This window comes from Cupressus sempervirens, chromosome 11 (assembly GCF_028749045.1).
Source record: "Cupressus sempervirens isolate cs-2001-9-10 chromosome 11, ASM2874904v1, whole genome shotgun sequence".
NCBI lineage: Eukaryota > Viridiplantae > Streptophyta > Pinopsida > Cupressales > Cupressaceae > Cupressus > Cupressus sempervirens.
In genome coordinates, this window is record NC_143128.1 from 517,169,310 (window position 1) to 517,241,398 (window position 72,089).

General features: G+C 36.5%; 3 protein-coding genes across 3 annotated transcripts; all 3 read right to left on the reverse strand.

The window, feature by feature from the left end:
* Window positions 1-2,450: 2,450 nt before the first annotated feature.
* VAMP727 (vesicle-associated membrane protein 727) lies at window positions 2,451-59,830 on the reverse strand. Its single transcript, XM_089808758.1, has 6 exons — window positions 59,730-59,830; window positions 10,099-10,458; window positions 6,369-6,558; window positions 6,158-6,278; window positions 3,105-3,167; window positions 2,451-2,843 (listed from the first exon to the last, which is right to left on the reverse strand). The coding sequence occupies exons 2-6, from the start codon at window positions 10,286-10,288 to the stop codon at window positions 2,697-2,699; spliced, it is 711 nt and encodes a 236-aa protein (XP_089664884.1). The 5' UTR covers window positions 10,289-10,458; window positions 59,730-59,830; the 3' UTR covers window positions 2,451-2,696.
* Window positions 59,831-61,793: 1,963 nt separating this feature from the next.
* LOC149530628 (uncharacterized) lies at window positions 61,794-64,214 on the reverse strand. Its single transcript, XM_089808222.1, has 4 exons — window positions 63,494-64,214; window positions 63,191-63,340; window positions 62,700-63,046; window positions 61,794-62,420 (listed from the first exon to the last, which is right to left on the reverse strand). Exons 1-4 carry the CDS (start codon window positions 64,212-64,214, stop codon window positions 61,794-61,796), a joined length of 1,845 nt encoding a protein of 614 aa, XP_089664348.1.
* Window positions 64,215-70,214: 6,000 nt separating this feature from the next.
* Window positions 70,215-70,655, reverse strand: LOC149530629 (uncharacterized). The gene is made up of 2 exons (XM_089808223.1): window positions 70,502-70,655; window positions 70,215-70,405 (listed from the first exon to the last, which is right to left on the reverse strand). Exons 1-2 carry the CDS (start codon window positions 70,653-70,655, stop codon window positions 70,215-70,217), a joined length of 345 nt encoding a protein of 114 aa, XP_089664349.1.
* Between the last annotated feature and the right edge of the window lie 1,434 nt (window positions 70,656-72,089).

Sequence of the window (72,089 nt, forward strand, 5' to 3'; positions counted from 1 at the left end):
GATTTGAAAGCACTCAACTTCAATTGATATTCAATTTAGTTTGCATCCATTCGATGAGATTGAAGAAAAGAGATTGATTTGAAAACCATTTGAGCATTTCTTACACGCTTGCATTAGATGGGTGGAGCCGTTGGTTAAGCTATATCTAATAGAGTCCCAGTCATCCGTTTTTCTTGATAGTCATAGTTAGGAAATTAGGAGTACACGTAGTTGAAGTTAGTTTAAGTTGAGTGGAAATTGGAAAATCAAATCTATATTTCCATTGCACATTGTGAAGCCAAATCTTTAGAAGTGCAAGTAGTTGACGTCAATTGAATGAATAGCCAAAGTCCCCTAAGTGATTAACAGCAAATCACATTATTTCATTGAGTGAGTATCCACAATTAATGGGACCTTGAAGTCATTTCATGATCTTACTTTGCAAGCTTAGCATAAGAGATGACCTTATATCAAGAGAGACTGAGTATCTGGTGTTTCACCTCAAAACATTGTGTGTTTGGTTCTCCATGTTGTAGTGGAACAAAACTCACATCAACAAGATCCACTACAAGCAGGCTATATCATCTGCAATTCAGTTGGGAGATAAGCTAATGACAGGACAAAATCATCTTGGTAAGAAGATCAAGAATTGAAAAAAATCGGGCACACTCTTAGTAGGCATAAAGAAAGCTAATAGTTTCATCTCTAGATTTCTCGTGTTCATGGGTTAATAGATAATAAACAGAAGACCAAGTACTGAATTGGAACAACTACAATAAGGAATAAAAATTAATTTTGATGGGGGATCAAAAAGCAACCTGAAAGATGCAGAAGCAAGATATGTTTTTGCAATTCAGTTGGAGACATGTTAAGAAAAAAGACTAGTAGTAAATGAAATCGGTACTCTTAGCAGGCATGATGGCAGATAATAGTTCAGATGTCTTCGAATTTCTAATGTTCGAGTTATATTTGTAACCATAATAGAAGCATTAAAAGGTGTAAAATTGAATTTCGATGGCGCATCTTAAGTCAAACAATGAGAGATGAGCAGTATATATTATTTCAAATTCAGTTGGAGATATGATAGTGGCAGGGTCATATCATCTTGGTATGAAAACCAACAATTATGTGGTGTCAAGATATTATGGAAGTTTAATATCATCAATGTGGCAAAAGGGCTGCTTAAGCATAGGAACACATTATTGATTTTATCCCCCCAATTCGCTATGTGCAATGATTGATACAATCTGTCAGCAAGATGTGTGTTAAATAGATAGCAATGGTGCTTCTTTTATGTGGCCTCCTGATGTTTATGTTTCCTTCCTCTGAAGCTGTCTAATGCTTTAGGTGTATGAGTTGCTTGTAGGTGGATGGGAGGGGTGAGATTTGCCAAGGACCCACTTAAGTGTTTAATTGCTTGTTTCCTGATGCCATCAAGATTACATAAGATAGTTTGGGTCCTGAGTGTATTTGTGAAAATGTAGCATATGGTGGAGAGGATCAATAAAAGAAAATTTGAAACAAATGCTTTAAGATGGAAATTGCCACCTCTTGGTGCTGGTCTTCATCAATTGGGAGCATGTGACATGCCCAGACTAGGTGGACATTGACTGAGCTTATGTGTCTGTCTATTGGTATTGAATGGAAAAGCAGTCTATGAATGTGGTATCTTTGGTACAAGTATGCCCATATATTGGGTTGTTATTGCTGTCTTTACAGTCGTGTTGATCTGTTTTGTGTTTGTAGTGCTGTTGCCTGTGGATTGCTTTGCTCATATAGTGGATTGATCCAATATGGTAGTTTCTGTTTTAACACTTTATGCAGCATTTCGTTTTGTAGTATGTAATCATTCATATGCCAGGAAGGGACCCCTTAATATGGAGCCTATATTATATCTTAAAATGTTGTTTCTAGATTTCAGAAACAATTCCTAGCAGACTTTCAGAAGTGTTACTTTTTTGTTTCCAGTTTGCAAAGATTTTACCTGCACCCAGGGGGTTGACACCCTTGGAAATCGTTCAACTGATTTCAAAGAGCTTCTGAAAGTTTCTGCCGTTGGAAGTCTCTTATTCAGAAGTCCCCAATATTATCCAAAGCTTAAAGTGTTTGACACCTCAGAGACTACTTCTGCCACAATAAAGAATCAAATCATCCAAATTCAGAAATGGAAAACAGAAGCCTGGCCACAAAATATCTCAAAAACCAAAAAGGTAGTGTCAATTAATATTTTTTATTCAAATTTATACATAAAGTCAAGCTCCTCCTTCAAACACCTCTAACTTATTTAGAGCTTGCTGCCTGCCAGGATTTGAACCCGAGTTTTCCTCATCATGGCACTCTATCTCAACCACAGGATACAGCCCAAACAGATGATGATGCCATCATTTAAATATCTCCATACCATTTTCAAAATTGCACAAATAAGTGATCATGTACCGAGAATGAGACAAATTGTTTTTGCCTCATAAACATAGAAAACCTCTTATATATAATAATGAAATAATTTGATCAGAAATGTTCAGGAACAACAAACCAGGGTCTTATGTCTACTATAAGAGTTATTTAACAGCACCCTAACAATTCACTGTTTCCTATAAATTTTATTAAAAAAAAACATATCACGTTCTTTTCCTTGGAATGTTTATATACAACTACTATTCAAACACACCTTGAATAGCTATCTATGTGCACACAAACAACAGGTATGGTATCAAGTATCAACTGCATTTGAATCCTTTGCAAACTGAAAGCCATATTATCATCAAAATGACAAAGACTATACCCACAATAATCAACTTAAACTTAAGATTTTGAAGCCACATCTTTCGTCGGAGCTGTCTGCCTTGCCGTTGAAAGGTATCAGCCTAATGCAACAAAAGTGACATTAACAACAGAGGCATTGATAAAATATTATGCATTAAAAAAATCAGCCTAAATAATGAAAGCACAGATATGCAACAAAGAGATGTTCATAGAAAAATGAGTAGAAAGCCATCACAATCTAAAAAGTGGCTCAAAATAGAGTGGAAGGAAATGGAAAAGAAACTATTATATTATAATAAATGAACCTTTCATATGATTAAAAACATCGCTCTTCAGTACAGGGTGTTTAGTTATCAATGTACCTGAAACTGTAACCCTTCTGTTTTGTCAACAAGAAGTTCAATCTTTTCACCTCGGTCCAGAACCTAAAATGTTCAAGCAGAGAAGTCAACCACGGGCATTAAAAAGATGTCAAAATTTCATTAATGATGGTTGTATTAGAATCTAGAATCACCAGGTATAACAAACTTCTTATACTGATTGCTCATTTCTAAGATATATCAAATTCAGAAGTTCCGCCACAATTGAAGTCTCAGAAGTTCTAAATAACAGCAAATTGAAAACAGTGGCAACGTAATACAGGAATGAAATAAAAGATCATGATGACAACTAGAGCTCAATTTCAGCAGACATTTAAACAACTTTTTATCCAAACAGTTAAAGTCATCCTACATGCATTTAGTGCTCCTACAAATCACATATAATATAAATGGTAATAGTAATGAAGATATATTCTCTTTTCTCTAATCCTTGATTTATTTATGAATAATGTTTGCATTATTGAATATATATATAGGCTTTGTGTTCATGTGGTGAATGCAGGATTCAAGTTATGATACACATAATTAAAGACACCATTTATTTGGTTAACCTTAAACCTAATCAGTTGCAAATGTGATTTAGGGCAACTTCTAGGGCAAATTAGGAAGGGGGACAGTACATAGGCTCGAGGAGTTAACATGGTCTAGAGGTTGGAGTGTGGTCGAGTCTCTTATGCCTTGGTGATTCCCTTGCACTGATTGCAATGTGGTACATTTATTGATGTAAAGACCATTGTTTGTCCTTTGTGCAATTGAGGTCTATTCTTTAGGCTTTTATAATGTTGATGATGAGAGATGCAGACAGAATTTGTAATGTCCCCTTTGGCGATATCACTACATTTTGCCCTATAGTCACAAGTTCAATTAAAATAAGAGATAGACTTATAGTTCATTCCGAATACAAACCTATCAATTAAAAGGTTCTTTTCCCATGTAATCTTGTTTTAGGTCCTGCCATCGTGTTAGTGAACACTTGAAATGTAATCCATAAGACCAACTATTATTGCAAGGGTTAGAGATCCAGTAACATATATATGCATGTATAATCAATGATTCGATAGTATTAATAATTATAATATTATTCGAAATATATTCCTATAGTAATCATATAGGGAATTAGATAGGAACTCCCAAACTGCAATCTCAAGGAGAGTTATCCTTGTATTGCAAAAGCACAGGTGAAAAATGGTCCACTCCAATCCTCAGTCCACCTTGGAGGAAATTTATCCTCCTTGACTAAGCCTAGGAACACTAATCAGCCTCCCAGCCCACAAGCACTCCGCCTTGGAGTGGCATGCTTTATAAGAGTATGAGACCACCTTCTCCACCAAGTCTGGGAGCACACATGTGCCTTCCAGCCCATGAGTGCTCCATCTTGGGGTGGCATGCTTGATGAAAGATAGAAGGGGCTTAATCTCTTGTACTCTCAAGAGGTTGATCAGCCTCCCTGTTTCGCAAACACTTGTATCAAATTCAAAATACATTAACTATATGAATGTAGTACACTTTATAGTATATTTATCAAATAAAAATAATAAGTAATTTTACTTGGATTGAAGAAAAATATTCAATATGCAATCGGTTACAGCTATAGCTGTACAATTTCACCTTGGGATAATTATTTCATTCCTAAATTCATATCATACAAAAACTTGCTAATTTGAGGCTAACCAACCATAAATCAGGTTTCTGCTTTTATTTTCTATTTCCTGATTTCAAATCAAATGTCTATTCCATATTTTCTGATATCCTCCTCATTTCATTCACCCTTTATGGATGATTGTCAAATCAATACGTTTGTTCTTTTATATCTTCATGTGGAAGGGGTCACACCTCTTCACCCAACTGGTGCATTTTCTAATATCTTCATTCTTATTCATTTATTCGATTTCTTTTTCCTTTTAACGAGTGTTCTAGCATGGGTGCTTTATGAAGAAGATAACAGAAGCTTGTAATATTTTTTTTTAAAAAGTTTAACCAAGTTCACAATGAAACTGCAAGAGTGCTGGTGGCAAAGATAATTTAAATTTTACTTCTGAAGTTTAAAACAAATGTACAGAAGGTGGGAGTTCAATTGCACTTATGGTTAGCAGGAATAAAATGCTCAACAGGTCTTGTTCTCGTCAAGACCAACTCTTTCCAATATCAATAAACGGATAAAAGAAAAAGCAAAAAAACCACAAAAATGCAGGAAAATCAAATTACATTGAGTGGAATCCTAAGAATCAATTTCTAACTTCAGTTAATTTTTTTGCAAAGAATAGAAAAAATGTAAAATCCACTAGTATGGTGTTCCTGTTATATACAACCACCATAGAGCACCCCAGCTCCATCTCTAATATCTCCACCTTATTCAAGCTAAGAAAAGATCAAAATTATGGTAGAGAGTTTGGAACAGGCCTAAATATGAGAAAATGGCAACTCCATTGAGATTGAAGAAATACATAGATATAATTTAATGAGAGTACATTGGGGAAAAGTGGGAATGTGTAGGAGGATTAATTTGTTAACTATTTAGTTTTAGTCAACTAAATAATTGAAGGGGATTTTGAGAGAATTAGACAGATAGAATGATGCATAAAAAGCATCTTGTTCCTTTCAGAATACAGTTTCCATTAACTGGCTAGCTAGTAATATCAGAAAGTTAACACTTCAGCTTCTTCAAAACTAAAATAAAATCTGTGAAATTGAACCCATAACAATGTATAAGTTTCCAGAATATTGCATCAAGCTCTCTCAACAGAATTTTCTGTCAACAATCAGCATATAATTCATCTACAAATTGGTTGTGCCAAACCAAAAATAATGGAAATTAATAGAAATTAGACATTTTCAAATCATATTTTGCTAGATTGAGATCCAAACCACATTCACTGTCCTCTAATAATAGAATTTAATTTACTGCTTTGGCACCCAGTGAATGTATTTAGGGACAACCATAGTCATGCTGCGTACTCATGGAAGCCATACGGCTATAAAAATGACAGAAGCTGGAAAAGCTTAAGAAAAATATTTATTTCAGCTTGTGTACATACCTTTTCAATATTGTCCATCATGATTCCTTTCACCTCTGAAACCTGAGCCTTTACTTTAAAAAGCTTATTAACTTCCTCTGGGTGTTCCATGCAATATTGCATGTGATCTCTCAGTTTTGGCCTGTATTTGCAACAGGAAATTCAAAAGAAGTCACAAAAAGAAGAGAATGGATAAGAATATTTAATCACACAGCAAAACAATCAGGCATACCCGAACTCCCTGTCAAGGTTGTAGGCAATACTAAATTTGTCGTCATACCCGTAGTCTTTATCAAGGCTATGAGCCACACCCGTCTTAGCCATTTCCCCTCGATAACGTTGTTTGAAGTCTTCCTTTACTCTCTCCAAGAATAAAAAGGGCATCTGCCTTCCTATCACTTCATCTGCAACAACAAGGAAAACTGCAAAATCCCACAGAATTTCATCAGCAATAATTCTTGCAATCAACATACAAACATCTAGAAAAAGAGTGTACAAACCAGTGCACATCACATGTAAAACTCAACATGCAAGAATTAGAATAATCATCATGTTTCCACTTCCCATTGTATCAAATAGAAATAACACTAGATGAAAATACTATTACCCTCAACATGATTTAACAGTCAACATTTTTAGGTACAAATGCAACTAGTTTATATTTCTGACACTATAAATGGAAGTAGGTCTATCAGCATTCATATTAGCATTCATATTAATAATAAAATGATAGCACATTTCGCAGTTAGCAGCCATTATCACTCACTATTGGCATGAATGATAAACCATAACACAGTTTACAGTATCACACTACATCAGTACTGGTACAAAAACAGAACCACTTTTAGGTATTAATTACGCCGAAGGCATACCTATTCTGAAGAAAAAAACTTCATATTATTGATCAATGGTCACTGCACCATTAATGGCCGGGCTAAGAAATTCAAAAGAAAACACAAAATAAGGAAGCACTGACTCAATGATAGGAATGTTGTAGAAGCATGTAGTACTCTGTAACAACATTGATTGCAATGAGCAAATAATTTATATATACTACTGAAGAACTAGAGACCTCGTTTGGAGATTTAATAAATAAACACCTAGAAAAACAAATTTTCCTTTGGTGAATTCCGGGAAATAGGTTGTGAACAGCAATGAGAGAAGAATCTCGAAATTACTTTAGACAATGGGAAAACTCAGTGTAGTCATGGAAGACAGAAGCAAGTTAGCAATACTTTGAATATCAAGAATAGTTTATCCTCTTTAATGTGTGATGTACAAAAAAAGGTGTTACAATATGCAATTCACGAGTAATCTTCATTATCTATGTTATGATTGAAACAATGGCTTGTCTGAAAATTTGGGGTATTACAATTGTTTGAAAATTAATTTGAAATAATTTGAAAATGATCTAAACTAATTTAAAATGTTAGTAATGAATGAATGGGATCGTTGAGTTATTTTAAGTTTTTACTTTAGCTTGGTGGGATTATGATCTTTTGGCTTGCACGCATTAATTGAATGAAATTGTTGAATTATATTAAATTTTTGCTTTGGCTTAGTGGTTTTATTATTATCTTTTGTCTTAAGTATATTAATTTTTATAGTGTATTAGAATTTCTTTTTTTTTAAAGAAATTCTTTATTTGAGAATTGAACCACCTATGAAAAATCATTTATGTGGAAAGAAATGATGGCATTCAATAACAGGGTTAAAAAACCAAGGATTCAAACATGAACAAAACATTAAGTCAGAATAGTTCAAGTTATATATAACAAGTGTTTAAAAACCAAAGACATAAACATGAATAAAACAAGATTATTCAAGATCATTTAAGTTTGAATAGTTCAAGTTATATATAAGAAATAATTTGTTTAGATTTATCTTTAAAAGCCACATCATTAAGTTAGATCATTGAGTCAGAATAGATCAAGTTATATATAAAAGAAAACATGAAAAAAACAAGATCCTTCAAGATCATTTAACTTAGAATAGTTCAAGTTATATAGAAGAAATAATTTGCTTAGATTTATTTTTAAAAGCCACATCACTAAGTTAGAATAGATCAAGTTATGTTAGTGTAATGTCCCCTTTTTTTGGGACATTAAAAACTGATAGGCCAATCCAATATATGACCTTTGCGGACTTAATACAGAATTATTAAGTCAAAATTTTAATTAAAGGAGAGTGAATAAGAGATGAGTTGGCATGAGGAATAGGGACAAGAATGCAGAAGCTGAAGAGTCATGGGTTGGGTCTTTAAAAGGCAGAGGAGAAGCTCATTTCTTTATGCTTGGATTATTGCTTTATTTTGGAGAACTCGAGTTTCTCTTGGAGAAACATTGGGAGAGTTTACATCTTCCATTTCAGACCGGAGGATGCAAACCTTCAGGCCATTGTTGGTGGATTGGACGTAGCCCCGGTTCATCACTGCAGTGGATTCCAGACAGAGTTCATGCTGGGTTTTAAAGGTTCTTCTAATATGTTTCCACTCTGACTATTATTGCTGTGTTTATGATTGGGTTTTGATATCTAGTTATTGCATTGCTGATGTATAATGCAAATTGGAGGTATTTTAATGAGCAGTTATCAATTTATTTGCTGGTTTATATTACTGGTTTGGTTTGCATGATTATCTATTGGTGTTGAAATCTGTTTGTGAGAAATATGAGTAGAATATTCATTCGGGATATTACAGTTAGAATAGATCAAGTTATATATAAAAGATTTTTTATCTAATGGTGGATGAATGGTTGGGACACATGAATGCATGGGCAGCAGTGCAAGGGAGGCAAGTGCAATACTTGCCGTACAATTGGGATATGAGCAAGCATCTGAGAAATAATGGTCATACAATTACGCTTAAGATCATGTATGAGTCATTGAGTTGGTCCACTCCAACATCCAAGAGTGGGAGGGAGATGAAGGGACAAGAATAAAAGGAATAAAAAACATACTATTTTTATTTATTTATATAATCACTATGATAGAAAGCTTATGAAATATAAAAGATAATGATCCAATTTTTTAATTATCTTTTATTTTTAAAACAAGAGAAAAAAAAAGTACAAACCAACATCATAAATAATGGAAGAACTAATCAATTACAATTTTTTTAATTCAAAATATAAATTATAAAAATATTTAAAATACAATAAGATTTATATTCAAATTTAAATGATATATATATATATATAAGTAATTTTAAATAATATATGAATAATTTTTTGAAGTATTTCATGTTTCTTATTATTTATTTTAATTTTCAAACTTCATATAGTATAATATTCAACATTTTATACTAGTCCTAATGCCATGATTAGAGTTAAAATTAGATTGGATTATAATCTTGTTTACGATTAAGGTTTAATATTTTGGTTAGGGTAAGATTACAACTAGGGTTGATCTTTGGATTTTTAATAACATTTAGAGTTACAATTATAGTTAAGATAAGGAGGTACATCATGATTAGTATCATACTTAGGGCTACACTTTTGAATAGGGTTAGTATTAGGCTAATATGGTGGTTACATTTAAGGATAAAGTTAGGCATTTTTATTATGGTTAGAGTTGGGATAATGGTGTAGGTCTATGTCATGATTAGGAATAGGTCAATAAGGTTTAGAGTTAAAATTATAGTTAAGATAAAGAGCTACATCATGACTATTATCATACTTGGGGTTACACTTTTGATTAGGGTTACTATTCAGCTAATATTGAGGTTACATTCATGGTTAAAGTTGGGCAATTTTATTATGGTTAGAGTTTGGATAATGGTGTAGGTTAATGTCATGATTAGGATTAGGGTTGTGTTTACAATTTGGATTACAATATTGTGTTATAAAAACACATTGCCTTATTTCCCTAATAGAACTTCAATATCTCTTCAGCATACCTATTGCACCTTACTAAGGTACGATTGCTTGTAATTTTAAATTTGAATATGTTGGGAAGAAACATACCAAAGCCATCGTCGACAAGGTAATTGAATGTGTGTCCATCACATGTGTAAGTGAACTTGTTGCTGTTTGACGGCAGCTTCTGCAGGCACTGGATGGCAATGGTACTGAAATTCCCAGAAAATGATGTGTGCTCTGCAAGCACAACAGTGCCTCTGGCCACAAAACTGTATATTAATGAGTGCTCTACCATGGCTTATAGTGATATATAGTGCTTGTAGGATCAGAACTATTGCTAGTCCTTTGCACAATAAGCCTTCTTTATTAGTCCTTGGTTGCCAGATGGTGATACACAAACCCAACAAGAAATTTAGTGTCAGAACAAGCTGGATGTTCTTTTATGAGGGGTCAAACATAGAACACCTGCAAAGCAGATAAAAAATCACTAAGATTGATTCTTCAAACAAACATAATTGAATATAAATACAGCGCTGATTTTTCAGTCAAGCAAAATGAAATACAATTTTGAAAATTCAAAAAAATAACAAAAAAAAAGCTTCAAGAATTACCACTAGAGCAGAAAAGATTAATACACAAATTGAGGTTGCTCGATTAAAAGAACATTATATTTATTCAAACTGAAGTTTTATCAGCAATATTCATTAACTAATTAATAAGTGAATAAGAACATCCCATTCAGTCAAAGAAATGTAAAGTTTTATCAGAAATGTTAAGAATTCTCAAATAATGACCATAAGAGCAGAAAAGATTAAAACTCATATTGAGATTCCTTAATTTAAAAAACATCATATTTATTCAAGCTGAAATGCCATCAGAAACATTCATTAAGAAAATAACCAATGGAAAGGAGCATCTTAGCAAAATAGTTAAGATAGCTTACTCATGATTTAGAAATATTTCTACCACCAGTTGATCTCAGTAGAGAGCATATTAAAGAAATGACTGATAGATGTTGGACATGGACATATCATTTAGTAGTCCAAGCATAGCCACTTAGAAAACAATACCCCAAATACAAATTCTCAAAGATGCCAATAACAAACAAACATTCAAATTTCCAGCTGTGGACACCAATGTCCATCCAACTGATCAATTCCCATCAACAATGAAATTGAATACATGTAAGAAACCCTATAACATCAAAAAGTGTGACAATGTATGAGCCAAAAGTAATGTCCTGCCAATAAAACATAAAGAGCATTGTCTGTGAAGAAGACAGACATATGGAAAAGAATGTTCTGAGAGAAAATCTGTACATATGAAAGACAAGTTTTGAGGACGAGAGGTAGACATACTGAGAGAAAACGCTTGTGCTAGGTCATGATATTTTTTTTAGTTTTAAAAAGAACCAGAAAAATTCAGAGGAGAGGGCCTCAGAGGTGATCCATCAATCTCAGTGACTTTATCCTTCTACATGCTGATATAAGGCAATGTCTAATAAGAATAAGATTTTGAAATGATCTTAGATGTCAACATTTACATTGACTTGGACATAAAGATTGGATAATAAGATTACAGACTTATGGAAAAGAATGTTCTGCAGAGAAAACCTATAGATATGAAAGAGCGTGTATTGTGTAGGTGACCTAGACATATTGAGAGAAGACGCTTGTGCTAGGTAATGATATTTGATTTAGTTTTTAAAAGAACCAGAAAAATTTGGAGAGGGCCTCAGAGGTGACCCATCAATCTGAGTGATTTTATCCTTCTACATGCTGATATAAGGCAATGGGTACTAAGAATAAGATTTAAAAACAATCTTAAGATGTGAACATTTACCTTGTCTTGGACATAAAGATCATATAATAAGAATAAGATTTAAAAATAATCTTAGACATGAACATTTATCTTCACTTGGACATAAAGATCGAATAATACTAAACATCTTATTAGTGCAAGGGAAACTTACTATGCTCCACGGAGTTTCTGGGATGGGGATGTTTTTGGGGACGGGGACGTGTTTTTGGTACAGGTATACGAGACCTCAAGGGACGGCAATTAAAGACATAGGGAATTTTTTAATATATAGAGACAAAATTCAAATATGCATATCATAACATTGATAAGCCATTCACCATAAACATTTTAGAAGATCAATACATGGAATACTATCAAATGGCAAATACTAAGTAATTCCATTATAACAATATCACATACATATATAGCAAAAATCAAAATGCCTAAAGGCTCCAACTATCATGCTGAAATCAGAATGCAATAAAAAGAAGTCCAACTAAAATAGTTGGTAAATACTAAACACAATCTTTCCTCACTGCTCTTATGTTTTTTTTCTTCCTCTTAGCAAGTATGTCAAATCTAAAAATGAGTAGAAGAGTTGGTGTTTTAATTGACCAAATATGGTATCCATTTTATTATTATGTCTTTAAGACGGCTAGGGGCCTACACGGAGAGCAAATTTTTTTTTTAAAATGATTTTTAGGGAGTATTTTGCCTTTACCAGATTGGCTGGAAAAAAGGGGACGGCCAGCAGTTTCAGGGACGGATAGGGGGCAGCAAAACCATCCTCAGTACTGTTGGCTGTGCCCAAGTTTCTTGCCCAAAAAAATTGGCCATTTTGGGGATGTTTCCAAATTTGCCAAAAAGAGGACTGCAAAAATCCATCCCCATTTCGTCCCCCGATATGGGTACAACCCCAAAACCATAGGAGACGCGTCCTCGTGTAACACTGGAAACTTATGAACAATATTACAAAGTTGATGAACTTGCTTGAAGAAGCAAAACAAATGATAGGCCAACTCAAGAAAACAAACTTGAATAAGTCAAGTTGAACCTAGGATAGCTACAAAGGGATTTGATCTCCAAAGCGCAAACTAGTATTCAGAGGGGACGCGTCCCTTGTGATTTCTGGAACCGCACCCATCCTGGAAACGAAACGGGGATGCGAGGACTGCTGGCTGTCCCCTTTTTTCTAGTCAGTCAGTTAAAGACAAAACACTCCCAATATATTTTTTGTTTTATGATTTCCCATGTATTGATCTTCTAGTGTGTCTATGGTTGTTGTCTCCTGAGGTCCCGTCCCCTAAATTTTGGCTTCGAACCATACTTGTACCAAAAACATGTCTCCATCCCAAAAACTCTGTGGAGCATAGGCACAAACCAATCACACGGGAAAAAAAACCAGCACATAAATATCTGCTCCGGTAGGATTACTCTGCTAGTCCATAAAACACAAAAAGTAAATACTGGCGACCCTATTTGGATTCGGGCTGGTATAGAATGGGCTTGGCCAACACAAAGGGCTCTCCAGAATTCCATAAAAAATAGGCAATATGCAACCATCAAGAATACTTAACAGTATACATATAATGGTTTCTTCAAACTATTGGCATCGTCATAGCCAACTAAGATATGTCAGCTATCCTCCTATACCTCTCAACGATAAAGGCATTATTCGGTTTCTATGTCTGCAGGGCCGCTGGAGCAAGGAGATTTGCACCAATGGTTAAGGAGTTTTGACTAATATTTTACATCTCTAATGTTATTCTATTTTGGTTGCAGGTCTATATGATGAGCAATTAGAAGAAGCATCACTAGTATGAAGCACCAGTTGACACGGGAGTCAGATATATCTTAGTCTGAGTATCCAACACGTTAGGAACAGGACTAGAGGATTTATCTTTTATAAATACTCGGTGTTGTTTGCACTAGGAACACAATATGGAGGCACATCGATTTAGGATGCTCACACCAGTATTGAAGCCCGCCTGTGTGATTCTCACCATCTGCAAATAAATCGAAAGAGAAATTGACGTGGATTGTTGACTACGGAAAAGATTAAAATAGGCGGAGGCAAAATTATATATGATACGAGTGCTTCATTGCTATGCAATTTCAAATCAAATACTTGACTGTCCTGACGCATAGAAATGCCATTAATATGAACAAGATGATTATATGAAAAAGCGTTGAAATTCAAAGAAGTCTGGACGTATGCACCGGAGGAGTTGAAATGTATACGCAGAGAAAGGAATGTTTGAGCCCAGCGTGGTCTCTATTTAAAAGTATAACGCACAAAACTATATAAATCTTGAACATAATTAATCAAGTTTATATCAGAATTAAATGTTCGGTTAGTTGTCATGAAAATGTGTGATGCTTAGAAAAGCAACCGACACCTTTTACCTTCTTATAAATATAGGATGTAAAATCAAACAAAAGACAAATCATATTGATATTCTAAAAATTTTACAAATTATGATGCACTATGATAGATTATATTCTTTTATTGGCAGAGAAATGAAGTTTTGAACAAAGCCCGTGGATTGAATTATGGAGCAAATTTATATGCGATTCCAGAATTGAAATGCAGTAAATGAATCATCTGTAAGGAGTGTCTTTATTGCGATTTTATTTCCAGCATAGTTATTTATTTTAAATTTTGGAGTTTTAAATTATTATTAAGTTGTGTCCTTTATAAATGTTTTTTATTAATTTCTATAAATATTTTAATATTTGGATAAGTAGATTGGGTCATTATTGCCCTTTAAATTTGATAAACACTAAGTTACACGGGTACCCCTCCCCCCCCTCCGGACCTCGAACTGGTTCGAACCGGTTCGAGATTCTGGTCCGGTTCGACCAGGGTTCGATTTTCGAATCCTGGTTTGATCTGGTTCGAACCCGGGCGGACCAGGCTGGGAAAATCGAACCAGGTTCGAACCCAACCAAGAACCCGCCCACGGACGCGGAAATAAAGTGACTTATTTGCATTTTTTTATAATTTTTGGAGTCCACGTACCCTAAAAAGGTGTTATGAATTGGTTTTTTGCTCTCTCATAGTCATTTGATGTTTCTAAATAGGTTGTTTTGTCTTGAAGGAGAGCACATAAGTTTTTGAGCAAGCATCCGGTTGTGCAAGGAGGAGTTTGAAGCAATACTTGTTGGTGTTCTTGAAGTGTTTGTGCATCATTTATACACATTTGCAAACTTGCAATGGCTGGAAAAGGACCAAGAGGTAAGATCTTATTCTATTTACTATTGTTTTGTTCTAGTTTTTCCAAAAAAAATTCATTTCTCTTTCAATCTTCATATGTTCTAAGTTCTTGAATCTTTTCCATTATTTCAAAATTCGTCATTTTCTTGCATATAGATTATGAACATATATCTAATTAGTAATTTCTTGCCATAGGGAAAGGTTCGAAATTAATGTCATCTACCTCTTCATCAATAGGCAACACCGAACAAAGAATGGAAACCAACTCCGATTCTCCTCTATGGAAGTATGTAGACATTATAAAACCCATTCTAGGAGGTGGTGCATTCCATTGGAGATGTCAAGGATGTGATGTAGAAAAAAATAGTTCTTATTATCGTGTGGTAGGCCATCTATGTGGTTATGCTGGAAGAGGAGTCAAGAAATGCCCTCGCAATAATGGTGTCCCTATACCAAATCACACCGTGTTAAAATATATTGAAGAGCATGAGGCAGCAGAAGAGAGAGAAGGACACAGGGCAATAGAACTCGGTAGTAGTAGCAATAAAAGTAAAAAAGCTAAGGGAATGCAGGCCCCCTCAGATGTTATTGTACAAGACCACCCCTTCTTCAATACTACAATGGACACTGACACTGAATCTATCCCCATTGTACACAAAAGAAAGGGGCCAATAGAAACTTCTTTTCAAAACAAGGCCCGGGAAATTGCTGACATTAAGGTGGGAAGATGCCTCTATACAAATGGGTTGTCTTTTAATGTTGTCCGCTCTCCGTTTTGGAAGGACATGTTGAGGGGTGCCAATGAAGCTCCAAAAGGGTATTGTGGCCTCGGGTATGAGAAAGTTCGCACCACCTTGTTGGATGATGAGGTCCAACAGGTTGAAAATCAATTGAAGCCCATAAGGGACTCATGGGTTGAGACAGGGGTGACAATTGTTTCAGATGGCTGGAAGGATTCTAGGAACCGTCCCTTGATCAATGTCCTTGCGGTGTCCCCTAAAGGGGCAATGTTTCTGAAAGCGGTGGATTGTGAGGGCAAAGTAAAAGATGGGCCATTTATTGCTGATATCTTAATTGAGGCCATTGAACAAGTGGGAGTAAGAAACGTTGTCCAAGTCATAAAGGACAACGCAAAGAATTGTAGAGCAGCAGGTTTGTTGGTTGAATCACGATATCCACATATCTTTTGGACACCTTGTGCAGTCCATTCACTCAATCTTATGCTAAAAAAGATTGGGAACCAAATTGAGTGGATCAAAACAATGTATGAAGAGGCTGAGGACATACAAATGTTTGTCACAAACCACCACATGACTCAATCTCTTTTCAGGAACTACTCAAAATTGGAGCTATTGAAGGTAAATGAACTTGAACTCAAATTAGTAATTTAATTTTTAATATTTGACAATTTCTGATTTTTCATATTTTACTTGTGCAATTGCCAATGTGTATACTTTTCTTAGTTTTCTAAAATATGTATCTAATAGTTGTTTTTTGCTCTAATTTATGTCACAGGTTGCTGAGACCCGTTTTGCATCACATATAATCATCTTAAGACGACTTGTGCAAGTGAAAGATGCACTTCAAGGTATGGTAATCAGCAACAATTGGGGTGTATGGAAGCAAAAGAACACTGAAAGGGCAAACAAAATAAAGGATAGGCTATTCGTTGACTCATGGTGGGAACGTGTGGAATATCTCCTTAAGATCACCGAGCCCATTATGAGCATGCTTAGGTACACTGACATGGATAGGCCTTGCCTTGGAGAGATCTATGATGGCATAGACTCAATGATTGAGAAGATCAGGCAAGTTATAAATGAGCAGGAGCAAGATCCGCAAGAGACCTTTTTCAAACAGGTGCAAAAAATTATTAATGAAAGATGGAACAAAATGACCACTCCATTACATTTGCTTGCCTATGCCTTGACCCCCAAATACTATAGCTCACAATATTGTGATCTACCAGGAAGGTTGCCACCATATAGAGATATGGAAGTGTCTGAGGGGTACCAGGCAGCATTTAGAAGAATATTTCCTGATGATGATATAAGAGATCTAATCATGGATGAGTTCATAGCATTTGTCAATACTACAGGTCTAAGTAATGATGCTCTTCGTCATCGGTTCAAGAAGCATGCTCATGGTTGGTGGTACCTCCATGGCCAAAAATTCCAAACATTGCAGCCCCTTGCAATCAAAGTTATATCACAAGTAAGTTTTATTTTATTTTTTAATTAGTTCACTTTATCTTCAAAAGAATTTTTTAATAAGATTGAATTAATTCCTTTTTAATTGCCTACCTTATGTTGTCTTTATAGGTTGCTAGTTCTTCTGCATCAAAAAGAAATTGGAGCACCTATTCTTTCATCCACTCGGTGAAGCGCAATAGGTTGCAATCAAAAAGAGCCGAGAACCTGGTATTTGTGCATAACAACTTGCGCCTTCTTTCGCACAAGAGTCAAGAATACAAAGAAGGGGAGACAAAGAAGTGGGATGTAGATGCAAAGATTGCAGACTTGGATGCTTCCACTGCTACGCTTACAATTGATGATTTTGATGACTTTAATGTCAATACCATTGTTGATTCTGCTACTGATCCCATTGGCCTTGGTGCAAGTAATAGCATAGGCGAAGGAGGAGATGAAGAAGAAGATGAAGAAGAAGAAGATGAATATGAAGAAGATGAAGATGAAGAATGAAGAACTTAGAACTAGAAATTCAGAATTTTAATAGATTTTCATTCTATTAGTTACTGTTAAACATTGAACGTGAAACAATGACACTTGAACGTGAAACAATGACACCATTTTATATGTTTTGAATCTTTCATCTTTGATGTTGAAGTTGATTGAACTATGTTACTATATGATGGTATGCTCACCATGATACATTGATACGTTATTGTTTATGCTGTTTTAAAGTTTTAAATGTGTTTATGGTACTATGCTACATTCTAATTTTAACTCATGCTTCATAAAAATGTATATATATATATTTTTTTTTTTAATTTTTACATGTTTTTGTACTAAGGAACCCAAACGAACCCAAACCCCTTTCCAAAATTTCGTTGAACCAGCGAACCAGTTCTCAAACCCGAACCCAGAACCGAACCACGAACCGGCAACCTAGGGACTCATAAACATAAATATTGTGAAATATTTAATTGTTTTCGTATTTATGTCTAGGTTGTCTCCGTAGGAGTTAAAGTGCATCCTAGACTACTTTAAAATTGCGTTTATATAATTGATCCGTTGCGTCTGAATTGTTAAAATTATTTATAGTTCAAAACTCAAATATATTGAATTTCATGAATTTGTATGTTTCAACTAATAATATTGACTGTGATTGCTCATTTAATTAAAGCACCGGTCTTTTACTCCTAATTCATAATCCATATGCTGGCAACTGTGTCATTTCTTCCCATTGAAGAATTAATATATTCATTTCTTATTTAAAAACATTGTCACATTTATTTATACAATCATTTACTTTTGTTCTTAACTCATAATTTGCAAGTCTAAAGTTTTCTATAATTCTTGCTATTAAGATAACTTTCAATATATTTGTGTTCTAATCAATCTACTATAAGCGTCTTGGATTTAAGGTTGTTGCCCAAGATCAGGTATACCCACCTTGATTTTGCAGAGCCAGAAACGTAGGGGATTTGGATCGTATCGATCAGTCCCGTCAAGTTGGCCTTAACCAGTTGGATATCCCAGCATCAAGCAACCAAGGCTCGTAGGATTCCAATCTGTGGTTTTGGGAACCAACAACAGTGACATTTCTTCATCTCTTGATCATTATGATGATATTCAACATATGCTAGCTACATCTAGTTGAGGTGCCCCTGTGTCACATGAGCACGATGATAGTAATATTTCCCTAGCAAAGGTTCATGCACTTCTTGAGGCTATTAGGATCTTGAAGCATAGTTATTCTTAGTTAGTTGATGACAGAAATTACCTTCTGGAGTGGGGTAGCACCTGCTATGAGACATTGTTGGGGAAAGAGGAGGAGGTGGTTGAGCTCACCCAAGAGCTTGAGGTGACAATGGACTCTCTTCAGTATACTCAATTGGCTCTTCAGGAGTCATAATCATAGTTGGGTGAGGTAATCGTGGAGTTTGAACGGGTATAGTCAACACCATCCACAGACCCTATTTAGTTATATTGTGGTTGGTGGTGAACTAGCTTCTACGGTTGAGGATGAGGTACTTGATGATGTGGCAAACGCATTCGTCTAGGATATGAGTATAGTGTGTACAGAGGGGGCGAGAGCATTAGTAGAGACGGGCTCTCATGGTGGTTTGCTTCCTTCTACTAGAAGTGAACCTATTTCTTCTTTTCATACAGCTAGTAGCATTGGATAGTTGGCATTGTCACATTTTCAGAGAGATCAATTATGGATTGCGAGGGAGCATATTGATGCTTCCAAATATAATTTCCACTGTGCTAAGTCAATCACGAAGTATTTTCTTGAGAGCTTGGATTTGCAGGAGGTTTCATACAGTATATCTAAGGGTGATCTCATTCGAGGCTCTCGTGCTATTCGACGATTGGTGACGAAGATTGTAGAGACCTTGGCTACAATGCTTCCCAATAGCGATTTTGTGGTTGGGCTTGATGAGAGGGTTGCCCAAGATCCTACCCGACCAATAGTTCAAAGTCAGAGATTGGAGTCATCTTCTGATTTCCAGTTTGATGGCGATGAGCCTTTGACAGAGATTGGGAGTTTTATTAGCATTACACTGTGAGGAGTGCTCATCACTTTTCTTTTGACCCTCAGGCAGAGGGCTTGACTTTCAATATTATGGATGGTGATAGAAGGTTTGGTATTCATTACACCCACAGAGGGTGTACTTCTCCACTAATGGAGGGAGACTCTGAGATATAAGGTATTGTGAAACAGTTGGATGTGCTAGTGAATGAGATGAATCAAAATCACAAATGGATGACCCAACTGATTTCAAAGCCGAGATTTGAGCAGAGAATGATATCATTTTTTCTAAGGTGGAAGGTGACGATACAATTGCGGCTTCAAATTTGCGAGACATTTCTTATGAGACACTGCATGAGTTGGGCACAATTGAGGTGGAAGGTGATGATTTATGTCAGGTTAAGTCAGATGATGTAGTTGTTGGCATGAGTTCCCTTGATCATGTATTTGATAGCAATGCAACAATAGTGGGAGTAAGAGCATGCAAGGATACTATCATATCAGCAACCACTTCTGTGTCAGTTGAGTCATCCAATGAGGAGTTTAGCAGTATGCAAGAGGTTGTATATGTGTGCTCATATGGTAGTACGCTTGTTATTGTTGATGAGGTGACTGATGTAATGATAGAGTTATGTTATACCATCGATCAACAAAGTGTTGATGTTCACTTCATGAATAGTCCTACGTTTGACATGGATGCAACATTATCTTAGGACAATCCGTTGTTTGAGGTTGATGTTGATCACTAACCTGAGTGGAGTTGGGCTCAGTTTTCACCATCTATAAAGATTCATTTTTGTCTTGCGGCAGCCAGTAATGTTCCTGTGTCCACAAAGTTGGACGTGGCTACACCTATGGTTAATACAGTTGGCATGAGTGCATATGGTTCTCCTGTAGCTACGTCTCTTCAAGGGATTGTTGATCAAGATTCCAGTCCAGTTTATATTATATGGGTGAGATCTAGGATGAAGATATTCCTTGTGGGGAATTCCTCTGGTGATATTCTACATCATTAGCACAAGTTTTGAGTGTTATACTACAAGTTATGTTGTTGGTCCTGATGATGTTAGTGGTATGCAATTGGTTCAATGTTGACAGGGGTGTCACATACTACTTCATTTGGGATCCAGATGGAGGTTGGAGTTCACTGTGATTGTTGGATTGCTTGAGGGCAAGCAATCTCAGGAAGGGAGGACTCTAATGTCCCCATTTGTTGCTAGCATCAAAATTTCAGGGATTAGCCTAATATTGGATCCTCGTAGGCTAATGAGGATGGTTAGAGGGTCTTCTAAGAATTGATTCATCTTGAACATTCAGCGATTTATGGATTTGGCCTTCGTTCAATATCATTTGGACTCCATTTGCCATACTTACTATGTATAGTAAGTTAGGAGTAATAGAGATTGACCCTTTCTATTTTTAGAAAGTGTATTTGGTCACATGGGGAATTATGAGGAGAGATTCCTGTTTCAGACAGCATGGCAATCAAATAAGTATTTCAAGAGATATTAAAGTTCAAGTGACTTAAGTGATGTATTTAAATATTTTAATGTTATTATAAAGTTACAAAGTAACTTAAGTGACTAAAAGACAAAATTGGCTTTTAATCCCACATTGCCTAGTTGTTTGTATCTTCTCTCATATTGAGGTTATAAAAGCGTGGAGCTACATTGGGATTGAGAGAAAGAATATATGTTATTATTCAAATCCTAATCGGTTGCTTGAATGTGACTGTGCCTTCTTAGGGTCGAAAACCCTTAAGAAAGTTTGAGAAGCTGGACGTAGCCCCAGCCCTCTTGGAGATTTCAACAGCTGCAAGTAAGGAGTTTACAGATTATTACATTATCTCAAAGGTCTATGTTAATACAGGAAGGCGGTATATATATTTTTGGTTATACCAGTTGATGATAGCGTATGATCAGATGGTTATTATACTTGGAGTTGTATGCGGAATTGCAATATAGCAGCAGTAGATACCTACAACAATCGCAAGATTATTTGAAGAATGGTGGAGCTTGGAGGTAAATACATGTTAGAGGGGTGACGGTTCATTAAGACCACTCACGTCACTGCCCAGTCAGTGTTCTACCAGCACCTAACAGTCACAGCCGGATTACTGGTCTGATCACACGAGTGTCGTGTGAGAGAAGAATGTGTTCAAACACCCATGGATGGCAGGTTCTGAATAGTGGGTGAGCCAAGGGTGTAGCAGTTATCAGCTGGACGGCGTGACAAGGGGAACATTGACTACAGTTGGGAGAGGACTTAACGTCACTGCCAGTCATCTTCAGATTGCATTAACTATAACTGGAGTGCAGACAGCCCCATACTTGTGGTCTTCAAGCTTAACTGAACACAATACATCACCAGTCGGGTCACCACCTTGGGACGGGCTGGTATTGATAGAAGCCATACATTTGGAGAGGTGTGAGATATCAGACTGACCTTTAGGCCTTCGCATGGTTCCAGGTTTCATCATTTCTTGTTTGCGGTTTGAAAGACTATCATTAAATGTTTCAAATCATTGATAAGGCTATATGAATGAGTTTAACTTTCTTTATTTAGCATCCAAACAGTAGACCATTCATGCAATTAAATCTGATGTTATTGTTTTAAGCACTGTCATTATAAGTGTTTCAGTGGCATCATAGCATAAAACTTGGATTACAAACTGTTTGACGAGATTCCACTAGTCCTAGTTTGAACTTTTTGATCAAAACAGCAGGGAATATTGCATACTTGTACAACATTGTGTATATTATCAAGTCGTTTATAGTTACTGTTTCGGCATTATGCTGCTGAAATCATTCCAAAATTCATGTCATTGTAACTCCTGTAAGAGCTTTGCTCTGAGATTATACTGTAACCACTGTTTATAAATACTTAATTAAGTTGTGCTTTTGGAGTTTGGGGTTTTTCTTTCGAAAGGGTTTTCCCATGTGAATCTGGATTTGCTGTATTGCTGATTTGCCTGTAGTTTATATTATCTGAATGTGCAACTTCATACTGTAATTGTTAGAGGTTTTAAAAAAAATTGCAGTATATCCCCTTCTCAGATCAATGTAGCTAGTCGTTTCTCCTTTGCTTGCTTCCTTTCAGATATCACTCCAGAAATAATGGCAAGCAATCAAAAGCAAACCCACTGGGGCAGTGGATAGAAAGCACCAAATTTAGAAAGTCATCCTCAGCAAAACAGGGAAGGCATTCAAGATTTGTATTGGAATGCAGGATGGAAGCATCAGGCAGAGGTCCAAGAAGAGGAAAATACAAAATAAAAGGAATATCTCCCAAACACTAGGAGATGAACCAAGAGAATTGAGACCCCAAGAGAGTTGAGACCCACATTACCATGACACTCATTTTCCCTGCCAATGCAGAGGAGGAAGCAGCATAGGTTGGAAAAAGATATATAATTCCACAAGCTCCAAATGGCTAGATTTTCTGATTCGAAAAAATGGCAGCAAATGTCATATTGCCATCCAGAAGAATTCACACTGTAGGAAACATCGAAGGCCCAGCTAGTTGTGTTGATTCTAAGTAGATTTTCCAATTCGAATGACTATAAAGAAATCAGAATCCTAACTAGCAAGCTGTGTTGAACAAGCACAAAGCCTTTCTCAGAAAGGTGGCCCTAAATGGGAAATTTAGCAACACCTGGCCTGAGGAAAAAAAATAGAAAATTGGATAAACAATAATTGGAGGTTTTCCTTTGTAGTAAAGTTTGTGCTAAGAGGTTTATTTCAAGTGGAATGCCCTAGTGAAGTTGAGAGGTACAAAACCCTACAAGGTGGCCCATGAATGCTTGATGGAATAGGCCTTCTCTTTAAGAAATGGTCCCCAAACTTCAACCCAATTAATTTTCAAATTCATGAAATTCCTGCATGTGTAAGGCTTTACAATATTCCTAAATAATACTGGGATCACATAATCCTGGAGCGGATAGGTAATGCACCAAAGAAATCCCAGAGCTCTTATGGGACAAATCATAAGAGATCCAAACTCAAGTAGACATGTTCAAATCTCTACCAAAAATCATTACGCTGTAATCAGAATCATAAACATGGAAACAATCACGCCAAGATCAAGGTAAATGCAAATTACTGTAGGCATTGCAAATCAAAAATCCAGGGGACCTAGGATAATTGAGACTTAAGTGAAACAAGCACCCTTTGTGAATGAAGACCTTTTGGAAGAATTGGATCCCAAAAGGATAGAAAATGAAGATCTTGCAACCTCCCGTCAGAGGAATACTAAATACCCTTGCCCATTCCTGGAACCCCAGTTCCACTCATCCAAAACTAATATCAAAATGGAAACAATAGAGGAGATTCATCCTAGTCTATCCGATCCAACGTTTGATAACTTAGATGGAAGCACATCCTTTGAATCAGATGCAGAGGGAGAGGCTCCAATCAGCCAAGAGGGAGAGACAGCTCAAGAAGTCACAATTAGGAGATCAAAGCAGTAGAAAAGTGCCCCCCACATTACAACATCAGATGTATTTTATTAGAATGTTAGGAGCCTCAACACCCCTAACAAAAGACATTTAAGTATCAGTTGGAAGTAAAAATATCTGATATCATAATCTTACAAGAAACCAGACCCAATTTGGATGGAGCAAATAAGTTAATCTAACAATGGCACAAATTGAATGGCCCTTTTCTCAAGACAGATGGAGCCTCTAGAGGCCTGGGCATTTTATGGTTTAAAACTTTGCCAGGGTAAACATCATCTGAGGGACCAATTGGCAATTCTGTCAAGTATCAAGCTCAGCCTCGCAACTCCAGTTTTTTCTTTTCAATATCTATGGTCCAAAACCCCCCCTCTCAATGGAAACTATGGGAAATGAGCATTACAAACATAGAACAGATAGGAAATGAACGATTCATATTATGTTGGCATTTCAATGCAATATCAAGTACAAATGATAAGCTCTGTGGCATTAGGAGAGAATCTCAATCACAGATGAAATTGTCTAATGTCCAATAGAATGCTGTCATTGACCTATTGCCGGAAAAGGGCCCATACACATGGAATAATATAAGACAAGGCATTAGTAACAATATAAGGCGTTGGATGGTATTTGATCTACCCTAAATGGCTTGATATGTACCTATCCATTGAATGCAAGATCATCCTGTTGAGGTTCTAATCAGAATCCTCTAATAATTTTAATCAGAAAAGATTCTCCAAATCCCAAGTCATCTCAAAAATTTGAGAGCATGTGGTTGTAAGATCAATCATTCCTGGATTGTAACACAATTTCGAGGCACTAAAATGCACTCCTTAGTTAAAATGGTCCTAAACATTGAGAATTATTCTCAAAGAATGAAACAAGCACACCTTCAAATACTTTTTTACTGAGAAAAAAAGTCCAAACAAGATTTACACAATGAGATTGTTGTAACTGATGGGATAACCAAGAACAATACACGAAGGAAAGAAAGTCCTCAATAATCCCATTGACATCCGAACCAAATAAGAAATCCACTACAGAAAAAAATTCAAAATAAATCTAGCTTAATAATGGCAAAAAAAATAAAAAATTCTTCCATTATTTATTAATTTAACCAAGGTAGTAAGGAATTGAAACAATATCTCCATAAAATCACAACGTAGGGAGAACCTCACAAAGCCTAAGCTCACCAAGGTTAAAGCCATTTCCTTTTTGATGATCTTCCAAAGAATGGAGAGGCATCAAGATGTCAAGAACAAATGAATTTCATCCAATTTGTCACAAGCATTCCCATGATTAACATTGAAAACAATCAAATGCTAATAGGCTCTTTCACGAAATGACGAAATTAAATTGGCACTATCTCAAAAGCACCCTAATAAGGCCAATGCCTAGATGGATTATTTGCTGCCTTTTTAAAAAAATATTAGCACACTATGTTCCTTGGGGACATGTCCCTGTTTCCATATAGAGAATCCGTGGAGGCCTCAAAAACGTCCTCAAGCCATCCTTGATTTTTAGAATAATCCCCTAGCCATTCCAAAAAGATTCCTCCAACCATCCCTGTGACAAATCAGCTATTTTTCTAGAAGTCAAAATTATAAAATAATTTTTTTAATGTTATTTTTGTGGGCCACCATACAGCAATTAGCCCTAAATGGACAAAAAGAAGACTATCTCTCATTCTAACTCATTTTTACGTGTCACAAAAGTTCAGCCAAGTTGGAGTGAAAAAATAATTTTGAGCAAGTTTTGAAGTTGCAGTTTAAAAAATTTGCACTAGTGAACAAGTGAGAATAAAAAACCAGAGGCATGGAAGAGGTAATTGATTATTCCATTTGTTTTATTCCTAGTTTTTTTTCAAAGTTTCAAGGAACTACTATCTGATTTTGTTTTATATTTTTATTTTGCATTTGCATTATTGTTTCACAAAAAATGACCAGCAGGAGTAAGTGTAGTGAACAAGAAATGCAAAAGGAAATGTGAGAGTTTCGGCATCATCTAGGGGTTTAGAGTATGGAGTATTGTCAGTGAAGGTAAACAGCCAAAGAACCAATTTCAGTGCCCTCCCACGATTTAAAAACCTTATTCAAAGAGCCTTTTTCAATTCCAACATCTAGTTTCTATGTTTTTGTCATTTTGTAGTTTAAACTTGCAGCCTTTTATCATAACCCTATTCCTACCTTTCATCTTTAACTGGACGACTTTGTATCTAACCAGATTTGAGACAAATAAAACCTTTCTCTAAATGCAAACCTTGTTCTTTAGAAAAAAAAAACATTTTATGTCATGGCATGATCTTCAAAACTCGTTAATTTTAAAGACTAAAATTAGGAAGGAGAGGTAAAATCTCATAGAGCATAAGAGTAAGGAATTTACTAAAACCTTCTTGAAGAGCGAAACTTACCTACACCAATCACACCCAGAGCACAAGGAGCAAATTTAGGAGAACAGTATACCAATTAACATAGTATTTAACACCACAATTTTAGGTTCACTCCTATTTGCTCCCATTGCTAAGAAATATGCAAGGTCGGATATAATCTTCATGTTAAAAAAATTCTGGAAAAGCATAGTGCTTCGAGTTTGAGTGGAAAAGCACTCTGACATTATTCTCACCCGTGGTGTACTTGAGGGAGATAGATGTCGGAGTTCAACCTAGGATTATCATCAGCTCTGTACTCATTGTATTTAGCTTTATGATCCCTTGTAAAGGATATAATTTCTTTATGTTTTGCTTAAGCTCTGGCTTTGTGTATGTAGCCATTATGTCAAAATCTATACTCATGGCTCTACTCATATATTTGAGCAAATTTCTTTAATACATGCTTAATTTATATGAGAAAAATTATTTAATGTATGCTTAAAGATGTGTGAGATTAAGTGTATTTGTGTAATTTAATAGTTCCGTAATATGGAGGTCCCTACAGCTTTGGACATTTTGTTGAAGTTTTTTCATTTGATACAATATGGACATTTGCAATGAATTATGAAAGTAGTCAAAATTTGAGCTTTAACACAATAATTTGTTCAACTTGTGTGAACTCTCACTTCAATACTAATGTGGTGTATTAAGATTCTAATTTATATGATGAATCATTTAGTGATGTTATCATAGGAAATAGTTGAAATAGTTCATGTTTCCCTTTAATATTTTAACATATCATTTGAAGAATCGAAACCCATCCCCAAATTCCCCTGCATTCACCATCCCAAAAACTTGGTGGAACATACGTTACATATAATTAGCAAAGAGGTGATAATAGCATAGTTTTAAAAAACGGCAAAATATCGTAGATCCCGCGATATTTCGCAAGTAGATTTCCTTGCCGAATTTAATGCAGCATTTATCGGCACCAAAATAAATTAAAAAATCGCAGTGCTTTAATCTGAACATTTCGCAATAAATCCAAAAAATCGCTGGAAAAAACCGTTGAAAAGTCTTTGTCAGCTCCGCATCCAATCTAGACTCCGCATTTGATCTGACCCTGCATTCGGTCTAGAATCCTCATGGTCGACCTAGAGTCTTTGTGCCTTTGACTTGGAGTTTTCGTGCTTTCCATCTGGACATTTCATGCAAGCAACTTACCACGTCTTCATTCACAGTTTCACTTCCATTCGGACTCTACACGGCTGCATTCACAGTTGAATTTCCCAAAATGTGTTTTCTTTTTTAATTATAATATATTTGATTTTAAAATTCAAACTTAAATGTTATGCTTAGAACTTAATTTATTTTGTGAAAATTTAAATATAAAATTATTTAACTATTTTATTTTGATAAAAATTATTAAAATACTACATGTTTACAATTTTAAAAATATACTAATTTTGTTTTTATATTTTATTGTTTACTATTTTGTATTATTATAAATTTATAATATTTAGTATTAAATGTTTTAGTGTTTTGTTAAGAGATACTTGTAAAATATCTTAATAGATCCCTGTTTGAGAATAAATCATACAATGAAATTTTAAAAAACCAAGCTTGCATATGTTTTAAGAATATTTTAAGAAATTGTATATTTTCAAATGTTTGATAGAAGTGCTGATTTATTGCCAAATTTTTCGCTGAGTTATTGCCGATTCCGAGTTTTTCAAAAACTTTGGGCCAGCCGAGATATTGCCGATATCGAGTTTTTAAACTATGGATAATAGCTTGTAACCAAGTAAGAAATTGTAAAAACATGTCAAAAGAATTGTTATATTTTGACTAGATTTATTGTAGATGGATTTTAATTTTATAACTGATAAATTTCTGATAATATATCTCAGAAATTACTATGATTAAAATTACTTCAATTATCTCTCTGATAATCCAAGTACTTATTGTACTTTGTAATTTAATACTTTGGTGTCACTATTAATATTGATAATAATGTCGTGGATGATGAAGACACTTAAAGATTGTGTATTGTATGTGTTGCGGTGTCCTTCAAACATCTCGGCCAGCATATATTAATACGAGACTCTGTGGAAAATGTGGGGACATGTCACTCTGTGGACATGGCTGCACGTATCCACCCACAGATTATTCCTATCAGTATGTCAAATGGCTTTAGTACATCAGTCTACAGAGATTAAGATTTAATCAACATTAATGGTTGAATAATATTAATATTCAGTTCATTGTTAATATTATTTATATATGGAAATATATATATATAGCTTAGCCTAACATAAATATTTATATTTAAATTCCTCAATTTAAATATATTCATATATAATAAAGACCCACACTCTATTATATCTAAATGTATACGCGCATATTTATAGATAACAATAGAAATTAGTCACATATATTTTATCCAAGTGAAGCTACAAATCATTAACAATCCCTCTTAGCTAGGGAGGATAATTTGTATATCAACACAAGTAGATATTACCTCAATGTAATATCAATTTTAATGGCATGTTCACAGATATCTTGTTTAGGAGATACCCATTATAAAGATATAGTCTCATGATATTAGGAGTAATGGCCTACGAATATCAAGTCTTGTGATATTTACCAAGTACTCGAGATGTCCATAAGGTATGTGCACACATATTACCCTATGACACTTAGAGACATTACTATCATGGTTTGTTCACGGATATTAATCCCTCATGATATATCTGTACAATACAACTCACAAATACCTATGTGACGATATCTATCTCTCAAATGATATTGATTTACAAGATATAATCTATCATGATCTACTTAGATATCAACCATATGATATCCATCATGATAGAAAGTCAAGTTCTTGTAAGATTGTCACCTGTTAGAAATACAAGTGAATCATTTAGAAGTTATCACTTCTTCATGTCATACACAAGGCCCAAAAGAACCATGAAATAACACTCATGATGAAAATAGAAATATTTTAATAGTACAATAATCAAGGATGCTAACATTCATTCTCAGCAATTACAACCATACCAAGTTTACCTTTGAAGTATTCCACCTTCGTTTTTGCAAGAGGCTTGGTGAGGATGTCTACTGTTTGGTTATCTATACCAACATGTTTCAACTTGACTACATTTTTCTCCACCATGTCTCTGATGTAGTGATAAGGTATCTCAATGAGTTTCAATCTATTATGAAACACTGTATTCAACGAGAGTTTTATGCAACTTTGGTTGTCACAATGGATAATGGTAAGATCTAGTGGTTTCCCAAATATTCCAACTTGAAGTTTTCTCAACCATACTACTTGAGGTGCTCTCATAGATGCTGCAATGTACTCTGCTTATGTGGAACTTAGAGCCACTAAGGATTGTTTTCTACTAAATTGGGATATCATGGCAGACCCTAAACTGAAACAAAATCCTAAGGTGCTTTTCTAATCCACAAAATTTCTGGCCCAAACAGAATCAATGTACCCATGCAAGTTTAGGTCTACACCTTTGTATCTTAAACCATATCTTATTGTACCACAAATATACCTTAAGATGTGTTTAGCTGCTGCTAAGTGTACTTTCTTTGGTTCACACATAAACTAAGTGCATTCATTGCATAACAAATATTAGGTCTGGTGTTTACCAAGTACATCAAAGACCCAATAATCTGTCGTAGAGAGTAGGAACGGCAGTCTCTGAGTCAGCAATTGCCTCTTTTAGCTTGTGTAGCTCTATGTCCATTGGAGTAGACACAAGCTTACAATCCATCATCTTGAATCTTTTTAGGATGTCAATAGTATACTTCCCTTGATTTAGAATAATGTCATTTGTATGTTTCCATACTTCTAAACCTAGGAAGTAGTGAAGAATTCCCATCTTTCATGTCAAATTCGGATGCAAGATCTTGTTTGCACTTACTTATAAGATGATCTCCTGTGATTAACAAATTGTCAACATAAAGAACCAAAATCAACATATCTCTATTTTGTACCTTGAAGTATAAGTTTGGGTCTGCATCATTTTTGGAGAAACCAAGTTTTGATAGATAATGATCTATCCTTTCATACCAAGCTCAAGGAGCTTGTGTGAGACCATAAAGAGCTTTCTTCAATCTACGGACATGGGACTACTTCTCATGCACTACAAATCCTTCAGTTTGCTCTAAGTATACTTCTTTAATCACCCCATTTAGGAAGGCAGTCTTTACATTTATTTGATGAATTTTCCATCCCTTAAATGCAGCAATGGCAATTACGACTCTTACTGAAGTATGCCTAGCAATTGGAGCAAAAGTTTCAACTTTCTTCACAGTCAATACCTTCTTTCTAAGAGAAGCCTCTTGCAACAAATCTAGCCTTGTGTTTTTCAATGCTTCCATCTGTTGCATGTTTGATTTTAACACCACTTGGAGGAGACCACTGACTTGTCTTTTGGTCTAGGTATAATATCTGAAACATCATTCTTGAGAATGGATTCATACTCTTTTGTCATGCATACTTCCAAGTTTGATGTTGAAGAGCTTCCTCTACAGTTGAAGGTTCTAAATTTGAAAGTTGACTCATGAGTGCAATATAACTGGAAATTTATTTGGTCTTTTCCTTTCTTTGAAAGTTCCAGAAGGAACCATATTTTTCTTCTTCTTCAATCATCTTACTACCCCATAAAGGTTTTTCTTATTTTCTCTAGATTCATCTCAAATATCCATGGGTTCAATGAAATCATTATCTTCCATGACATTTTGATTCTCCCTCTAAATCTCAGGAGAGGGATCCTTTTGAGGATCTTCATTATTTATTTCATTTTGATCATTGGATCTTTTAAATGCAATATCTTCATCAAATATTAGATCTCTACTTAGTTCAATGTGTCTTTGTCAAAGAATGTATATTTTGTAGGCTTTACTAGCTTCACTATACCCAACAATAATTCTTCTTTTTCCGAAGACTCCGGTTTAGTTCTTTTCTCTTTAGGAATATGAATGTAAACAAGAAAACCAAATATTCTCGGGTGATTGGTATTAGGTTTAACTCCAAAAAATGCTTCTTTCGGGGTTTTATTTTTTGAGTGAGGGCATCTATTCTAGATGTATACAACAACACTAGAGGCTTCAACCCAATGGTGAGTTTCTAAGTTTTGATCATGCATCATGACTTTTGCAGCTTCAACAATGGTTATGTTCTTTTTTCTGCAGCTACATTTTATTTGAGGGTTGTAGGGAATAGAGAACTCCCTCTTGATCCTAGCATTTTTACAACAAAAAAAACATTGAAAAATTTCCGATGTGTATTCCCTCCCATTGTTTGTTCTTAGAGTTTTGATCTTCTTTCCTGATATGTTTTCTACTAGAGCCTTAAATTCTTTGACCCTTGTAAGAATTTCGTTAGATTCTTTACATTTTAGAAAGTATATCCATGTCTTCTTAGAATAATCATCTACAAAGATAATATAATACAAAAATCCTCCTTTGGAGGGAATAGACATAGGTCCACATACATCAGGATGACCAAGTTCTAGTACATTTTTAAATTTACTTTCACTATTGTGAAAAGTGCTTTTGGTGTTCTTCCCTAATGCACAACCTTTGCATGTCCCTTTGTGTTCAGGTTTGAGTCTAGGTAATTTTGTTACCATCTTCTCTAAAGATTGTAAGTCACGAAAATGAAAATGTCCTAGTCTCCTATGCCAGATTTCACTTGCATTAGTTGACTCATGTATTAATGCTGAAGACAGAGAAGTACATAGCTTGTAGAGGCATCCATGCCTTATTCCAACAGTATGAGCATTTTTAATATTTGAGTTCTTGGGCCAAGCTAGTACTTTTCCTTCCATGAAAGTAATTATTTACCCCTTGTCTTCAAGTGCTGAAATGGAAATTAAATTCCTTTTAATCCTGTGTACATATAGTACTCCTGTAAGTTCAAGAGAGATGCCTGATTTGAGATTGATATTGTAGGTCCCAATGCCCTTGACTGGATGATTTGTTTAGTCTCCAATAGTCACTTCTTCATCATAATCTTCTTTTATGAAATCTAGATGTTCTCTGAAACCTATGATGTGCTGAGAAGCTCCACTATCTATCACCCAAGTGTTCTGTCTGTTTGAGAGTGAATAAGATAGGATAGAGTAGAATACAAGTTTCTCTTGATCCATATCCATGCTCATTTTACTGACTTCAGCGAAAGAGGTTTGAGGTTTGGGTTTATCAGGACACCTTACTGCAAGGTGACCATATTTGTCACATCTATGGCATTGCCCTTCAGATAGGTCCCTCCTTTTCTTGAATGGTTGTTTCTCATTTGTATCCTTGCCCTTTTTTTGTTTTAGATAAGCCTTCTTCCCTCTTTTGTGTGATTGAGTTGTGAGAATCTAAATGTCTTCTCTTGTCGAATTCATATTGATCCCTCTAGTTATTAGTCTAGACTCTTCTTAAATGCAGTTAGCTTTCAAATGGTCAAATTTGGGGAGTTTGGAGCATGCACTTACTCCTTGAATAAATGTTTCCCATGAGACAGCAAGTCCATTTAAGGCTATCATTGTTAATTGCTTACTATTAAAGGTATGACCAATTGTGGAGAGTTGATTTCTCAATTCTGTTATCCTCTAAGTATGCGATGATAATCTCTCTGTGATTCTTCTTTATATAATGAAGTTTATTTTTAAGAGCAAGAAATCTACTAGTGTTATTGATCTCAAACGTGTCTTCTAGGGCTTTGAACATAGCATATGCCATGTCTGATTTTATGATGATAGGAAATATGTGATCTTTCACTCCGTCTTCCAATAATTTCCTTGCTTTGGTGTTGTTCTTTTCCCATTGAATCTTTTCATCTTTCTCACTAGGTTCAGGAATTGCATTATCATCCGTAATTTCCAAGCTTCAAAATTTGAAGCACCTTCAAGTCTGTCTTTGAGGCTAATTCCATTTACCATCTTGTCAAATGCAATAATTTTTGAAGAGAAATATGGCAATTTCCTCAATGTAGAAAATATGATACCATGTTAAACATTGATCAGGTTTATTATAGATGGAATTTAATTTTATAACTGATAAATTTCTGATAATATATCTCAAAAATTACTCTGATTAAAATTACTTCAATAATCTCTCTGATAATCCAAGTAAAAGCTGACTGTACTTTGTAATTTTAAAACTTTGGCATCACTGTTAATATTCATAATACCACCGTGGATGATGAAGACACTTTAAAAATGTGTCTTGTATGAGTTGCGGTGTCCTTCAAACATCTTGGCAAGCGTACATTAATATGACACTCAGTCGAAAATGTTAGGAAATGTCCATGAAGGAACATGCCTCCACATTATATGAAGACACGTCACTCAGTGAACATGGGTCCACATATCTACCCACAAATCGTTCCTGTCGGTATCTCAAACAACTTTAATACATCGCTCGACAAAGATTACGATTCAATCAACATTATTGTTTGAATAATTAATATACGTTTCATCATTAATATGAATTATAATATATGACTAACATTAATATTATTATAATCAATGGAACATGCGGACGCATCCCCCTGCCAAAACCAGGCCACATCTGAGACAAGGGCACACTCGAGATAGGAGGATGCCATCACAGCATCTCAAGTGGCACACCTTCGCCGGAGACGACAAGATGTACCTGTGTACCCTGTGGGTGCGAGGGGACATGATCACATCCCCTTTGGGTGTAGGGGGACGCTTGGACATCTTCCACGGCAACAAGATGGGACAAATTTAAAACTATATTTAAAAAGGCATTATTTTAATATTTTTTTGTTTCTATTTTTGTTATAATGGGATGTGGGCCCAATTCCTTCCTCGTTTGTTCAAAAGCCTTCTATTCTTCATTTTTTTCACATTTGCATTTCTCATTGTTTGCAACAGCAAGAAGAGTGAAGAGCTGAGACATGGGTTTGTGCAAGAGTGAAGAAAGTGTTTGCAAGTGAAAAAGGAAAGCCTAGGAGCAAGAAGAAAAAGAGGAGGAAGGTTTAGCATCTTGTTGAAGGAGTTTTTCAAGCAAAAGGCAGGTTTTTTAACTTGTCTTTCTGATTTTCAAATGCATGTTTATAGATTATTGTTCAATGTTTTTAGTTCTAAATGTGTGTTGTTTCATTTTGTTATAGTTATCATTCATTCATTAAATCATTTATAAATAATAGATTAAGATTCTTGGTGTTTTATTTTGCATATTCTTGTTATTTAGTTTCAAATTTTAGAAAGTTTAAAGTAGGGCATAGGCTGAAAGTTTGTTTATTAATTTTTTTTTCATTTTGTGAAATGCAATGTCAAATGAGCTCCCACATTGATTCTCGTAGTGATGATGAGATGGAAATTCATTCAGATAGTGGCTGTGAATCAGAATATGAACCTGAGCCTGAGGTTGGGGCTGAGCATGATGATGACACCGTTGAGAGGGGTGAGCATGAGAGTGACATTGGGGCTGGGCCAAATCAGCAAGGGGCCCAAACTAGTTCTACTTCCATGGGTTGTGCATGTCAACTACTTGGTACTCCATCTATTGATTGTCCCTCCCCATGTTTGGCACAGTGGGCTAGGGGTAAGTTTGATCCAAAATCTCCTCTAAAACAATTTGCCACTAGAATAACAAGCGGATCAGCATTAGGTGGCACAAGAAAGTGGAGATGCAATCTTTGTGCTGATGAATGGTATGGTAGCATCACTAGAGTGAATGCACACCTTCTCTTTTGGACAAGTAAAGGTGTCGGACCATGTAAGTTTTTGAGTGAATCCAAAAACATACACTTGAGAATTGAATTCAACAAGGTTTGGGGAGTTCCAGAGGACTTGGGCATTCCAGTGCCTACTACCTTGGCTGGTAGGCAGCAGGTTCAGACTATTTAGCAGGTGCATGAGCAACAAATACAGGGGCGGCAACGCCGACACGTCTTCTTCTAGACCACAATATAGAGCTTCAGCTACTACATTGCCAACGGCAGCCTCTGCACCTTCCTCTACTTATAGCTCTATGGGTATAGCAGTAGCCAAGTCGAGCAAGGGTTTCGAAATGCAGGGCACACTCTAGTGACAACAACCCCATAGCAGATATGTTGGTAGCTCAGACGAGAGAGAAGTTAGATGCATGCATTGGGAGAATGTTATTTGCTAATGGCATTCCCACTTCATATTGCTCAATCTCCTTATTTTAAGGAGGCATTTCAGAATGTAGCGAAAGTGGGGTTACCATCATATGTGCCTCCAGGTGAGCACAAATTTAGGACTAAAATCTTCGATGATGAGTATTCCAAAATTAGTGAGTCCATGGAGAGCATGAGAGCTGTTTGGGAGGATTCAGGGTGTAGCATTATCATGGATGGGTGGACGGACATTAGACACCGTCCACTCATCAATGTCATAGTCACATGCACAGAGGGCCCATTCTTTCTTAGGGCGGTTGATTATTTAGGGCATCGAAAGGATGCTGGTTTTCAATTTCAGATTCTTCAAGGAGCCATTGAGGCGATTGGGCCACAAAATGTGGTCCAAGTAGTGACAGATGCAGCTCATGTGTGCAAAGCTGCTGGGAGGCTTGTTGAGGCCACATATTAGCATATTTGGTGGACTCCTTGTTGTGTGCATCCTACGAACAATGCTCTAAAGGACATGGGGAAGATTACCTAAATGAAGGGAGTGGTGAGTGATGGTAGAGATGTGCAGATGTATATCTACAACAACCACACTTCACATGCACTACTTAGAACCTTCTCCAAGGAGTTCCTAAAGCCAGTTGAGACACGATATGCATCCTATTTCATTCTCTTGGAGAGAATGCTTGAGTTGCAGGAGCCACTGCAACTAATGGTTATGACAAATGAATGGAATAGGTGGGATGATTTCAAGTCAAAGTAGGGGATGAGGGTGAAGGAAATAGTAAAGAGTGATGTATTTTGGAGCGATGCAAAATACATTGTCTCTATCATCAGGCCAATCTTCAAGGTGATCAAGTATGGGATGGGGATGCGCCTACACTTTGGAGAGGTGTACGAGTGCATTGATTCTATGCTTGGGCAGATGAGGGCAATTGTGCGAGAGAAGGACCCCACATTAGCCTTCTACAATGATCACATTCGGCCTATTATTCAGTGTAGATGGGACAGCCTTAACACACCCTTACACATGACTGCATATGCCTTGAATCTGAAGTAGTACATGACTAGGCCTAGTAGAGTTGCACCACTTCACGATGATGAGGTGATTTATATTATTATATAACACTACTCGTTTTTTAATTATCTTTAGGTCTTAGACTCTTATCATTTTATAAATCATTTACATTACTAGCATCTTGATTCTTCTATTTGCTAATAATTTGTACTTTTTTATTTTTTCAGGTAAAGGAAGGGTTCTTCAAGTGCATTGATAGGATGTATGCCCCTAAGATAGAAGCTAATTCGCACTGGGTGGACCAAATTTGCTACTCTTAGGGGTTACACTCAAGCGGCAAAGGTGGATATCAAGACTACGGCACAAGAGGATCCCCACACTAGCTATTGATCTGATATATATTATAAATTTAGAATTATATAATTTGACACTCTTTCATTTGCTAATGTTCATTGTTTGATCATGAACCATGATGTTCCAATTCATAACTTCAATGCAATGTTCAATGTTAAAGTTTTTAACATGTTTATATCTTATATTGTTGTACATCTTTTCATAACTAGCATTTTAAGTACCATATGTATAGTATATACACCCCTACTCCCCCCGCCACCCCCCCCGTCCCCCATCGTCGTCCCCAAATCAAGGCCCCTCTGTCACCCCATCTCGGAAACTTGTCACCCCCTCCCGCTGTCCAGCATGGCGGTGTAACTATGTTTATAATATATGTGGAAATGTATATATATATATGCATAATTTCTCTTGGCGTAAATATTTATATTTAAATTTCTCAATTTAAATATAACAAAGACCCAAGTTCTATTATATCTAAATGTATACACATATTTATAGATAATAACTAGAAATTAGTCATATTTTCTCCGACTAAAGCTACAGATCATCAACAACAATCAATGGCAAAACCACTTAGAAGTGATGCTTCCTTCACCCATTTCCCAAGCACAAAACAACTTTGTACCACAAAAGAAACATTGTTGAATGCATCATCACAACTCGTGAAATCACTCATTACATTTCTAACACAAACGAAAAAAGCACGATAATCACACTAAACATTGATGAACTAAAGATCTTGGAAAATTTTGGCTTTTTTCCAAAATGGAAGTGAAATAAAATTGGACTTAAGGGCTTCATCAAACTAAACCTAATTTAATAATATCAAAATATGGAGGTCCCTACACCATTGGACATTTTATTGCATTTTTTTATTGGATACACATTGACAATGAATTAGAAAGTAGCCAAAAATTTAGTTTTGACACTAAATGATTTGTTTGACTATTGTGTGAGCTCTCAATTCAATACTAATGTTGTGTATTAAGAATCTATAATGTATATGATGAATCTTTTAATGATGTTATCATATAAAATAGTTGAAATAGTTTAGTTTTCCCTTTTATATGTTTCACCCTATCATTTGAAAATCAAACCCCATCCCCACAGCCCCTACCTTCACCACACCAAAAACTTGGTGGAACATAAGCTCACACATACTTGGCAAAGAGGTGACAATAGCTTCTAACCAAGTAGGAAAATATCAAAACATGTCAAAAGCATCAGTACTACTTATATTTCACTAGTCATAAAGAAAGCTTCCGCTCAATTGTTTGCAAACTTCTTTTTGAAACACCCTCTAGAAAATACTCTGCAAATCAATGAAAAATCACTTAAAAGTAATGCTTCCTTCACTTATTTTCAGGGTTATCCAGAGACAAGTCCCCGACATAATTTCCCCCTTCCAGGACCACGGGACACTTTGAGGACTCGGGGACAGCAGCGTCCCCACCACGTCCTTGATTTTTTAAAAGTTGGTGGAGACATCCCAAAAACTTGGGGACATCACCCAAAAAAGGACGGCTAGAAGTCCCAAGAATGTTTGTAGCCTTCCCCCAACCATATCGAGGATGATCATAAGTTCCCAACGTTTTACACACAAAAAAGTCAAAAAATAAATTTAAAATGCCAATTTGTTTTGCCTTATGGGGGGTCAGTTTGTGGGCACCACCTTCTTACATGCCCTAAAAAGTTTAAAACGTGGCTTATACTTGCATTCTCTCCATTCTATTTACATGAATAAAATTTTCAAAAAGAAAAATTTACTTCTACTCTCTCACTGACAGCAGCAGCAAAGGTTAAAATATATACAAGAAGGTTGAAATAAAAATGCAGAAAAAAAATTAGTGATAGAAGATTTGGAGATGGGACAAGAATTAAAAATGATGGTCAATTTAAACAAGCAACAACAAATGACAGTCGCAGTATTAATCTCTCTATACAACAATAGGCTCGGCTTTGCAATCACATAAACATTAGCAGACCAAGATGTTGGTAATCACACGCACTCATGAGCCAAAATAGATTCTTTACAAACCTGTCCATTTGATACTTGTTGTTTCAGACAGAACTATTCTGACTTCTTCTGTCCCTATCAGCCTTCAGATGACTGTGATTCTGATGCAGAGTTGGCTGAATCAGAATAGGAGCAGCATTTTGCTTTGTTTTTATGTATTTTGATTTTTAATTTGAACATGAAACTATATGGCAGCACTTCGCCTTTGGGCATTTTGATTTTGTATATTAAACTTATTTACATATTTTTTCTTATCGCGTGCATATAAGATGTTGACAATGAACATTGAATTCCACGTTTCGAATTATGAATGCATATTGTGTTTTAAAACAATAAAATGTTATAAACTTGTATGTTAAGGTTCAACAATTTTTAAATGGCATGTTTTATCCATGTTCTTGTATAAATGTCATGTATATTTGCAAATTTCCCCATATTTTATATAGCCATCCCCTACCTCGGCAAAAAGATTTGCTGTCCCAGAAACTGGTCCCCCGTCCCCTACCGTCCCCATCCCAGAAAAGCACAAAATGGCTTCATGCCACTAAATAGATATTGTTGAATGCATCATCACAACTCATGAAATCACTGATTATAATTCTAACACAAACCAAATGTGCATGATAATCACACTAAACATTGATGAGCTAAAGATCTCTAACAAAGATTTTGGAAAGTTTAGGCTTTTTCCAAAACGGTAGTGAACAGATATTGGAAAGAATTTCTACTCCTCAATAGCAACGCTTATAACCAGATATCTAAAGGGCTTTTTTAAAGTCACTAAAGGGCTTCATCAAACTAACCCTCTCACCATACATTCTTATGGCCCAAATCTTAGGCAAGAGAAACTCACAATTCCAGATGGATGGATGCTTTCACCCACTAACAATTTCCAAATGACAACATTGTATTTCCAGAAGCCAGCCTAAATGAGACCGACATGATGAACAACATTGTTGCACCTTACACCACAGCTTTATACACCACATAAATGAAAGGAAACTGGAGGTATTTTTCTTCTACACCCCTCTAAGATTACAAGACACAACCATTGGAACACTTAAGTTTTAGAATGGGAAAGCTATTGAGAAATATATAGGTTAACTACCAAAGATTGTGAAGATCAATCTCTATCCAACAAACTAATTTAAAGGATAAGATACAACACTTCGACTACTACAACATGAAAATCTAAAACTTCTGCAAAACTGAAAATTAAGCTGCCTTAACATGGAAATAATCATGCTTAGATCCTTCTTGTTTATGATGGTAAAAATCAGCAATCATATCATGCTTATTAACACTATCTTATGTGAGCTTATCTCAGAAATAAATAAAGAATACCATAACTGTAAGATAGTAGCAAAGAGGCACAAATCAACAACACAAAACACAAGAGCATCGCATAACATAAGATTTATGTTAAGAAACCCTTGCAGAAAAAAATCCACCAAGAAGAGAGGTCAAGTATGCATTAAAAATAGACAAATGTGATAGTATATTCACTTCCATCCTCCTCTTTGCCTCCAACATGGCAGAGCCTATGTACCTTTGAACAACCACCTTATGCCTCCCACCTATCCTTGTTCCTGCAAAGTAACTTACATTCAATTGTTCCTTGCCATTTTCACATCCAAAGAATTATTTATATAGAATGACACGAGATTCAAAACCACCAAACAAGGTGTCCAAAGAAGGTTCTTCAAAAATGGCACAAACCCTTGAGTTGCCTCCAAGGAAGTCTAAAGGACATTGGTTTTGGCTTCGATACTTTACCTCCAACTAGGGCGCACCCAAACTCCCAAGATAAATGTTGCATCAAATGTAATAAAATGAACACCTATTAACTATTCCAACCTCGCACTTGGAGAAGCCAAAAGGTCACTCATTTGTCCTCTTCCCATGTAATTAATATCCAATTCTAGGCATCCACATGTGCAGAAACCAATATTAAATAATTGTGTTCACAAACCCATCTTTTCCACTACTAATGGAACCCATAACCCAATTGGAACGTATTACAAACAATCGTAAGAATAAATATTGCAGAACATTTTCCCGATACATCCTAAGTGCCTTAGGACACTTTCCAGGGATTTTGGATCCATGCAATATGAGATGGGATTTACAAGGTGGATGACACCTAAACCCTAATACTAGAGTCCTAGTGTTTATCGCGGTCAGATCATTTTTGTGAAATTCTCTACTAGATACATTCAAAGCAAGATATTCAATGTAGAGAGGGAGGAGGCATAGCAAACTCCAATCTTTCATCCCTTCCAATTTATCTCCTCCCCATTCTCAGAACCAAAGTTTTGGCAGCACTCATAGAACGACCACATACCAATAAAAGATACGATAGATCTTAAAGACAAAGGAATCTACCATGTGTTAGGTAGGGTGTTCCTGTTGCACATCATGCTCAAAGCCAAAATGTAGATGGGGTAAGTAAAACGCATGAAAGGATCTTCACTTATGGCCTATTTAACAAGAAGGACCATGCATCAAATGTTGGCATAGAGACTATCTCCCAAAAGTTGGAGCTTTCTCTTGACTAACAATCCAAAAAGAGGTGCTAATAAGAGATAGACTCAACAAGATAGGATTCCCAAGTCCCATTCAAAAGTGCCCTATGTAATTAAGTTGAATCAATAATTGAATTCTTTATTCTACAATGCCCTTTCTCTCACAAAAGTGGTAGCTAGACATTGAGCCACCCAAAGTGGATCTGCAACCCTCCCAACTCTTTGTCGCAATTCTTCAAGGATTCACCCATTTCAAAACCCAAGAAATTTTTCTCCAATTCATGGACAAATAGCCCAACTTTGCTTATCTAGCATATTTGGAAAAAGAGAAATCAACACAATAAGCTAGGGAGAACTTTATTTCTAACTTAGAAAAGCCATCTCTATAGTTGTCATGAGCCATGCCATTTCTAAATTATAAGAAAAGAGTATGTTTCTAGCATGGGATGGAGACATGTTCAAAACCCAGGGTAAGATAAGCCTCCCTACTATTCATGGGATTCTTGGATTGCACCACTCAACCTTCGATAAATATCAAGTCAAATAGAATCTTCCATCTAGTCTAATGTAAATGAATTTCAAAGATGCCTCAAGAGGCAATCCAAGATTGTTTAGTGTTGGTTGTGTTATTGGAAAACACCTAGGCAGCATAATCAAAGTAGCCTCCAAGAGATGGCTGCCTAGCACAAACAACAACATAGAAGCAAAAGCATTTTTACAAGTTGGCCTTCACCTATTAAAATCTTCAATTAATCAACTCAGTAACGACAAAAAGTCACTCCACAATCTTGTGCATTCAAAAAAGACATTCATCCAACTGAAAAATAAACATCCTAAGTGAAAAATGTGAAATACTAGATACTCTAACCTCCATAGCTAATCATTGTACTGCAAGTGGAACAAGCTAGTGTCATTTTTAAATAGATTGACAACATAAATCAATTAAACAATAGCAATAAGTTAATTGTAAATGTCATCTACCACAACTCAAGTTGATGTGACATTCAACCCTTTCTTTTAAAGCTTCAATTGTTCAAGTCACACTTGCCTTTTGGCTTTCCTCTTTATTCTGAGTACATCTTCCTTCACCTATTCAGTTTAGGAGTTGTAATTGCCCTGTGTCACGTTGGTACTTCTCCCCTTGAGCCTATGGGTGGTACTTCCTTAACAGTGCATCATGTTGATGCATGATGGTTTTTGAAATCTTCTACCATCTGTTGGTGTTTTGAAACATTACAGTTTCAAATTACCCCAATGAGAACAAAATACATCTAGGGGCAGCTATTTCCCATCTGCAAAATATCCTTTTAGACACCAGGCCAACTATAAGGCTAGACCCTTCTACTTCAGGCTCTGCAAAACCTAGGCAGGTGGACCTATTAGATTATTCATATGGTACCAGTGTTCCAAAAAAAACATACAACTAAATCTAAAACAGAGCAAATTAGAACCCTTATATCTTCTATACTTAGGCAAAGATCATAGACATGAGATAGCTAATAACATGACCTAAGAAATTGATAAGCTAAGTGAGGGCATCCTTTTTAGTTCCTTCAACATGAAAGGGAAAAGATATTTGATTAATGATTTTGATTTTCAGCAAAACCAAGACATGAACAACATAACACTTTGATTCTGTAGCTGACCAGTGCCTTATCTATTGAGCAATCCCACAAACCCCTAACACACATCCTTGAAAGTCATTGACATATCCCATACATCAGGACTTCCTCATCTATCCATTCACCTTGTGAATTAGATATCTACAACTTTCTGAATCTCATACTCAACCTATCCCTTTATGAGATTTGCAATCCTATGATGATAAACCAAGCACTTACATGACTCCTTGAGTCATATGCAAAATAAACCAACATATACAACCTAAAACAGATTGCAACTGAGTTTCATACTCTTTGTTTATAAAACACAAAAGATCACAAACAACATGAATGGGAGACAAGATATCAGAATGAAGATTAACTAGCTGCTGCATTTTTATTCATTTCTTTGAAACAACTACAATAAGATACATGAAATTGAAACATAGAAATGCCTAACAGATCAAAACTATTTGTATTCTTATTACTTGATGTTCATTACAAGAGAAATGTTGAAGAGAAATGGTATCACAGCCATGAGAAACTTTCTCCAGAACTGGAACCCTTACAATGGATGAGAAAGAGAAAGATATAGGAAAGGAATATAATCCCAGATTTGATCTGGAAGCGACATGTGTCCACTTGAATCTTCATTCCCTGTTATTGCAATGCATCTCTCATCTTTCTACAACTGAAATCTGATATGATTCTCATCATTGTTTGTAACAAACTTGGAAATATCTCTTCCAATTGATGAGAAAACCTTTGTTTTGCCAAAATATCTGAAATGCTGATAATACCTTCATCAAACTGACTTGGAAGTGAGAAAAACCGCCCCTAACTACATTTTTACTACCTCTGGCACACATTCAGTCTATCATCTTGCTTGAAATCAAATTTGAACTTCAATATCTGAATGTGGTTGAAAATTGTGTACCTGGGGCAAAACCTTGCATAACTCAAGCAGGTGGCTTCCTATGCAAAAACAAACTCCAAAAATGAAAGTTCATTCTCTCTCAGTTCCAACGATATATAATACTCCTATATTTGCATATCGGAGATGCCCAAAATCTCAAAATGAAAAAGAGGCTCCTGTCATGGCTCTGAGGTTTGCATTTGTTTGAAAGTATTTAATTTTATCCCAAAGTTTAAACTATAGGTTAAAATATCAAGTTTATTTAAAAACTTCTACATGTGATTTCAAAAGGAGAAAATAATTAAATATTAATTTTTTCACTTTTGAAATTTTCCAACATTTTCCATCCGGGTCAAACCTGTTTGACTGAGTTGTGACATGTCACACTCTGATTGGTTGGCCTTTTGTACTGTCATCTAACACATCATCCTGCCTCACTGCCCCTCTGCCACGTGTCAATCTATTATTGGTCCGTACCACCTTGTCAACATCCTCTAAACAAGTCTGCCACCTAGGCACCACGTGTCACTTTTTGATTGTGTTGCCATATCGCTATCCCTGTCAGCATGGTTGCCACGTCATCGCGACATTGCGACATTGCGACACGTGGCACCTCTATACACGTCATCACCTTGTCATCTACCTCGTAGCATGTGCAACGTCACCTGCTCCGCCACATGGCGGCCTGTCACTATGTTGCTATGCCATCTCAACACCGCCATGTCACTGGGGACATAGCGACCTTGCACCACGTGTCATTGTTCGCCACGTCATCATCTTGGAATCCACACATGTTACCTTGTGGTTCGTTCTCAAGTTGCCACTTGTCATGATTTCATTTGTCAAGAGGATCCATGTCATCATTCAGTTGGTCATGCTCGGTCAAAATTTCCTTATGCGTTGAGTTAGCCAGGTCCCACAGTGCATTACTTTGTGGCTTATAAAAGCCTCATGTCCTTAAGGCACTATGCAATAGAGTGACTTGGTATTTAAAGACAAAAAATACTCTCATGGCATGCATATGGGACTAAAGCCCTATGTTTATTCTTTCAAAACTTCACTTCTCCATGGACACCTCCCAACAAGACGCTAGAACTTGTGGACTATGCAAACCTACAATCAACGCACTGCAATCCATCTATGGAAGTTTGGTGATGCAGATAAACCATTAGTCCATTCGGCAGATGAAAATGCAAAAACTCTTCTTAACTTTGCGCAATTTCCTGCCACAATATCAATGTACCCCATCCTTCCACCGTCAAGCAATTTCAACTCAGGGCCTTGATGCTGTCTCACACAGCCCATTCTCCATCCTTTGCATGATATAGGAAAAACCTCAACTCACAATCATCACTGATTTGTGTGTCTTCTATCAAGCATTGACGAGTAGCTATTGGAACGAGGTCCCCTGTATTTGTGGAGGAAAAGCATCTCCCACACTTAGCTTCCCTCATCGAAACTATCTACCCTTCTGTTGAGTGATCTTATTCTTGGACTATGGGTGGCTCCAATTCAACTGGCTTCCAATGCTTTCCCCTCTCCAATCTTCTCCAACGGCTTGTAAGTCCAAACACGTGACTCCCCTCCCAGCTACCTTGGGCATTCAATAATTCGGTGGGGTAGCTTTAAAGACTATAATGAATAATTTGCCTTTTACCATAGAACTTGGATTTTCTCCCTTTCTGAAGTATGCATTCAGCATGAATGGATGGGGAATAGAGTGGGGAAAAGGCTCTGGAATGGCATTCAATCACTTGATTTTCGTCGAACAATTGACTGGCCTTTTACATTTTAGGACTTTGGGCATGAAGCAAGGAGAAAATGCAAGATATCACCATCTACTACTGGAGTGGTAGTGCACAAAGGAAAGGGATCCTTCTAGAGATCATGCAACTCCTTCACAATCCACTTACAAGCCATTAATTCTCGACCACCAACACCAACCACCAGTCTGATTAGTGTAGCATAAGTTCCACTTGGGTCGGCCTCCCTAGTGCAATGTCATGTCTTCACATTAGGTTTAAAATGGTTAGTATCAGTGGTTTCTAACAAAATTTAGTAAAGAAATCTCTTTTAACCATCTCGCCTCCACTCTATGCCTTATTAATCTAGCGGGGTCCCAAAGCGGGTCCGGCTAAAAAAAAAAATTCGTTTTCAAACAGCTAACACTTCAAACTGGCTTGTTGAATATACCTTGCAGATTGAAAACATTTTGAAACATTGAAACAACTCTCAAGACTCAATTTTAACCTATGTTACCCGAGGATGCGTTTCCACCCCTAAACCTGAAGTTTCGAAAATGGGGACGGTTTCGGGGACGGGGGGACAGCAGGGGACGTTTCCCAGATGTCCCCACTTGGAGAAGAAAACAGGAAACGCGTCCCCGAAACTTCGGAAACGGTCAAAGAGTTTCCGAACCACGTTGACCGTTTTGGGGACTGTTTTTCCGTTTCCTAACGTCCCGGGGACTGCATAAAAGGTTTCCTATTAAAATTTATTAAACTCAAAAAAACCATTAAAAAAATGATTTTCCAGTCATCTGCAGGCCTGGACATGTAGAAGTCAATTTTTTTATAAAATATATTATAAAATGAATGATTAGGGGCAACTATCATACCATCTTTGTTTTCATTTTGAAGCTCAGGATGATAGTGATAGTGACTTTGATATGGATGATTAGGGGCAGCTGCCTTAGTATCTTTTGTTTTCATTTTGACTTTGATGTTTCAGACTTGGAGTGTTCTGTCTTGACATTATAATATTATATGATCATTGATACACTATAGTTGATACTTCAAAAGTTTAAAACTTTAAAGTTTGAGTCTTGACTCTTTATCTATTCAATGTTTCCATTTTAGTGAGAGTTGATGTTTTTCATTCTCTTATTTGACTCATTTCATTATGTGCTAATGGTATCTTAAGTACTTAAATGATGATTGAAAATGATGCTATTTAGAATTTTCTACGATGATTTGATTAGATGCTGATTGCTATGCTCTATGATCATTGATGAATCATTATTTGATGAATGAAATTGATAATTTTAAACTATGTTGCTATGATGAATGTAGAATTGATGAATATATTTGAAAATTCAAATAAAATTCAGATATATATATATATAGCCGTCCTTTGTCGTCCCATGTTTCGGCAAAAAAAAAAACCATCCCGAAAACCTGTTTCCCCGTCCCCCCATCCCCTCATCCCGGAAACTTGGGGTAACATAGATTTTAACCTTTCCGGCAATCTGAAAATTTTGTGCCAAGAGTTCCTTTGACCGGCCTTAAAAACTGACAGAAACACCTGACTAGGCTCTGAAAATAGACGCATTGAATCTTTGTTCCACATTCTTGCACCTCGCCAAATCTCATGTCATGACGATCGCTCAATCAAAAGATATTGACCATCAAAGTTGCCTTCTCAAAACTGCCTACAAGAGAACGTGTCAAAAAACCATAAATCACATTCAGTTTTGGCTGAAAACAGGTCTAACTGACACTTGGGGGCACGAAAACTGGGGCATTGGTTCACCGTCACAAGGAGAGTATAAATCTAGGATTAGGGCTCATGACAAATAACTGGGCACATTTGGCGAACAGTAAAAGTGGGCTACTTGGATTTGCAGGACCGGAAACAATGACAAAAAAGCAATTTTCACAAACGGAATGGACCTAGGAAAGTGTGCAAACGGATTGTCAAAACTTGCAAACTAGCACACTTAAAGAATTCTCAGAGTAGAACACAACGGTACAATCCATTTGATCTCACCTATCACGGATTCAAAGTTATGACATCCTAACAGGGGTATTAATCAATCTGCACTTTGACACTAGTAAAACTTTACAAATTGCAAATGGTATCACGTTCGAAAACTGATCAAACAGATTCGTCATAAGCTCAGATCTGAAACATAACAAGTCTTTGACCTCTAGAATGCAATGCAAGAGGAATTTTTTCATTTCGCTCAACTGGGTCAAAGTTATAATCAGTCAAACAAGGCCTCCCAGAATTCTGAACAATTATCATCAGCATGACAACAGTAAACAACCGACTTTGAGGGATTCAAAACCTTGTCAAAACATGTCAAAACGACTTGAAATCTGAAACATAGGTTCTTTGATATGCATACTAAACACTCCCAAAGTGGCGAGTCATGAAACATCACTGCGTGCAAGATATGCGATTGCAAACTAGGCTACCTATCGCTGTTTGACACTAAGGCAAAAATGCAGATTTGGACATTGCTCAAAATAGAACTTCACAGAATGACTCGGAATGGCAATTTATCTTCATGGAACGCATGGATATGCTGAATGCAAGGTGTTAGAAAAATTAAACACCTCTTAGGCCTCAAAAGGACAGTCGGATACACATTGCATTAAATGTGCTTGTTGGGCTTGATTTTTAGAATGGTACTCAAAATCAGGGCTTCAATTTTGAGTCCCAACACCATCATTATAGGTCTTGACTCTATCCTTCTCCAGGAAGTATTCTCAAGTTGCCAAGTGTCTCTTTTGCACTTGTTGAGACTCCCTTTCCTTGGTGGGATTTTCCTCCTCGGTCCAATTAGACACATATGGATCCACCAACAATGTGCTTGTTGTTTCTTCTCCACCACTTCAGATCTTGCTGCAGTTATTCGCCAAAAGTTCCCCGAACATTCGAAGTTTGAGGTCCCTTTCAAAAGGTGAATCATTCTATATGTGTCATGTGTCCCTCTCCCCATCCTAATTACAGGAAAATTTTGCTCCTGTTCAAACCTAGTCTTTAGGATGATGTTCTTGCGAAAAAATAACGGGCACATGTTGAAGAAGTAATTAGTGTAACAAGCTGTTGCACCATGTATAGTAACGACCATCATTTCACCCATATAGGTGGAGAGAGTATTCAATAGGGTTCTCTTCCCTCGTTTACGAGGCTTAGAAAGTTTGATCTTTGGAATTACTCAAACTTCCACATCTAAAACTACAAGACTACATAAGAGTATATTTTTATAACTATTATGAGCAGCAGCTTGACTCAGAGAACTTTGTATGATGTTTCATTCTTAATAGAAATAAGTGTATTAGATTGTGCATCTTGACCTCTACTAAGTACATTCTTCTATTATGTAATATTCAAATATGCAATTACTTTGTGGCACGAAATGAGTCCATTTGATTCTCCCTCAATTATTCAAGCTTTTGTTTTATGATTTTATATTGAGGAATGCAATCATGCCATATGCTCTTTCATCTCTTGTTGGACTGGGATCATGAACATATTAAACTTTTTTTTCGTATGCTAGGTTTTTGTTATCTTTAACTCGTTATTTTAGAATCTTAGGTAATGCTCATTTAGGTTCAATTTTTCATTTGCCTTAATTAGTTTATTTTTAGTCATCTATATTTAGATAATTTTGCTTCTTTGTTAAAAGCTTTTGTAAACTCTATATATTTGTGTATTTGGTTAATACAATCATTCCACTTTTTAGAGTTTCATGGTATTAGAGCAACAAAAATTTCTGGGCAAATTTTCTTGTGGGGAAAATTTCAAAATTTAATTTTCATCTTCCGTAGTTTGCTCCAAACCCGCCTAAATTTATTGCGATTTTGTGGGTATTGGTTTATATATATTTCGCAATCAAAAATCACTAATACTAAGGACTAAAAATTGCAAATTCTAATCAATGTATTTCACCGTTAAATATTGCCCTAAAAAGCACGCCAAAAAACACACCTGAAAGCACATTTTTTACAATCTGTTTTTTTTTCAAATTTTAAATATCGCAATTTTTCACCAAAAAAACTGCTTTTTTGGCTAATAATATCATTTGTGTGCCACTTTTTTTTAGTCTATGGCTAGGGTTTCTAATTCATCTACTCCTACGATTTCAGCCATTTACTTTACAATATTTAAACTTTTTCAAATACGACTCACATTTTTGCTATCTCGACAAAGATTGGAATTTTGTTTGCGCCCAATCACAATTTTCAAGTATTTGATAAATGCAATTTAGGGTTTTTGAACAATGAGTCAACTTTTTTTAATTTTTGGGCATGAAACCCAAAATCTGAAATTTGGGATTTCAGCGAAAAGGGTTTTTTGTTGCGCAGTGTCTCAATTTTTATGCCTTCACAAGGTTGACTAACAACCTTAGATTTTGTGATGGCATCTTTGACCAACATTATGTTAGAAGGAGACCAACAATTTAATGGCTACAATTACAACACCTAAAAGCGGTGCATGATGATAATATTTGAATATTGGTGTCTTGACAAAATTGTTCTAGGTAAGGAAACACATCCCACTCAAACTAGGTCAAATTAGGACAAATTTGATGAGTGTAATCTTGAATTTGTCATGTTGAGTGCAATTGGGAAGTTGTCATGCTGATAAAACTTTCATTTATAGATGATCAGCTTCCTCAAACGCCTTCTAGGATCAATTGAAGGGTCTTCATGAGGCATTCAACAAGAGCCACACTTTCTTTCTAAAAAATAAGTTGTTTTCTATCATGATGGATGAAAAGATGTCTCTATAGGCAAATGTTTCAAAGATCAAGGACATGCATGACCATCTCGAGTCTATTAGTCAAAATCTGCAAAAAAGCTTACCACCATTCTATAAGCATTTCATTTGGATGCTCAATATCACTTCTACAAGAGTTGATTTGAAGTTTCTTAATCTCTACAACAAGCTTCTACAGTAGGATAAATGGAAGCAACAATGTGGAAGAAATGCTAGTTCATCCTCTTTTCAATAGGTGGCCTTCACGGCCAAAGCCTTGGACAAGAACAAAGGTAAACCTCAATACTTCGAACAGAAAACACTAGGTAAACCTCACGCATCTTCAAAGAATAAGAGTGTTCAGTGAAATGGCCCGTTAATGGGCTCTTAAGGGTTAATCCTTCTCATAAAAGAGAAAAGTGCATTTGGCTTTCACCAAAGCAAGGATGGATTAAGATCAATTTCGATGGGGCTGCACGAGGTAACTCTGATTCATCGGGATGTGGGTGCATAGCACGGGACCACAAAGGAAACATCTTAGCTTTTGCGGCAAAATGTCTAAGGGATGGCAACAATAATGTGGCAGAATGCGAAGCAGCCAAAGAGGCTCTTGTATTAGGAATCAAGCTTGGTATAAACAGAGTGCATTTGGAAGGAGATTCTGAGATTATCATTAACAGAATTAAGAAAAGGAAACTGTAGTCATGGCACCTTGATAAGCACATAGGCCAGATTAAGTGTCTATTGCAAGAGTTAAGACTTTAGGATTACCCACACCTATCAGGAGGCCAACAAATTGGCAGATAAGTTGGCAAATTTGGGAGTGGATGGTTCCTTGGGGAATCGATATGAAATATTTGAATACCTAAGACATAAATTTGGATTGAAGGATGAGAGCTTTGGAATAGTTTTTATTCACGAATTTTCCCACCTATTGAGTGAGCATTCCTTTCAATTATGAGATATTATCCTCGAAAGGGAGGAGCATTCATTAAGGAGTAACTCCTTGCGTGTGTCAGAGGCTTTGTAATCATAAAGAAGCACCCTTCAAAGTTTGAGCTTCCATAGATTTCGAGGGCGTGATTAAAGGTGGATTGGGCTTTGATATCAGCAGCGGACTCTGTTTGGAAATATGAGATGGAGGCCAATTTTGCTTTGGAATCAGACAATCAAACACAGTCGTATGAAGGGAAGATCTCAGAGAGAAGGCTAAAGAACATTTTTGGTGTCGGGTGTATAGATGGACGTGTCACTTGAGGCTGAAAATTGCACAACTTCAACAGGCAAGAAGCACCCATGAAAGAAAATGGTGTGGGTTGTGGGGGACAATCATGGAATCCCAAATTTTTCCAAAGAAGATGCAGATAAGTGGTTCAAGTGATACTAACAAGAGCTTTTGGCTTCTAATCTTGGTTTTTTTATTTTGTTGTGTTTTCTCTCCTTTACACAATATGTTCAAACACTTTTGTAGGGGTGTTGGTTTTTGGTAGGGTGTTAATGTCCTTTTTGTCAATTATCAATTGTCAAATGTAAATGGGGATCGGGGGTATAGGTGTGGATGCTTGTATTGAGCCACTCAAAACTGTGGCAAACTTGAATAGTATTATCTCTATAAATCTTTATCTCTACTTAATACAAATAAATATTACCTATCAAAAAAATAACGAGTGTTCAGTGCAATTATTTTCACAACATTGGTCACATTAAGATAAATTATAGATTGCAAGAAACAGTTAGTAGTCACGCAATCTTTACAAGAAGGGTGTCAGCAGATAGCCCAAGTTGCTACGCATTTTGATCAGGAGTCTACCTCCTATGCATTGATGGCCACATGCCCATCAAATCATGAGAGATCATCTACAAGGTACATTGAATCTAGTGCCTTTTGGCATTTCACACATCATCAAGATTGATTCACAAAAGTCACACCTTTCTCTGTTTCAATGGTCTTTGGAGGAGGTGAAGAGTATCCAATTGTCGGCAAAGGCAATATTCAGATTTTACTTTGTGGGAGGGATATGATCTATCTCAATGTATACCTTGTCCCAAGCATGAAGCTCAATCCAAAGTTAATCAATCGGACCATGCTTCATTCTCCTCGGCTAGATGTTGTCTTCAATTTGCACAAGTATAGAATTGCTGACACTACATGTGCAATTGGTCTTGAGGATCATGGTCTTCATCAACTCATTGATATAGGTGATTATCAAGAGAAGGAAATGGCAACCAAGAACACTTCCACCAACAATCTTTGGCATTAGTGATATGGCTCTCTAAACATCTGTTATCTTTCATAATTGGCTCAAGATAGTCTAGTTGTTGGATTACCTAAAACTCAAAAACATAATCATGGATTTTGCAAAGCCTGTTAAGCTAGGAAGCAACATTAGACTTTGGTTTCAAACAATGAGGCTTGGAGGGCATCCAAGGTCTTGTAGTTAGTTCATGATGAAATTTGTGGGCCCATGAACACTCTATCAGTCATTGGTTGTAGATATTTTCTGCTCTTTGTTGATGATTTCAGCAGGAAAACATGAGCCTATTTTCTTCAGTATAAATCAAGGGTGTTCAACATGTTTCAAAAGTTTGAGGCCTTAGCGGAAAAAAGTCAAGTTGTCAAATTGTCACTCTTCAATCTGACAATGGTGGAGAATTTTGTTCATCTGACTTCTCCAACTTTTGTGCATCACATTGGATTAAGCATCATCTTACTACACCTTACACCTGTTGTAAGCTTCTCATACCATCGCCCCAAAACTTTGGGGACCCCCTTTTTCTAATCACCTTGGCAAATTTTTGGATTGTTCAACAATTTTGATTTTATTTTTTTGAGATTTTAAGCCTTGGACACCTTTAGGCCATTAGGGAGAGGTTTAACTTATTTTCACCCGATTCCAGCTTGATTTTCCAGAACGGCCAATTTCATCCGTAAGCCGGACAAAATTTTCAAAAACAACATTTGGTAGGATAAAATTGTAAAGTTTATACTTAAACAATTTCTTTTGAAAATTTGGTTATAATTGTGTAAATTTGGATAATTTTCAAAAAATGAAATTTTGTTAGATTTGAGCTTTTTTGGAAAATCTTGAAAAAAAATTCGGTTAGAAAATTAATTTTTTTTGTTATGATGAAAGCGAATTGCAAAATCGATTTTAGACTTTAGAAAAATAATTTTATTTGTGTTAAAAATGTAAATTGCTTGGCAAAGTCGATTTGAATTGAGTTGCAAAAAAATTGGCTTTAATGAATTAAAATTGCCTTGAAAATTTTTAAGCCTTTAATGAAATTGGTAATTTAATATTGAAAAATGGCTTTTGGCTAGCCAAAATCCTATTTTAATGACGTATTTATTACTAAATCCTCATTAAATGGAAATATTTAGCATCTCCAAGGCATTATTTAATTTCTTTTTGCAGTTTTGGCTTAATTGGCAATTTTAAAAATTTAATTTTCATCATGGCAAAGTTAATTTTGGTTAAGCATTTATTGTTGGGCCAGATTTATAATTTAATTTTTGCTTTTGTTCCCCTCCAAGTCCAAGTCGGCCAGCTGGGGAAGGCATGTGGAGTTGGGTATAAGAGGAAACTTTTTCCTCTTCTCTCCTCACTTCTCATCTTCTCCTCTTTGGTGTTTGGCAATTTTTGGCAAGGGCAGTCTTCTCTTGTTTTGGGCAGATTTTGTCTTGGAGCAGCTCTTCTCTTCCTAGGCAATTTCTTTTGGGAGGCAGATTTCTTGCATTTTTGGGCAATTTTGCTTGCAATCAACCATTTTCAGACCTTGTTGATTTCTCTTGGAGGCAGATTTTTGCATTATTTGGTGATTTTTCTCCTTCTATTAGGGCTGCGATTTATACCCTAGGTGACTTTGGAGGGCAAATTGGAGACTTCCCATGCTTAGGCGAATTGATTTGAAGGCAGAACTTTCCACTCTTAGCATTCTTTGAGGGCAGACCTGATTTTTGTACCATAGGCGATCTATGATGGAGGTCTGATTTTCTCCATTTGGGGACTGTATTTTTCACATCAGACTTAGGCAACTTTATTTGGAAGGAGATACATGAGGAAAGTTTGATTTTTGTGGACAAATGGTGGACAGTTTCAAGTGTTTAAATTTCTGATTTGCAGGAGGGTTTGAAATTCTCAAGGTCTGATCCTAAATTCCAAAATAGTCAAGATCCGGCTATTGGTAGAGGTGACTTTTAATCATTTAGAGTTGAAAGGGGTCTTTAAGCTGACTTCCTTCTTTCATTCTAGTCTAAGGATTGCCTCCCTTGGTTCTGCTAGTCTAATTGTCCACCACTTTACCATCCCGTAATAGGGCGACGAGATGGAGGATGTTAGTACAAGCAAGAATCCTAAGGGGACAAACACTAAGAAAGACAAAGAGGATATGATGCCCAAAACACCTTTCTTCTTGAAAATGAAGCGAATAACTGACACTAATATCGATACAGTAGACATGATACGGATAAAGGATAGACTAAAGGAAAGACAATCCCCCTTGGCAAAAAAGATATACAGAAGGCAGTTGCACATCACAGCCTAGGCGTCAATACTTCCATTACAACCATGATGAGCGACATCGGAGCAGCACTTGATTTTGAAGACATCAGAGAAGAAGATATCAATGAGACAAGACTTGGATCGAGATTGGATGAGCTAGGAAAGGTGGCCATCAAGAAGAAGCATTTGAACACCCTTTCCTCCCTAAATGCTTTCATTGGCTTCGCAAAAGAGTATGAGAAAGATCATGAGAAGACACTAAAAGCAGCAAACAGCGTGATGAAATCGGCAGAGCTCAAGATAAAGCACACACCTTGTCCTCCTATAGAGGAAGTCAACGAAAGGCTAGCTAGGTTCATTGCCTTAGCTAAAAGAACGAAAGAAAAGGGGAGAGTCATATTAGAAGATCATTTAACGTTAGCCCAAGTGGTAATTTCTCCTTCTTCTAGAATAGGACAAGTGTCTATTTCTGATTGGCCACAATTTTGGTGCCTTCTCATTGGTTGCCACTTTTACACTTTTTTCATTGGTCCATTGACGAGGTGGCATCTTCTCATTGGCCGATGGGGTGGCAACCCTAATTAGGGTTTCTAGAATTCAATCTAGATTGTCGATTTTGCTTTTGATCTCTACCGTCGATTGCAATTTTGGCATCTATAAAGGGCCATTTGCTCTCATTTGTAAGGGTGGGAGAAAATTGTTACATAAGATAATGCCAAAATCGCTTTCTTTCTCATTGTTGTGACTTGCATGGTGATTAAAAGCCTTCGGTATTATTGCATGGTTTCTACTTCCAAATAGTTAGAGTAACATTTGTGAGGAAGTTATGGTGGAGGATTGTTGCCAAGATACTATCAAAATTGTTCTCTATTCATCATTGTGACTTGCATGGTGGATATACATGATCATTTTGGTGTATTGCATGGTTCTTCTCATCTCTCAAATTAAAGTAGGATTTCATTTCATGTTGTTAGAGTAGAAGTAGATGGCTAATTGTATGGCAATGTTAGTGAATGTTTGATAGGGACCTTTATACTAGGCCACTAGCATCCTAGCGGCTTGTTAGGAAGCCTTGTGGGGTAATCTAGTCCAATCACTCCTAAGTTCTACTTGCATATCATCTTACCGCTTGTACTTCAAGTTGGGTTGGAGGATAGGTGTCAGTGTGAAAATCCTAAAAGTATCCCTTAGAATCATCGCACCAATGGAGGTAGCGCCATTGGCAAGATTTCATTTGGTTAGATCCCCGTTCATTTCCTAATTTCTCCATCCATAGGAGTAGTAGTAGAGCAATAGGCATTTAGTGGTAGGAGTAGTTGAAAGTGAAAGTGATCAAAGAGAAAAAAAAACCAAGTCAAGCAAGCGAAGTACCACCAAGTCATCTTCAAATGAATAAAGTAAGCCCGCCTACATGATTACCAGCAAATCACATCGATATACTGAGTTAGTATCCACAGGTGTAAGGAACATTGGAGTTCTTGCTTATGTCTTCATAAGTATTAACTTTTCAAGAGAGGAATTGAGGACTTGATATTCCATATCAAGTGTTTAATTGCTATATGTTATGTAGTGGTACAAAACTAACATCAACAAATTCAAGGCATAGAATCAAAGATTGATGCCCCTAATTAGGGACCTGGCAAAAATGCAAGGCTTTTTCAAGGGCTCGATTAGTTTCTACAACTGCACCATGGATGCAATGGAACATTGTAATAAAAAGACCTCTTCCCTCTAGGAATGTTTTAATATGACAAAGGCAACAAAGACAATCAATTTCTTCACCCAAGAGATAATCTAGTAAAGGAAGAAAATGCCACCTTTGGTCCCAATTTCATAAATGTTGGTAGAATGCAGAATTGGTGGTATTTAAATGCCATCATAACTCGGTTCTACTCTATCAGTATCCATGTCATAGGATTAGCCATTTTGTCCTATGGGTTTTAGGCTTCACACTTAGCCTTTTCACCAATTGTTTTCATGTCTTGAGCTCTCAGCTGTTTTGGTCCTTAATATAATTTGTAAAGTCATTGTATATGCCCATTGCCAAGGTATTGTTTTGAATGTTTTCCTTCCAAATAAGAATAGAAAGGGAGAGGATCCTTATCCCTCACTTGAATTATTTAAAAAAATTTACGTTGCTAAAACATGTAAGCAAATGGGTACTATGAGAACCAAGTATGCTGATATGTGCAATTTTTTGCCTTTGGGTACATGTGTGTAATAAACAAATATACATGATTGTAGAACTAAATACATTTGATAAATATGATACTTCATCATTGATTAATGCCGAATTCCAAAACAGTAATTGATATGGATAAATATTAAACGATAATTAATAGTCAAAGATTTAATATTTATCTTTATCAATTGGCATTTAATAGTGATAATTTTAGTTGTCTAGGTTCTTGATTGTAGTCTCCACTCCCAAACCCCCTCATTGTAATCAGATTTCTTATATGATAAGAGATCCCAATAACTAGTGGGGATTTGGCATTGGAGTCCCTAATGGGTTTAAGGGGCAGCAATGATAAGCTGCACAAGGTGTTAGATGTGAGAAAAACCCAATGATAGAGGAGGTGTTTTGTTCCCTAGAGGGCTACAAGTGTGAGTTCGGGAGCACATAAATATTTAGATAAAATGAGAAAAGAGAGAATGAAGAGAGAAAAAATGATCTTTGTATTCAGTGAAATGATGCTTTAAAGGGCATTTTAAGGTTTTAGATGCAAAAAAAAGAGTCAAAAAAAATTTTGATTTGTTACTTTTTGGCATTGGTATGCCCATGTGCATACTTGGGCATAGCCAAACACTTGGGAACATACCCAAGCATAGTCCTGTGTGAACCCATTCTAAAAAGTACTTGCACCTAGTGCACAAGGCCTTAAGCACATACCCAATAACCTAGAAAGAATAAGAATTGGTAGTTATCCACCGCTCCAAAAGAAAGAAAGCATTGTAGGATCATAGATTTCTACATTGCAAATTTATAATTTCTATAAACCTAGCAACCATTACCTCAGAGCTTCGGTTTAAACTTTATTTAGATAGCAAAAGATTTAACATTAGAAATGAACATTTGCTTTACGCAATGCATTAAAAGACTGCATAGGACATTATCTTTAACGGAAAAATAACTAGATTGCGAATTTTGTATATTTTTATTTATTTAATGTCAAATTCCTATTATAGTTAGAAAAATGTGATGTAATGGCAATGAAAGCATGTATAAAAGCAACCAATGCTCTAGTCCCCTTCATTACAATAAAGCAACCCATAGCTCCAGAAGATATGTAGCTAGCTTGTGGCATGACAATTTAGGAGTACATTTAAGCATGAGAAATGCTTACAAATATAAACAATGTTGCAATGCTTACACATAGACCACCTATAAATCCAAACAGACTTGCCTAAGCTTATTATGCCACATTTAAGAAAATTTGTATAGAACCCCAGTTTTTTCAAATTCTATGATAAAAATTAGCATTGGTGAACATAAGGAAAGAGCTTGCAGAGAATTGTTGGCTTGCACCCTAACAAACTGGCAATTATTTCACAATTTTGGTGAACCGGTATAAAATTTCACGTTTCCTAATAGTAAAATACTGACATTTTGAAAAACCGTGAATATAGCACTAGAGCTAGGAGTCTGCCCGAGCATGAGCCCTGCTTCAAAATCTTAAAAATTGAGCTTACCCTACCACATTAAAGCAAATACATAATCTCCTTGTTTCCTTACGATCATTAATCAGCATTCCCATTATTTAAAAACAAGCATATAGAGGTTTCTTAGGTTGCGCACAAGCAGATTTGAAATTACTGCAAAGTTTTTGCAAAGTGCTACAAAGTTATTGTTTTCCTAAGGAGAATATACTGATTGTTTCAGAGAAGAAAGAAAGAAACGCAAGAAATGGGTATATTGTACTCGACGACTTCAAAACAAGAATCCTGTCTAGTCGAGAACCAAATTAAGGGCTAACTGGAAAAATATTCGAATTCAGATTGACAAACTTGCATAATTATTAATCCATTGCAAACCTTGTTGCAAATAAATCGCAATGCTTATCAACTGAGGCATACAAGCGCTAAATCAACTATGTTTTAATAAACGATACAGCTTCAAATCCCTGATAGAAATGTTAGTTAATAATTGAACTCTTTAGGGCATCCAATTGTAGCTACACCATCCATTGACGTCGGGTACATGTCTTGACCGAATGTATACATATCAGTGGCGAAACTTATACCCCTACCAGGATTTGGAAGGGCAACTTTCTTAGAAATTAATCCGCAAAATTGAAGAGGTCTCGAATTCGGAAAAAGTTTGTTCAAAATTCATCATATTTACAGCCAGATAAGCAATTAAAAGAAATATAACAGAAATTCTGCCGAATCTGAGTAATACAAATGGTTACTTAACAAACAATTTAAATCTGAAAAATGTTGTGGAATAAAATAGAAACCGGAAACCAAAACAATTAGACTACCCTCACACCTTAACAATATTCCAATCAAAAGAGCTTCCAAACCTCCAAATAAATATAAAATTTTGATCCAATAACATAGATTTTTTATGAAACTCCGCTAACTTGTGAACGAAATTTGAACCCAAACAAAACAAAATTACCTTTTTCAAGCAAAATTCAACTCGTCCCAACATATCGAGCGAAACAGCAACAAATTCTTAAAATTGAAACCCTCGGATGAAGATTTGATAACCGAGTTATAAGCCAATATTTATGACAGACGAATGATTATAATGGGGAAAGCGTGTTGGACTTTCTGGCGTATTTTTGTGAAGAGATTCATAGGGAATTCGGCTTTAGCTCGTCATCTTAGGCAGCCTCTCTTTGTTTATTTTTTACTTTCAATTTGGGGAAAATCGCGTGTCTTACAATATCAATTTGTTTATTTTTTTCCCTCTTTCATCCTCCTAACGACAGATAATATCTAGAGTTTTAATTGTTTCTAAAGTTGGACACTTTCGTTTTCAGAAATAATTATTAGTAACTTTTAAATAGCCAATCAGAGTCAAGAATTTTTACAACACATGTCTACAAACTATAGTTTTAAATTTATTTTTTCTATTAGATATAAGAGTTTCAGAACAAAAAGAGCAACCAAAGTACCACCACAAAAATCAACAAGGAGGCCAAGCCTCACTAAGGAAGAACAGATTCAACTGTACAACATAACAAAAAGAGGAGAAAGACTAGCTAACTAAGAACATCATAGTAATTGACCACCCAGGCAGTCCAACCTAAGGGACCCTCCATCCAAACGACGCTTTTACATTCTTGAATCTGCATCAGCCTGAATAAATCATCCTTTCTAGCATTCACTTTCTTACGGATTTCTCTATTTAGCCCAATGCAAGCTTTCTCAAAAGCTTGCAGATCATCCAAGGTTCTACGCCATTGGTATCCATGCTTAAAAGCAGCATGCCCATCATGAAGGAACCGTCTCATCTTGTCTCGCTCGATTAGCATAGTAGCTTGCACCTGCAAAGAAATTTTAAAATAAGTGAGCTTTCGAAAAAAATCAGTAAGGTCCCTTGGCTTACCTTGGTATCTTTCCTCGTTCCTGCATTTCCAAATCTACCAGAGAATGTTAGATGACAATATATTCCAAAATAAATTGGTATCTTTAGGAAGACCATTAATATGACCAGTGATAATATCAAGAATATTAACATCAATAGGATAAACAATGTCAAACATTCTCCATATTTCTTTAGCAAAAGTACAATCTAAAAGAATATGTCTACCAGTTTTAGGAACTCTGCATAAATTACAAAAATCAGAATTAGATAAATCTCTCTTAATAGGTAGCTTGTCCAACATGACTAACCATCTGAAGCATCTAATTTTAGGCTCAATAGAATTCTTCCACAAGATATCAAAGTATTTTTTCCAAACATCAACATCATAAGAAGAGTACCAAACAGCATTGACATGATCAATAATATTAGTATTACAATCTAGGATTCTGTATATATTCTTGGCCTTAAGCAGATTCGTGACAACTCCACCAGGCCATTTACACTTTAGGTGCCTTTGAGAATCAACATGGCATATAGTGGGAAGACCATTAACAACTTGCACAATCATGTTATAAGTTCTTTTATGGGAATCAAGGATATCATATTTATTTTTAAGCTCATCCCAAGGAGTGATTTGGTTCTACTCAAAGAGATCTATGAACTGTTTAATACCTTTCTTAGCCCACAATCTGGCAGAACACCCTTGGGTAAGAGCCAAAGGTTTACCATTTAGGTGAAGATTCCACCAAATTGATCTTTCACCATGGAGTTGATCATTACAATGAAAATCCTTGTTAGTGATGAATTTCCTAACATGGTCCCAAGCCTTCCAAATAGATCTAAAAACTATGGAACCTTGGACCATGACAGGAAAGTTACCAATAATGAGGTCGCAAAAGGGGAGATTAGTCCAAGATTTGGCTTTCTTAGGCACACCCCTTTCAATGTTATTTCTAACAAACACTTTCCAAGGATAGTCACCCTCCATGGATTGAAAAATCCATTTGGCAGATAGGGCAATACCTTGAATTCTTAAGTCCTTCAGCCCAAGTCCCCCAGGGCCTTGTCAATGTGGCACCAAGCCCACCTAACAGAATGAATTTTATTATTACCCTTTCCATCAGACCAAAGAAATTGTCTGATGGACTTCTAAATTTCGGCAATCTGATAATTGTTAAAAAACCATGCAGAGGAATAGTAAATGGTGTAGGAGGACAACATCTTCTGGCAAACTTGAATTCTGCCTGCCAGAGATAATGCCCTATTATGCCATTTGTTAAGTTTCTTATCAATCTTCTCTTTAACCCATGACCACATGTCCTTAAGGGCAGGATCCACTAAGAAAGGGATACCAAGATATCTAGTGATCTTATTGGGGCCTCCCCAAAGAAAATTGTATTGAGGAAACCAATCCGGGGGCTGCACATCCCACCCCAAACAAACTGATTTGGTTTGAGATATTTTAGCCCCAGATATAGAACACAAGAAACTAAGTTTATATTGCAAAGCCTTAAAATTGCTTTCTGAAAGCTCAAAGAACAACGCGGTATCATCCGCAAACTGGAAATTGATGAGCTCTTCATCATTAGGCAAATAGATACCTCTGACATCAGGAGATAAAGAATTATCTCTGAGAATATAGAAGAGAGCCTCCGAAGCAATCACAAAAAGAGATGGTGCCAGAGGGCACCCTTGTCTAATGGATTTCCCTAGAGAAAAAGGAGCAGAAAGAACACTGTTAACTTCAACTTGAGCACAAGCATCACTAAGAAGCACCTGCACAGTATTACAAAAGGAGGGAGGGAAACCGAAGGCCTCTAACATCATAAGAATAAACCTCCATTCAACCCTATCATAAGCCTTTTCAAAATCCAAAAGAAGCATGGCCGAGTTTTGGTGTGAGCATTTAGACCACTCCATGGCTTCCCAACTAGTTATGAGATTCTCGAGAATATATCTACCCTTGATGAAACCAGTTTGGGTAGAGTTAACAAATTTAGGAAGAATATTGACTAACCTAAGAGCCATAATTTTAGCTAAAATCTTCTATGACACATTAAGAAGGGTAATCGGCCTCCAATTCCTAATGAGGGTCTTATCTCCATCCTTGGGGAGGAGCTTAATGATCCCTCTATTAACATCCTGTCCCAAGGAGCCAATAGACAAAGCTTCAGAGTATAAGTCATGGAGATCCTTACAGATCCAACTGATATTGGATTTATAGAACTCAACAGGAAAACCATCAGGGCCCGGGGCCTTATCATCATTGAGAGCCTTGATAGCTCCCTCAATCTCCTCAATAGAGATATCTTTAGCAAGCACAGCAATATCCTTCGAGTCCAACTTTTTAGGAATAAGCATTTTGCATTTATTTCTTGAAGACTCAGCCTCAGAGGAGTCCTCTGAAGTAAAAAGAGTCTTGTAATAATTAGCAGAAGCCTAAATAATAATCTCAGGGTCTAAAATGTCTTGATTATCAATCGAGAGTCTATCAATGGACTCTTTAATATGTTTATGTTTAAGAAGATTGAAGAAAAATTTCGAACCCCTATCCCCATGTTGGAGCCAGTGGGCTCTAGATCTGATCCTGGCTCCACGAATCCTAACTTGTTGATGCTTCCTAAGAGCATCTTTGGCAGCCATAACACGGGAGAGAAGATCCAAATTGGAGGAATCCCTTTGGATGTTGTTCTCAGCTATTTGCAATTCAGAAGATAATTGTTTTTCAACAAACCTGTAATCCTTAGCCTTTTTTTGACCAATGGTTTGAAGAAAAATCCTCCATGAAGAAAGGTTAGTTTTCCATCTATCAAGATGGGAAAGGTGTTGAAGGTTAATTTTATTGATACCTCTAATAATCTGCACAACAGCAAGAACATCCTCATCCATGAGGAGACTAGTGTTTAAGATGAATTTACTACTTCTAGACTTGTGTTGAAGCGAACTACTATTAAAATTAACCTTAGACAAAATAAGGTGATGATCAGACAAAGTGGTGGCAATAACCCGAACAATATTTCCAGAGATGTCTGGAGGAAAAGAGAAAAAATACTTATTGGCATAAAACCTGTCAAGCCTGGAATAAATCCTAGCATTTCCCTGTTGAAAGTTGCACCAAGTGTGCCATAATCCAGGGTTGGTTTTCAAGTTACCAGCAATAGGATCAAAAAGATAGTTAGAATTTAAAAATCTATTCCAATAGAATTTTTCATTATCCTTCCAATGAAAGGGAATGCCCCCTGACTTGTCATCCTGAGATTCAATCATGTTGAAATCTCCATCGAAAAGCCAAGGCATATCTGGGAGGTCTATAAGCCATTTCCAGAGCTCAATTCTTTCCTTAGGGTCATTTGAAGCATAAATAGCACAGACCCCGAAGGTTTTGTCATCATATTGCAAAGTAACCCACACTGCTCTCTGACAAGGAGAACATCCATTATTAGTAATATGTTTTTCCCATTTATTACTAATAAGCAGGGCAATTCCCCCTCTACATCTCTCATGGTTAGTGAAAAACTTAATAGCATCTTTCCAAATAAAATTGAGATTGGAATCCAAAGTGAATCCCATATATTTAACTTCCTGCATCATAAAGAAGTCTATAGAATGCAAAGAGTTTAACAATTGCTTGATAACAAACTTTCTATCAAGGGCCTCTAAACCCCTCACATTCCAAGATAGGCAATTCATTGAGACAATATGTTAGAAGTGGAGCACGCAATACCCTCTTGATCAGCTAGGACCAAAAAATTATTTGAGGAATCCCCTGGTTTAGTCACAGATGGCTTATTTTTTGAGCTAGGTGGTCTTCCTCTTTGCCTGGCAGTAGGAGAGTAGGTACTAACATCGTCTTCAATATTTGCTAGAGAATCCACATCCATGCACTGCCCATGATTAGACTTCAGGGGAACAAGGGCAGCTAGAATAATTTCAAATTCATAATCCTCCCCAATCTCTTGGAAGATTTTTTGGGGGAATTTTTGAGAGGACTCACTAGCTTCAGGCTTACGATTGATATCAACAATCTGACTAATAGTATTCGCATTAGTCAAAGCAGGACCAGTTAACAATTTAACATGATGACTATTACTATTGTTGGGGCAAAAAGTTTTAGGCATGGAGGAACTATTTCCTCTTCTTCCTTTTTTCTTATCTTGAACAGCAGTAAATCCATCATTTGTATTAAGATCAATAGCTAAATCAAGACTGGGGAGCATTTGAAGACCTCCAGATGTAGGAGTGGTATCACACAAAACGTTCTTAGGCCGAACAGTAATAGCAGAGAGAGGGTTAGGAACAATTTTAGATGAAACAATCTCAAATTGAACAATCTTAGGACCAACATTAGTCGAAACAATAGTGGGGTTAGGGGTTCCGATGTGAGGCAATGGGGATGAAGAAGAAGCAGGGGTTGATCGACAAAGAGCATTCTCAAGGGGAGGATTGCTGGTGACAGGAGGATTAACCACATTTTTAGTTGAATCATTGGAGGGATTAGGTTTTCTCCTAATGATAGGACAATCCTTATGGAGGTGGCCTTCTTTGCGGCAGAGAAAATAGGCATTCAACCCCCCCCCAAAACCTCTATAGGACAGATATAAGCATCATTAAGGATGTTAATTGAAATATCAGAAGGAAGGTCCTTACCAGGCAAGAGAGAGATAAGAATTCTAGCGTCCATATGCGGGATGAGTCTCACAGTTTCATCCATTTGAATAATTTTACCAATAGGCTCAAGCAATTGCGGCAAAAAATGCCACAAAAAAGGGGGAATGTTTTTTACCAGTATCCATCTTGGAGCTGAAAGTGCGAGAACCTCCTCATGGACGGCCTCTGGCGACCAAGCAATAGCTCTAAATGATGTTGAACCCACATTCCAATATTGTTTTTTAAGAACCTCTGTTTGAGCATCATGATTCACAAAGAAAATCACATATAAACCCTTTTGTATTTGCCTACAAAATGAAATATGCAACCCAAGTTTGTTATTCCAGTAATGATGGAACCAGTCATCCATAAATTTCCTTGGTGGACATTTATCAATTTCAATAGCTCAGAAAAAAATTGTAGTATCTCTTAATCTATCTTTTTCCTTAACAATTTCTTCCAACATTTCAGGATTAGGAACAATGGCAAAAGGAGACAGAGAAGCTGAAGGAGTCTTACCGGATTTAGAGACATCATTGTTATCTGTGCTTGCAAATTCAAACCTAGCTCTATCGTTAACGACTAATGATCGACCCACAGCCTCAAAAAAAGATTTAGGTCGATCACTGTTAGGAGAGATTGGGTTACTAATGCCAATACCTGGAGCAGATTTAGCCGCTGTCAAAAAAGTATTACCTGGTACTTGCTCGGTGGTCTTGCCATTACTCACCTCAAAAATCTTAAAGTCTTTAATGTTGGATGTAGAAAGGGATGCGTTTGGATCAAGGAACTGCACCGGAGAACTACGATGTTCCCTACCATCAGTAATAGCAATGCCAGAGGTCGCCACCTTAACAAAGCCCTAGGTCGATCAAAAAACACAAGCGGATCAAAAGGAGCAGATCCGATCAAAAACTTCACTCAACAGAAACCCTGAGTGACATCAATTCAAAGTGCCTCGCTGAACTGAAGGTGAACGGTGGATGCAAAAGCGCCTGTGCGAGCTATAATACGCCACAATACTGCTGTATTGGAGCATCTAAGAACACTTGCGGGCCTACCGATTACTCAGAGTTTTTCAAGGGGCAGTGTCCACAGGCTTACAGCTATGCCAAGGATGATGCCACCAGTACCTTTACTTGCCCTACCGGGGACGATTATCAAATCGTCTTCTGCCATAGTTTTAAATTTTCCATCTATTTAAATGATTTAAACAAAATAATTTATCTCTTCTTTGATTGGCTTAGAACAATAATAGTAGGGAGTAAAATTAATTTTCTTAATACAAAATAAAGATATTTTGTACACTCTACTTTTAATACATTAATTATAGCTTATGTCATCTTTTCTAAAAATCTTTTTTTACCATATTTAATGCATTAATTATAACTTATGTCATCTTTTATACAAATCTTCTTTTACCATAGAAAATCATTTTCAAAACTATTTTAAACATAAAGATCAAATAGTAATTATATCAGTGACATGACATGTTCACTATTTTCTTTATATAAGAAATAAAACTTAAATCTTCATATTTTTCAATATAGTTTTATTTTATTTTTAGTAGTTTATATTATTATGTTCAATTTTCTATTTTACTTTTTGAATTATTGATTGTGAACTAGAATATTTATATAATATAAATATTTAATCACAATAATTTAATATAAATATATTAGATTTTATTTTATTCATAATTATTTATTAATTAAAGGTTATTTAAGAACATTATAAAAACTTTAAGAATTAAGCTTTACATTTTAATAAACCAAAGAAATTACGATAAAAATTTAGCAATTTTTTACATTTGAAATTATATTTGTAAATTTTAAACAATATAAAGACCAACAATTCAGATATTTTGTTATGAATATTTTTCTCTATTCTTATATTATTTTCTTTTAACGTATTTATCTTTTATATTTCTTATATTATAAGGTGAATTTGGTGCTAATATACCAGGATGTCGTCTTATCTGAAGCTAGATTTTCTATCTAATGCAAATAAGTTATTTTTACACTGTTCAAACCATAGCAAGTCACTCACATCAAGATTCAACATAGACCGTCTCATGTAATTATCAATGTTTGAATGGGAACATTGCTACTTCTATTTTGTTTAAACTAAAAATTCAAATGGCAGGAACTATGACGCTTGCGTCACTTGTTTTTCGAAAAAATTGTGAGGTCACTACAAATAACTTTTATTTTCCTCTAATTTTTCTTTGAAAAAAAACTTTTCAATTTATTTTAAAATTAGAAATAGTAAGTTAATTTCTATATTTTTGACTTATTTTTTTAAAAAAAATTAATATTATCTACAATTTATGTTGTGCTTACGCTTTGCCTATTCATATATATAAATTTAATATAAATAAATAATATTTTTTAGAAAAGACCAATCTAACTTTTATTGTTCTAGTACCTAAAAAAGTTTTTTTTAATTATTAGTACTTGTCTTAGACTAAGAACTATGAGTTTTTGGATTAATTACATTTTTATTGGTAAGAGGTCAAAGCCAAGATTAATTATTATGTGTTGTTATTAATTATTTATGTTGTGCTTACACTTTGCCTATTCATATATATTGAAAAAGGAGGAGTAAAAACTTTAATGAAAAAGAAATCAAAGCAGTACAGAATAGACCAGGGCCTAAACCCCAGGAAACACTAGAAACCACAGAAAAACTGTAGAAGCAAAATCAACTCTCCCTGATTCCACTTACATCCTCTGTCAACGTCCTCTCCAAATCTTGACGTAACTCACCTGGCAGCTGCTCCCACTCATCAATCCGCCAACCATCTATATTTCCAGATGCCCATTTTGCCAAACTATCAGCTGCCCTATTCCACTCCCTTGGAATATGGGTATAAGACACTGAATCCAGCATAGAACTAACCTGTAAAATCTATTGCACTATCAAAGACAACTCCCAGCTAACATCCAACCACTTTCTCTCAAGTAGAAGATTCACAAGAACTTGAGAGTTAGATTCACAAATCACCTTACGCCACCCAAGAGCAAATGCCCTCTGCAAAGCATAAAGGATAGCCAACCCTTCCATTCTATTAACAGTTTGCATCCCTTTATTGACTGAGAATATAAAAACCACCTTACCAGAATAATCTCTACCAATTCCACCTATACCAGCAGGCCCTGGATTTCCCCTAGACGAACCATCAGTATTAACTTTTAAATGCCAACCAGAGGGGTCATCCATTTCCCTATCCTTTGAACTTTATGTTTCGCCCTTCTACCTCTCCTAGCACAGGCAGAGTCTGGAGAAATTTCTAGAATTCTAGACCTGTCAACCATTACAACATCCTCCCTCTCAAGAGGCATCACCACCTCACTCTTAGCTAGGACTGTGTCCTGAATCATTCCCAAAATTCTAATCCAAACCTGCTGAATCCCCAAAGCTTCTCCCCGAAATATTCTCCGATTTCGTTCCAGCCAGACTTGCCATAGCAAAAAGGTAGGTCCAGTATACCAAACATCCTGCAAGAAGGGAGCCAGAGAAGGGGGCCTCCCCAGTCTCGACCAAAAATTCGCCAGAGAGGAAGCGTGAATGCACGGGCGTTTCCAAACATCCCACCAGAAATGCCATAATTGTAGAGTGAAAAGAGCAATGGAAGAACAAATGCACAGAGTCTTCCTCCTCATTACTACAAAGGATACATCTCGACGAGCCGAAAAAACCCCTCTTTTGAATATTGTCCCAAGTTAGGCACCTATTCCAAACCAAGGTCCAAGTAAAGCAGTTACATTTTGGCCAAGAAAATTGACTCCAAACTTTCTTCCACCATTGAACCTCCCCTCCCACCAGCTGTTGGGAGAGCAACTCCTGATACCCAAAGGAAACAGTATACACGCCCTTGGGATTAGGGGACCAGGCCAACACATCATCACCCCTAAGGGCATTACAGTTCCACCCCAAAAGAATGTACTGGAGCTCAGCTCACTCCACTTTCAAACCAAAATTAGGCCATTCCTCCGGATTCTTCCACCTCGCCTCCACTAGCTGACCTTGAGGGGAAAAAGATTTAAAGTCGCACACTCTTGACCATCTAGCATCAAAGAAACTCTGAGCCAACATGCGCAAATGAGGATACTGAACAACCAGGGGAGGATACTCATCCCAAGCATCATGCCAGAACTGAGCCTCTAAGCCACTTTTGCAGATCCAATGTAAGCCACCCTTAATGAGCGCAACTGCTTTCTTGAGAGTACTCCAAATCACAGAGCCTTTCCCACACAAGCTATACCGAGGGATATCATTATGGGGGATCCCTGGAAGGTACTTTAGAGACAAAATTCTAGCCCAAACTTGATCCTTTTCCACACACTAATGCCAATACAATTTGGCAGCCAAAGCAGTACCAGTTAGCACTGATTGTCGTAAACCAAGACCACCAAACTGTTTTGGGCTACAAACAACCTCCCATTTGACAAGACTCCACTTGGTTGAAGAAAGATTACCAGCCCATAAAAATTGTCTTGCTAAGGAGTCTAGTTCCCTAACAAAGCTCAACGGCGCCACCTGAACCATACTCCTATAGAGAGGCAGAGTTTGAACCACAGATTGAATCAGTTGGACCCGACCAGCAAAGGATAGCCAGTGATGGGTCCAATGAGTAACTTTGGCCTGAAATTTGTCAAGAATGACCTGCCAAGAATCCTTAGACTGCCTACCACCAGAGATAGGAATGCCTAGGTAGAGCACAGGAAGACTTCCAATTTGGAATCTGAGAATATGAGCGATTCTCCTCTGAATAGAAGGTGGAGTGTTAAAGAAAAAAATGGAAGATTTGTCCTCATTAATCAACTGACCTGAAGTAGCAAGATAAACATCCAACACTTTGCGTATATTAGAAGCCTCCCGAATGGTAGCCATGCCCATCAAAGCCGTATCATCCACAAACTATAGGTGAGACTGCACAAGAAGACCTCCTCCCCATTGCCAGCCCTGAATAAAGCCCCCTTCAACATTATTTGTTATCAACCGACCCAGACCTTCTGCCAAAAGAAGAAACAAATAAGGAGATAGGGGATCGCCCTGCCGTAATCCCCGAGAGGCGCCAAAGAGATTAGAGTGTTCCCCATTAATCAAGACTAAGAAAGAAGTCGAATTCACACAACTCATAACCCACCGGATCCATTCCTCCTCAAAACCAAAGGCACCCAGAACCTTTTGGAGAAATGACCAACGGACTCTATCATATGCCTTAGCCATATCCAACTTAATGAACATAGTCTTGTCTTTCGAATTGGCCACAGAATGAATAGTCTCAGTCGCCACAACCACCCCATCCAGGATCTGGCGTCCCTTCACAAAGCCACTCTGTTCTTTAGAAGTTAACATTGGAAGCCACTTTTTTAACCTGTTAGCTATCAACTTAGATATGATTTTATAAATAACATTACAAAGAGAGATAGAGAGAAATTGACTTATCCGATTAGCCCCTTCCCCCTTGGGGATGAGAGCAAGGAAAGTAGAATTCAGAGCCCGAAGCATTTGTTTGTTCCTCTAGGATTCTTGAACAACTGCCAGTAAATCTATCTTAATAATATCCCAAAATTCCTGGAAGAACTCAATCGAAAAGCCGTCTGGACCTGGAGCTTTTCCTTTTTTCATCTGGAAAACAGTCCCCTCCAATTCCTCCAAAGAAATGGCCCTCATAAGATGCTCTTTCATTTCCAAAGAGACTAAAGAATTCATACAAGAGAGGACTTGGGCCTCTTCAACCGAGTCCCCTTGTGAAACCTCCCTAAATAAAGACTCAAAATACTGTACAGCTTCGCTGAAAATATCCTGAGAAGAAGAGAGCGTCTCCCCCCTATCATTCACCAAGGTTGAAATGGAATTACCGTGTTGTTTGGCCTTAATTGAATTGAACAAGAAAGCAGTATTCTTATCACCTTCTTGAAGCCATTCAATTCGAGCCTTTTGTTTCCAACAGATTTCCTCTCTCAGTTCCCACTCCTCCAAAGTTTTCAAAGCCCTAGCTTCCTCCCGCAACAAATATTCTGACACCCCATCTTCCCTTAACAACCTGGTAATATCATTCAACTCAGCTTGGGCCGCATATTTTTCCTGGAAAATATTACCAAAGCAATACCTGTTCCATCTTTTAAGCTAATATTTAACATATTGAAGGAGTTTAGCAAAAGTATACGTTGTTGTACCAAAGGTAGGTCTACCAACCTTCCACCACTCAGCTACATAGCCATATAGATCTGGGTCCCTTAACCAAATAAGCTGGAATTTAAAAGGTGGCTTTTGAGGCAGTTGGTTGGAGGAGATAACTAACTTAATGGGCTAGTGATCCGATCCTCTCCAGTCTAATATCTCAGACCTGGATGACCACAATCTACCCACCCAAAAACAGGAAACCATGAAGCGATCTAATCGTTCAGCAATGCAATTGTCTCCTATTCTTCTATTATTCCAGGTGAACTGGCCATTACTAGGCTTGATATCTACGAGATTGAGTGCCGAGATGTTATCTCGAAGAAGCACAGAGGAGGGCTCAAGTCTTGCAATACCCCCTCGTTTCTTAGAGAGATCTAAGATAGCATTAAAGTCTCCAACAATAATCCATGGAAAATAAGGAAATAACCTACGAACAAAATGAATATTATTCCATGTAAGGATCTTACCTTGGAGCTCAATAGGGACATAGACGTTGGAGAGAAGAACAGACTCTCCTGACTCATAGCATAGAGAGACCAGGGAAATAGATGATCTAAAGGAAATCCACCACATAGGTTGGATCTTTTGTGGGTTCCAAAGGCA

Coding starts and splice junctions, on each gene's coding strand:
- LOC149530629 (XM_089808223.1), bottom strand. CDS start 70,655: ATGTTAACTTCTAAAGAACAGAGTGGCTTTGTGAAGGGACGCCAGATC. Junction 70,406..70,501: donor TAAGGCATATGATAGAGTCC/GTTGGTCATTTC, acceptor CTTCTTTCTTAG/TCTTGATTAATGGGGAACAC.
- VAMP727 (XM_089808758.1), bottom strand. CDS start 10,288: ATGGTAGAGCACTCATTAATATACAGTTTTGTGGCCAGAGGCACTGTT. Junction 6,279..6,368: donor AACCTTGACAGGGAGTTCGG/GTATGCCTGATT, acceptor TTGCAAATACAG/GCCAAAACTGAGAGATCACA. Junction 2,844..3,104: donor CAGAAGGGTTACAGTTTCAG/GTACATTGATAA, acceptor TTGTTGCATTAG/GCTGATACCTTTCAACGGCA.
- LOC149530628 (XM_089808222.1), bottom strand. CDS start 64,214: ATGGGATTCACTTTGGATTCCAATCTCAATTTTATTTGGAAAGATGCT. Junction 63,341..63,493: donor TGTTGTGCAGATTATTAGAG/GTATCAATAAAA, acceptor AATTGCAAATAG/CTGAGAACAACATCCAAAGG. Junction 62,421..62,699: donor GGCCGATTACCCTTCTTAAT/GTGTCATAGAAG, acceptor AATACTGTGCAG/GTGCTTCTTAGTGATGCTTG.